Source organism: Ostrea edulis, chromosome 1 (genome assembly GCF_947568905.1).
Source record: "Ostrea edulis chromosome 1, xbOstEdul1.1, whole genome shotgun sequence".
Classification (NCBI taxonomy): Eukaryota; Metazoa; Mollusca; class Bivalvia; order Ostreida; family Ostreidae; genus Ostrea; species Ostrea edulis.
The window spans coordinates 21,422,375-21,494,463 of NC_079164.1; the positions used below are offsets into that span (position 1 = coordinate 21,422,375).

Genomic DNA, 72,089 nt, shown 5'->3' on the forward strand with positions numbered 1-72,089 from the left:
TCTGAACGGTTCAATATACCCAACTCGCATAGGCAATGACTCGGTCGTTACCATCTTGTCTTTGATACAGCATAGCTCCTAAACCTGAGTCACCCTTGAAACACGCATTACCACCTATCCAGGAATTTTATATTTACAGGAGAAATCTCGACAAGTTTAAGATGATAGATGGTAAGCTATTCAGAGTGATCACAACTGACGCAGCAGCTTGTAATACTGCCTAGTCTTTTCATTGATGTCATGCAAGGTGAAGATAACGAACAGTGATCAATCTCATAACTCCTACAAGCAATACAAAATAGATAGTTGGGCAAACACGGACCCCTGGACACACCAGAGGTGGGATCAGGTGCCTAGGAGGAGTAAGCATCCCCTGTTGACCGGTCACACCCGCCGTGAGCCCCATATCCCGATCAGGTAATCGGAGTTATCCGCAGTCAAAATCAGTGTGCCAAGAACGGCTTAACAATCGGTATGAAACACGTCAGACAGCATTTGACCCAATGCGAGGTTGTATTGACGAACTAGATCGTTATAACGACCATAGAATTTGCGAAATGCTGACTTCAATCGAGACTGTTGAAATCCCTGTACCATCAACTTGTTTGTCAGTAGCTTACCTCGATTTAAAAACTGACTATACCCAGAACAAGCTCTTGCATATCGAATCAGTTGAGATATATAAACACCATATGCAGGTGATAATGGAATATTGCTATATAAATGTGGGAAGTTGACGATGGAGAAGCTGAAATCATCCCGTTTGTCATACAGTTGAGTTGTTAGTTTGCCGTTAATGTCTACTTTCAATAAAATATCTAAGTATGAAGCAGAAGTGGACGACTCTGTGGTGTCCTTTATTTCGAGCTCACAGGGATATATCAAATCGAGATATGAATGAAAGCTATCATTGTTAATAGACAAAACGTCATCGATATATCTAAAAGTCGAATTGAAGGTCACAGCGAGAGATTTTTTCTTCTCACGTAGAAGTTTTTGAATAAATTCTGCTTCATAAGATTAATTATGCACATGTCACAACAACATCGGCCATCCCGTAAGGGATAAAATAGCGTTTATTCGAGATCGTTTCTTCGGGCCTCACCGCCTGAATTGTCCCAAGATGTAGAGCAATGCATCACAGGATGTAAGACTTGTATACTGAGAAAGTGTCTTCCTGATATCCGTGCGCTTTTGCAGACCTGTTTACCCCTTATGAAAGCTGTCAGTAAGATTGTCAGTATTTTTGGTAGTCTGTCAGTACAAAGTCACCGGTGAGTGCCGCGAAGCGGCACGAACCTGCTAGGGGGGTCTGGGGGCATGCCCCCCCCCCCCTCCCCCATAAAATTTTGAAAAATTAGATGCCATTTCCTGCTATCTGAGAGCTCCTGAAATCAGATTCAGAGGTTTATAAAGATGAAAATATACTAAGTATTTTAGTTTAATTTTTTAAAAGTATGCTGAAAACCTTGTTGAGACCTCTCGACTTGTAAATTTCCCTAATATTTTTCATGCATATGTAGTACGGTTTCTCTGACACTTACCTCATATCTTTTAATTTTTAAACATCAGATCAATTAGCACTAGTCAACTTTTCTTGACTCATCAAATTACCCCTTTTTAAATTACTTTGCTTTCCTTGAATACTCCGTTTTGACATGGTTTGTCACCATGCTGTATTAATCTCGATCTTTTACATGCTTTAATATGTTTCTATTTCATAAAGCGCTTAGATGACTTTGGTCTTTAAAAGTTAATAATTTTCTAGATCGAATTTTGACGAAACGATTTTTTTTTTTACCGATTATAGTTTTTGACCGTATTTTCGCGACCAATCACCGTAAAACGTATTTTTTAAACTTTTACCGTAAAAAATACGGCGAAAATGTACAAGTAAACAGGTCTGCTTTTGGTCCATATTATCAGCATATCCGATGCGTTAGAGTTGGATTGCCTTGATTTCCATGCTTTAGGAATATCAGAACATGCATGTACTTGTCATCACCGACCATTTTACGATATGCTGTGCCCACGTGTACTCAGATAGCTAAAACCACAGCTGAAGTTTTCTTTAACATCATTGTCGTACATCACGGGTTATCTAAAAGGTTGCACTCTGATAAAGGAGTTAATTTTGAATCTGAAATAATAAAGGAACAGTGTAGTTTGTGTGATCAAGAGATCAAGAACTACACCATATCACCCGATGAGCAACGGCCTGATAGAAAGGTTTGATTGCACTTTACTTCTAATGTTTGGGGCTCTTAAAACAGACGAGAAACAGGACTGAAAAACGTATGTCGGTTCAATGATCCACGCTTACAATTCATTGCGTCAAGCAACTATCGGTCAGACACCATACTTCAAAAAGTTTGGGACACAGCCGAAACTTCCAATCATCATTTCAATGAGATCAGGAAAACTTAAAACAGCCTATGATAAGCTATTTTAGAGATACGAAAGACCGAATACAGAAAGCATACAAATTGGCTTCAAGAGGTTGGAGACCGAATTTTGTTCAAAATTGTGCTTATCTATGAAAAGCACAAAGAATTACGCAGGAAAACTCCGGATTCACGCTTACATTTTCAACTCGTATATTTCTAAAAGCTTTGAAAGTTTGCTAATGATATTTTTTTAAAATACAAAGTGGGATCCATTAGTAATTGATTATTAACTTTAATACCTTTAAAAAACTTTAATAGAACCCGATTGATATCAATAAATAAACATTTAATTTGTCAAATTACTTTATATTATTAGATACAAAATGGTAAATTTTTATTTCTCACGCTATAACCTTGTTTGCAATTGATCAATTTCTTATTAATTTTAACATTCCTATTCATTAATGTAATTCCTGTAATTGTCTGCACTTTCAATGGAAACCTTAACAATAGTGTGATTGAATATTGTTTAACGTCCCTCTCGAGAATCTTTCACTCAAATGGAGACGTCACCACTGCCGATGAAGGGCTGCAAAATTTAGGCCTATGCTCGGCGCTTACGGCCTTTGAGCAGGGAGGGATCTTTATCGTGCCACACCTGCTGTGACACGGGACCTCGGTTTTTGCGGTCTCATCCGAAGGACCGCCCCCATTTAGTCGCCTCTTACGACAAGCAAGGGGTACTGAGGACCTATTCTAACCCGGATCCCCACGGGACATGATCAGTGTGAGAGTATATAATAATTCATAGCAGTGTATAATATATTTGTATAATGAATTATATAGTATATGTGGTATATAAATGTATCTACCCCTACTACATATGTACGTGCAGAATGGTCCATTATCAGGTACATTTTGTTGTCGATTTTAAAATGTTTATCATACTGTTGCTTATTACTATATATTATTATTATTGCATATTTTATAATATTAATTGTCTATATGACTGTCACTAATTAATTTGTTATGCAGTTTAGGTAATAGTTATCACTTATTTTGTATTTCATATTTTGTTCCGAGTTAAATCATTTTTAAATACAAAAGTCGGACTCGAGAAAAAGAACTCGAATTTGTGTTTATTTACTCGTTCCTGTTACCTATAATATCAGCAAAATTAAAGTACTTCAAATATTAACTAAAAGACATTTAATTACTATGACCATTTTGGCCCCACCCTGGCACCAAAGGACCTACCCTGGGATCATGATTGATTGAATATTGTGTCACTCTCTAGAATATATCACACATATGGAGACGTCACCACTGCCGGTGAAGGGCTGCAAAATTTAGGCCTATGCTCGGCGCTTATGGCCTTTGAGCAGGGAGGGATCTTTATCGTGCCACACCTGCTGTGACACGGAACCTCGGTTTTTGTGGTCTCATCCGAAGGTCCGCCCCATTTAGTCGCCTTCTACGACAAGCATTAAAGAAGATGTTACTCTTGCATCACCGGATACTTTCGTTATTTCCAACCAATATGAAAACTGTCCTTACTTTAATAGAACGTTATTGCGTCATATTACCCGCAATGCAGTTATTGAACATACATCATAAGATTATCGTACAGTGGTATATTTAGGACATGCAAATATTTTTGTCTTTCGTATGTTGGGAATTTTATGTCGTTCGAACGTGATATTATTAGTTACACAGTTAGTTAGTGACCTGATACGGAAAAATACATGGTGTGAAAAGAAAACCCGTATCAAATAATTTGATTTTAAATCGATGTTTACAAATAACCGCGTCACTTCCATTTCAAGTGACAGTCACGTGACCAGTTCAAACTTTCAGATCATCGGTGGTCTTTTCTGTGTATTTTGTTATAACAGTACCGTACCACAAGTTTAATAGAAATAAAAATATCAAATACCTCTTACTAATTCGTTGTTTTACGCTCTTTCAGCCTTAAAACTAGACAGTTGCGTACGAGTTAATATATCATGTTGGGATTTCCCTGAAGCGCATGGCTCTATTTATAGACGTCTATTATGGGATGATTTATATATGTAGCCACTATATTTACTTTCTAAATAATATTCGCACTGTTTTCTTTTACATGCAGATGTTTTCAAGCATGTAATTAAGGGAAAGTTAATAACTTTATAAAGTAATTACTCTGCTTTAAAGTAATTATGTACAAAAATAATACATGAACATCGGGTCACACAGCTTTAAAAAAATAAATAAGGAAATTATGTCGTTCGCACGAGAAAATAAGTCGTGCGAACGAGATATTATGTCGTTCGAACGAGATAATATTTCGTGCGAACGAGATGACAAGTCGTTCGAACGAGATAATATCTCGTGCGAACGAGATAATATTTCCCAACATAAGAAGGAAAAAAATATTTGCGTGTCCTAAATATACCACCGTATTATCGACTATACATCACAAGATTTAGAATATACATTATTCACAACATATTGAACCTACATGATAAGAATATCGAATATAGCAACATTTTACAAGCCATAGGATACCGTGTCTGCCTTACTTTTAGTTTTGTATTCTTACACTCGCTATCTTTACCTTTTCGTCCTTCGAATAAAGTGATTAATCTTAATCAGGGAACCAAACGAACGATCGAAGATATGAAATTAACATACACGTGGGATTAAGTTGTTTGGAGGTATTCGTTCATTTCTCCGTAGTTAAGAGCTACACTTGTAAATTGTCTCATTCATATTGAATGTCAAGATAAGCTAGAACTTGCTTCTATTTCGCAAAACCTATTCCCTAACGATCAAGATACTCCTCGGTGAAGGCGTGTTTCCAACTTCAGGGTAAGACTACTTAAAAATTCAGCTTTACAGACTTGTAAGGAAAAATCACTAGCATTGAAGCAGTTAATGGTAGTGGACCTTTATGAATAATAATGTTAGAATACACTTGACGCAATCAGCACTCAAGATTTATAGCTTTGTCTTACAGGAGCATTGCCTAAAGAGGATTGAAACTTCCTTTCATTCTTTTGCATTATAATTTATTTTCCCCGTTATCAAATCACGAATGTATCTCTGTCAGACAATCTGATTAAAATACAGATCTCTCAACTCTGCGCTATTTGAGAGATCTGTATTTTAATCAAGATTGCTCTATCAGGAAGAACCTTAACGTTATTTAGCGTGTATTTTATACTTTATTCTTAACACAATGTTGCATAATATTTTAATGATCCCACAGTAGTATAACGCAGGTTCATGGGTGGTTCAACTGAGTGCGGGCCGATGGGTGGTTCAGCGGAGTGCAGTTTTGAGCGGTATTGACATGAGTGTAGGGGTTAGCGTGGGGTCAAGCAGGTGGGCGGAAGACCACCTGGCGCGGTCAAGCTGGGTAGGTGGGAAAATCTGGGGAGATAGCGTGTGAACGGTTTGATATTTCTTGTGTACATATTCCTTTTTGTTAAATTTCAAATAAAGAATTGAATTAAAGAAGAACAATGGTTGAAAGTTTACACATTTATTAAATGAACAATTAAACACATTTATCAAATCAACAATTTATAAAGTCCTTAAAAACACAGCACTTTCGTTTTGACTTCTCGGAAAGCGACTATTTTCTGAAAATCACTTTGACTTTGCTTTGTAAACAATGAACTCAGCTATTCGGTAGTTCTATATAACATACAAAGAGTTTATGCATATGTTCACTACATTGTGTGGTTTGAGTCGGATCTTTCTGCATTAGGCCTTTGTAATGAATCTTATGTGATTGATCAGTGCATACTATCTAATCAAGATATGTTACTGGATTCAGGTACTCTTCACACAATTGCTCTGAAAAAATATAGTTCCATTCATGATCAGCAGATACAGGATTACAACAAATGTATAGAATATCGATGTGTATGTAATACGTGGGAGAAAACAAAATTAAAGTCAAATGTTTTTAAGAAAAATCACTTTTCCCCCAGAAATGTATATAAGAAGTGTTCATCTTCCTACGCTAGCTGCCTCCTCAGTGTATTGCACGAAAATATATGTCATTCTTCGATTGAAAATCTTTTCACGATTGATTATACTATTGCAACAATTATATTACTTTGATGAATATTGTTCGTTAATTATCATACAATTTCTTCTGAGAGAGACTGTTAATCAGTAATTTATGTGGGGTTTTCCCGTTGTTTAATGACGGAATGCGTATACAACACTCAACACCTGGATTCGGACCACAATTAAAAGGTGAAGGTCACCAGTCTGAAGATATTTGCAATGTATTCAGTGTGACATATGCATGTAAAACTTATACGGTACCAATTTTGATGCACCAGATGCGAATTTCGACAAATAATGTCTCTTCAGTGATGCTCAACCGAAATGTTTGAAATCCGAAAACACTATGAAGTTTTAGATCTAAATATAGCCAAAAACAGCGTGCCAAACAACAATATCTACCCAGAGTTATCGTTCCCGCTACGCTCCACTAATACCTCTGTCAACGTCTAAAAAGTTATATCAAAACATACAAAAACTAACTTAGCATATCGAACTGTAATGATAATATCTGAGCAAATCAAACTGCTGTTGCAGCTCCTATTCGAAAACTATGACCTTTATATTTGGAACTATCTAACTGGCAATGAGCCAGGCAATTATGCAAAATCTTATCAAAGTAAGTTCTAGTCAGGGGTTGTCCGCTTGTTAAACAGAACAACGGGCCAGGGGATTTTGGCCTGCGTTGTAAATAAAGTACTAGACTATTGATCGCAGATTCACTAGTTCCCGTATTAGAGTCTGAGAAAGGTATCATCTTTGCCCCTTCTTTGATACTATGTTTGAAGTTACGGAAGCTGACCGTGACTTCCTTAACTACACGTTGTACTACTGACAAGGAAACATCGCTCAACTGCACAATGTGATCTTGTGGAATATGCTTGACTGAAACTAACTCGCCAATTCTGGCAAATGTTGAGAATGCGAACAGAAACAATGCCTTGAATAAGCATTGCTCATAAGATGAGATTGACAAAGTAGGCAATGCTATAAGCATTTTGTTCAGAATAGGAACAGTAATAGGTAACCGTGTGTCGATTGTTTGTGACAGTCTGTAACTACCAGTGACAAGCTTATCAACCAAGAAGGATCGGGTATTGTCAGGCAAAGATAACATTTTATGTACATAACCCAATGCTGACAGGTAAGTTGAAATTGTGCTTGGTGCAAATTGCTTTTTATAAAGGTAAGCAATAAATAACGAGACAGTTGACGCCGATAGGGGCAGATTACAGGTTTGACCTAAAACCTCTTGTGAAAAGGAATTAAAAATGTTCCAAGCTTGTTTGTAAGTGCTTGATGTAGATGGAGCCAGAGCAGCCTGTGTTAGTATTTTAACGACTCCCAAAAGTTCTGTGGTTGAAGGTACTGTGGTATTTGGCAGGGTTTCTTTTGAGCAAGAGGTGCCAGATTCAAAAAGTGACCGACCTGCAAACGAGAAAGGAGATCAGCTAAAACATTCCTTTTGCCAGGAATGTGTTTCGCCTTAAAAAGAATGTTCAGTTTCAGGCATTGCAAAACCATAAAGCGAACCATTTTCATTACTTCGTTATCTTTGGAGGTTTGTTTGTTTATGACTGATACCAAAGATTCGTTGTCGGTGAAAAACAAAATTGAATGGTTCTGCCACAAATGACCCCACATAGAAATTGACAAAATAATGGGATAAAATTCAAGGGTCATGATATTTAATTTCTGCCATTCTTTTGGAAAACCCCCATTAAACCATCTGTTTTTATAAATTCCTGCGTATCCTAAAGATTGTGCTGCATCTGTGTGCAGCTCTAAAGTATGGCTTGACAGGAACATTTCGTTCAAAAATATCGACTTGCCGTTAAACTGATTTAGAAATTCTTTCCACATCTTCATATCTTCCTTAGCCTCATGAGTTATAAAGATGTGCGTTTGGGAGCTAGCAACATGCATAGTTAAATTGATTAATCTGCGCAAAAATGCTCTACCTGGCTGAACCACTGAACAAGCGAAATTTAGAAATCCTATCAAAGACTGCATGTCCTTGAGGGTGCACCTGTCTAACTGAATGAATTTAGTCAGTAACACTCGACATTTGTTCAATTTATCTTCAGGTAAACGCGATTCATGCTTTGGCACATCTAATGTAATCCCAACAAAGTCCATGACTTGCGCTGGTAGTTCAGTTTTCTCATTTGACAGAGGAACCCCCAACTTTTCACATAAATGAATGAAAGCCTTGAGCTTGGATACCGCACGGTCCCTGGAATTTTCCAAAATCAAAAAATCATCTAATATATGTACCATAGCCGAAATCCCTAACTTATTCAAAGCTATCCATTCAAGGGCTGTGCTAAATTCCTCGAAAATTTTACAGCTAGTGCGACATCCAAAGGGGAGACATTTATCATAGTAAAAATTTCCGTCCCATTTAAAACCAAGCAAACCAAAATCCCGAGGGTTAACAGGCACTATCCTAAATGCAGATCTAATATCCGTTTTACACATATATGTACTTTCCCCTAATGTTTTGATTCGTTGAATTGCTTGCTCAATACCTGCATATTGAACTGCTGCAGATTCATCCGATATCCCTGCATTAACAGAATTTAGATTTTTATCTGGATATGACAAATGATGTATTAAACGCCAGGTTCCCGGTGCTTTTTTAGGTACCAGCCCCAAAGGAGAAACGCGAAAAATATCTAACGGTTTAATTTTAAAAGGCCCCTCTACCCTTTTGAAATCTAATTCTTTTTTAATTTTTCTTCAACTACGGCTGGGTGGTCTAAAGCTGATTTTAAGTTTGCACAAGAAAATGATTCCCTGTGTCCTTGAAATTCTAAAGGAAAACCATATGTAAAGCCTTGAATGAGGTAGGATTTCTTACCATCGTCATAACCCTCAAGATAACGCGCCAGTGTTTTGGTACAAATAGGTGTAACTATCTTATTTTGTATAGTTTTTATTGGCGGTTTGCTCCCTTTCGTAGGACATTGACTGGGATTTTTTATTTCCCCATGAATCACCTTTTTTTTCAAACCCCCCTTTTGATTGGCTCCCGGGTTTGGTGCATTGTGAATTTGGGTGGTTGCCTTTGCAAGTGTGGCATGCATGGAGGTAACCACACGTTCCATCGCATGCCCGCCTCCCGTTAAATCTGAAGCATGTTTTACGGGAGGCTTGTTTTGGAAAGGGCTTAGTGATGGTAGATGAATTTTGTTTGTGCTTATTCAGTGCCCTGGTGTGTAGCACCTGATCGACCGTGCCCCATGACAATGTGTCGTCATTTTGCCTTGCTTGACGGAAATTGGTATCGTAGAAATACCAATCCCCCCATCCCTATGGACCTGTCGTATCAGATCCATATAAATAGCCAAATCCTCTGCCAATGTCGGGTGTGGGTTGGCTTTTCTTAAGACCGAAGCAAAAATACAAAAAGCATCTGTCCAGGTTTCAATGGACACAAATTTCCGTTTCTTACTAGAGGTTAACCCTACTTGTTGGTTTTTTACAGCTAAGTGCAAATTGAGTTCTGCTGGTTGATGATTAACCAAAATGTCGGACATGTCTATGAATTCTCTACTGAGAATTTTTTCCTGTAATTTGGAGTTAATCTTTGTATACAACGGCCTGCCCAATGGTTTGTATTCTTGCCTCAAGTTGTCGAAAGTAGATGCAATATTTTGTGCAGGAATATGAATAATAGGGGTGTCACTGCCTTGATTCCTACTTTCGCTAGAAGTTGATTCCCCCGCTGCACCACTCTGGACTGTAGTTGTGGGTGATACGATTCCCGCTGCCCTTAAGTTATCCAGAACCTGTGCTGTGACAGCATCTGTTATGGACCTAACTGTCTCTGAATTATCAGGCGCTGTCAACACTGGGTCAACTCGTCGCCTTTTAGGAGGTCGCTTTGCTGACATCTAACAAAGAAACAAAGTCAAATACATGACTCAAAAATTGGGATTTATATACAATGCAGCATAGAAAAGGACAAGCTAATAATCGATACCAGCGTAAAGGGGTAAACATAGCCTGGCCAAATACCAACATTCTTGACACTGTGACCTTGGAATTTGACCTACTTTTTGAAAATCTTAACTTTGGCCTTGCTAATAACTTCTGAACAGTAACTGCTAGAACTTTGATATTTTTACATGAGTATTCCTTGTGACAAGAGTTTTCCGTGGGTACTTGACCTTGACATTTGACTTACTTTTAAAAAAATTGACATTGATCATAACTTCTAAATGGTAAATATTAGAACTTTCGTATTGCGCATGAGCATTTCTTGTGACAAGATCTTTCTACACTGGTACCAAGATATTTGTCCTTGTGACCTTGGTCGCCTTTGCAATTGGCCGTTATCGGGAGCATTTGTGTTTTACAAACACATCTTGTTTTTTTCTTTGATGTTTATATAGTTCTGTGAATTTTGCACATGGTTGCATTGGAATTTATGGATCCATGATCAACATTACATATTTTTGAAATCCAGTTAACAAAATAATTTTGTCTGCAGTTCTACTTGATTCTGTTTGGCCAAATTAAACAAGTCTATGACTAATCCATGAGTGATTTCTTTTTCATGTAACTGTAATGATTGGTTTTAAAGTTGTTTAAATGTTATTCTGTATTCTAAATACTGAAACATGATGCATTTGTAAGCTTTCCAGCATACAAGTTCTCCAGTTATGTTGCTTTGTGTACATACACCCTTCTTACTATAACGATCTCGTGGGGATCCAGGTTAGAATAGGTCCTCAGTACCCCTTGCTTGTCGGAAGAGGCGATTAAATGGGGCGGTCCTTCGGATGAGACCGCAAAAACCGAGGTCCCGTGTCACAGCAGGTGTGGCACGATAAAGATCCCTCCCTGCTCAAAGGCCGTAAGCGCCGAGCATAGGCCGAAATTTTGCAGCCCTTCACCGGCAGTGGTCTGACGTCTCCATATGAGTGAAATATTCTCGAGAGCGACGTTAAACAATATTCAATCAATCTTACTATAACGCCCTGTCAAATTGTCCTCAGCAAAAACATTATAGGACTGTGTCAAAAAATCTCTATTCAAATTAATCCACTCTGACAATGTATCCCGTTCTTCTTTTTCATATTTAACCCATCGTCTGGCATAATTTTCGACAGGATTCATAATAAAGCTGTAGTTCTGTCGCCGACAGGATTCATAATAAAGCTGAAGTTCTGTCGCCGACAGGATTCATAATAAAGCTGAAGTTCTGTCACCGACAGGATTCATGATAAAGCTGAAGTTCTGTCGCCAATTGAAAGATCGAGGTTCTAGATCTCTGTATTTAATACCTTTTAGAATAAGTGATTTGAGGTCCTCAATTTCAACTATATCAACATCATCAGTAATGACATGTCCAGCTGGACTATAGTTGAAAGAAGATGATGAACAAGAACACGTAGGTGGATTAAGTATAAGATGGTCTATATCGAGGTACTGCAAAGTATGTTATTAATTAAAAAGTTTGGATGCAATAGTAGAAGTATATTTGTAGGAAATACTACGTGTAGGCTTGAAATAAGTTGGAATATACGACTGAACTCTTTTATGACGAATAATGTTGCTTATGTTGACGGCATATATTCCTTTGTGTGTAAATTTGAGCTTAAGGAACTGGCGGCATGATTTGAAAGGAATATCATCCATGGCCCATGGTGGTTTAAAAACCCTGTGATTGGCAACATCCATAATCACAGAGTTCATTCTATACTCAGATGTTGAAAAATCCAAGTATAGACTAATTGTGCCTTCTTGAAATAACGTATGCATAACTCTAAATGGAACAGAGTAAAGTGTTGTTCGAATATGATGTAGACCTAATTGTCTGTTAACGTAAGGTAAAGTGAATCAAACGTGACATCATTTATACTTGGTCGTTTATATGAACGTTGCCATGACTGTGTTTCCGTCTTTGAATATTGGGAAAGAGTCCCATCACATTCACGTTATTTCCTTGTGGACTAGTCAAATTTCCCACATCATATACATTACCATTGCATCCATGTGCAAATGCAGTACGTAGGGTCCTCATCCAGTGATCTTTTCGTTATCTACGAAAAGGGGTACTTTATGTTGGATTGTTTGTGTGATGGCAATGCTTTTTCCAAAACCCTTGCCTTCATGTACAAGATGGAATGGTCCGGTGAATTGAAATGCTTGTAAAGAAGTTGGTTGCCACCATTATTTATTTGAAATGTCTTTTCTATGTCATTACATGCTTCATGTTGCACATCTTCAAATAATCATTAGTAACATTGGATATTTGTGTCTAATTTACGCGCTAATTAAAATTTTATATTAAACACCATCAACAATACAATAATACTTGGAATTCTTGCCATTCTTTTTCTTCTGAATTTACCTGAAAACTACGTTAAACCACTACACAAATGCAACAACACATTGTGCTGCGATGTGTGTAAAACATTGTTTAGGTCTACAATATTTTTTTTATCTAACGTGGTTCAGATACGTTATTATTTTCAACATTTTTCCATTATAATAAAACCGATTTTTTTTATATACTCCCATATATATCCACCGACTGAGGTCGTCATCATTTGATGAAAGTATTTCACGTTTGTCAATATCATATAACAACACAAATAATAAAAGTCCAATCAATTAATGTGCGATATTGCAAACTAAGATACTAAGCTTGCATGGATTCATTTCTTATATTTTCATTTCAGGTACAGCATGAGGGACAGAAATTGGAAAAGACCCCAATGGTCTTACTCTTTCGAATCTGTTTTAGTCTGTATTGGAGTTGCTTGTAATGACCAAGTTCTTCATTTAATACCATACAATATGATAAAACATGGCCGTGGTAAGAATTCTTATGTTACATGTTAATCAGTGCTAACTAAGTTTTGGTAATACATTTGTATATATCTTAAGGAATATATAATGCTCCGAAGATCGTGTACATGTATTTCCGGTTGTTCGTACTTACATTACTTTCATGGCATTTATACATTTCAGCACTGTTCCTCATCCCTTTCATAGTAAGTGAAATACTAATAGGATTACCATGTACATTTCTGATGTTGTCTTTGGGCCAGTTTACCAGTTCCGGAGTAATCACGTGCTGGAATTTTTCTCCCATCTCTACAGGTTGATAATATCTTTAGTAAATTTCTACCTACGAAGAGAATAATTGTTATATGAATTTGTATATTCATTCTTAAACAAGAGGCCTGTGGGCCACATCGCTTACCTGGGTAACCTTGGCCCATATTTAATTATTTTCCCTACATATTCGCATATTAAACTTTGATCCCCAATTGTGGTCTCACCCTACCCCAGGGGTCATGGTTCTAAGAAAGTTGAATCTGTACCATATCAGGAAGCCTTCATGTCAATATAAACTTTTCTAACTCAGTGGTTCTTGAAAAGAAGATTTTTTAAAGATTTTCACTGTATATTCCAATGTAAATCTTCGATACCCTATAGGGTCGGAAAGTCTCGTCATGTGACTCGCGAGAAATAACGTGAAATCGTACTTCCGGGCAGTTGTCAGGATGGCATTATCAATAATGTACTAGACTCGCTACGTTAAAAACCACATAGAGCTTACTACAAAAAGCGAGAGAGCGGTGGATAACAACTGGGTTTAGAAAATGTGTTCTAAATTGAGCTCTGAGTTATTACAGCGGTTGTTCAAGCGTCAATACGAGACATTTTCCAACAAAGTACAGGTATGTTTACATTATAGAGTTGTCTGCATCATATGCACTGCACAGTCGTTTGCATCATATAACCCAAACATCTATATCTCAGAGTTTAGTTTAAAATATCGAAAGTCCTCGATCAAAATCTCAGCAATATATTTGCGTAGTTCTGATTAGACTGATTCTTGATTGATGTGGTACCCCCCCCCCCCTCTCCCCCGTAATAATCTGCATCGAGTGAAAACGCTAGAGCACGAGAAAAGAATTTAAAAAAATCCTGTTGTGTATAACATGGATATATAGCCCTATTTTATTTTATGAATTTGAACGTTTTACAGTTTCATTTAGAAATTTATCTAAATTATTTCATAAAGATATTTCTATAAAATGAAGACAGAACTTTTTACTGACACTAATCATATCAGTTACATATGGAAGTCCCACCTGTCAGTTTTGTTTCCACTGTGTAGCTGTAGTAATTTATAATATTATAGTATATACATTTGGTATGTAAAACTGCATACAGGAACAGATCCATAAATTCGTGGGGGGAGGGGGGGGGGCTTTAAATCCGCGACTGATTTTTTGATTTATCTAAATTTCAGCTGAATTATCACTAATCCAGATAGTCAACAAACATTTTAGTGTGCAATTTTATATATACTAGTATTGCAGACCCAGGAATTCAGATGGGAGGTGGGGTGGGGTGGAGGGGTCATAAGGTGGAGATCTATCTCCCCCTAAATCCGCCACTGGCATATTTCATGGATTATAGATATAAACACATGTATATCTTGTGAATTTTGGTTTATCTGAATTGATAGAACATGTTATATGTTTATTATGAAATATTGACTAGTCCACATAGTCAATTTGCATTTTAGTGTGCATAATCTACATGTTTTGTATGACAATGACTACAATGTTAATTTGTTAATCTTTTAGATATAAAAGGGCAAACAACACAGCTGGATAAAGCATCCTAAGTCTGCACCTCGTAAAGCTATGACAATGAGAGAAATGTATCCACCCAGGCAATCAGAATATAGGTAACTCACCAGAGCTCTTATGCAATATATGCTCGTCAAGCTGTCAATATTAAATTATATTAATTCTGTAATGAATACTTGTATACATGTAAATTCAGGTGATCCCAAAATATAAAGGTTCACCAAAAATGAATGCATCTCTAGACAATATAGAAATTTAAAAGGATGCCTGTGCAAACATATAGGGATTTTTTACTAGATAAATGCTGATGTCATTATAAAGTTTTTCTTTACAAATTCTATCAGACAGCGGTAAAAGTAAATAAATTTTATTATGCTATAAGAAAATGTTGAATGTCCAAATAAGAATTATCTAGCATTGGTATTTTTATGAAAGAATATATAGACATACTGGATGTCAGTCTTTTTTAATTTTTTTGGGTAAAATTTTCAGAGTGCAACCCTGAAGGTGCGCTGCAACTCAAAGAGAGCCATGGTTATTGGCATCAAGTCCTCCATCAGCTTTACCTCACTGGCACCACTTGTGATTTCATAGTTTGAACATGAAAGTGATTCTCATCCTTGGAGATGAATTATGGGAATTATGCTTGGCACACATGATTGAGCCTGTGTGCCCTCTCTGCAATAACCAACTAGACAGACTTGTAAAAATTCAAATGTCTTCCATTAGTTTTATTTTATTTTTACTACAAATGATCAGTGTAAAGATGTGCATGAATCACCATTGTAACATTTTCTTTGACTAGCAACCTTAAATAAATGTTCACTTTATCATTTACTTGAATGCATTTAATACAACTTGACAATGCAGAATAATGTGAGTAAGAAGTTATACATTTATAGTATTTAAGTCCAAAGGTAAGATTTGATAAATTGTGGAATTCAAACCAGCTATTTCATTCAGTAGAGGATTTACAAATGTACAAGAGTCACACAGAGTTGAAAATCTTAGTGGACAGATATATATGTCTGTATTGTGAAGGTATATGATTTAGAATATAGATTTTTTTAATTATTCAACTCCACATGAACTTGACTCTTCCTGGTCTTGTACATGTAACAGCTGTGTTTGAAATTGGCCTAGTGGCTCTGGAGAATAAGTCGAAAGTATGAAAAGTTTGCAAACAGACGGACAAACGACGGACAACGGGTGATCAGAAAAGCTCACCTAGAGCTTTCAGCTTAGACGAACAAATGAAATATTCCTGTTCATGTTATACATCTAAACACAAACCATTACTCCAGAAACGAATAACAACACAATGTGACAATATCTCTTACCTTCCTGTAAAATTCCAAAATAGTTTTATGATAAAAAATATTGCCTCTTAAATCAAGCCTTACAAAATACATGTAATTTAGATATCGGAACAATTCGTACATTTTCTACCCATAGTTTGTATTATTGTTTGTTCTGCAGTATGAATGAATTGTAGAAATTAATCAAATATTCTATAGATAGAAATTATAGTAATCCCTTCGAAATACAAATTGGAATTTCACTACAAAGTTACAAACTATCAATATTTTTACGTTAAAATGACACATTTACTTTTAGGATTCGGTGTGGTATTTGTCACATCATGTTTCCTCCGTTATACAATGATGCTGCCAGAGAACATGACGTTTTTACAAGTTTTATTTCGTATTCAAGAGATTCCCATTTCAAGTTGTAAAGGTATGTGTATTTCATGAATTTCTTGTAATACAGTGTATATATTTAGTAGAGAAATGAGGTTAGAACATTTATGAGACGATGTACGTAGTATATTTGTATGTGCATTGTATTCCAGAATGGAATTCCTGGTCTGCAAAATCACAGACACAAAACACATCATTTTGTGAAAATTACATTTATGACGTAATGGACACTTGGCGGTGGTGGGTATTCCAGGTCACCATTACTTATCAATATATTTCGTCACCATGTATATATTGAAATACTTCCACAAAATGATTATTAGGAATCAATCTGGTTACGACGTGGAGGGAACTCTTGATTCTATCGGCGATGTTAATTGGACGCTTGCTCTGCTGTCTTTTGGCACTGTCGTCATTGTAATATTGATTGTCATCTTGGACACTCGGACACTTGGAAAGGTATACATCGAACTTACATTCCCGTGTCAAAATAATACAAATATTTTATTGTCGATTTGACGCCCAGGCAATGATAAGAACATAAGAAAAGGGAGATAAAATTACAGAAAAATATATCAATTTTTACAGTGACGACTTTCAATTTTTTACTCTATATACTAGTAACAGGCATTCAGATATGGTGTTCATGTATCATCTATACTAATAAATTTAAAAAAAATTGCCAATAACCTCTGAAAAGCTTGCTCCAGAGTTACTGCTTGCACCTTCGATATTGTTTCATGTCCGAGGTGAGGTCTGTAAGTAATAACAAATTCCTACTTGATTAGTAAATGTCCTGAAATTAATTAAAACATGTTTTCGTTTTTGATAAACTACCCTGAAACTCTGAAATAGCAAAAACGAGAGTAAGGTGCTGGACACACTTTATTGGCGGATCTAAGCCATAAATGACAGCTTAAGATAATACGATATGAAGTAAACATAGATGACAGCTTAAGATAATACGATATGAAGTAAATCGATGCTTGATTTTGATCTTACAGAAGAAACAAGTTTTGATAATTGTTGATTAGATAAAATATTCCTGTTCGTGTCTTCAATCCGTGATTTTAGTCTTAAATCAGCTTTATGGAAATTTCTGAAACGAAGCGCACAGAACGAGGCAACATCATATACATACGTTTAGGTCTACAACCAATCGCGCTTGCTTGGGCTTTACCGGCAAGCCGAGAAGTTGCGATTGGTTTACAACATGATCAGCATGTGTAGGTGTTCAGTGTTAGTTATACTTATGCAATACATGTAGTTTTGACTAGTCCCATATTTATAATTTTATAAAGATTTATAATTATTTATATACATCTCATGCAACGAAGGACAACTCCCCTCCCAAAACCAACAATCCGACACATCTATAAACTTTTAAAGACGATATTCATCTGATACATATATGTATTTTTCCGTGATTATAGAAGTCACTGTTACGACTTTTTGTAATTAATTATTACCAGTTCCTGATATCTACAAACACATGGATAAACACAATAGTTTTTATTTTGGTTGAACATGTGTTGTGATGATACAGATCTTAAAAGTAAATAAGTCAAAAACTGTCAAATATGTCAGATAACGAATGGTCCGTGACTGTTCTAGGAAGTGTAGGACTTATAACTTTAAATTTAAAACATTTTACCTAAGTTATGTTATACACTATGTCCAAGAAATCAGGCCATTGTTTACAATATAGCAGTTTTTCGATTATTACGTTTGACGAGAAGAAACGACGTATATTCATTATTTTGCCCTTAAATTGTGGTACTGGACAAAGACTACCATTATAACACATTTACAATACTGAGTTTGAAATTATGAGCGACCGTTCGTTTTGCCTTTGGTAAATTATTCGGCATGACGGATTACAATTACATTCGTAAAATCATTATCTAATTTTCAATACGGAGAGAGAGAGAAATCATTTAAGAACATATAATTTGGAGATCCAAGTCACTTCCTAATAATTAAGTTTTATTATATATGATATCAATAAATATAACAAAACTAATGCACGCAATTAATACAAAAATGTTCCTCAAATTCATTTGAAATAAAGATATCTTTCATTCAATACATGCATTAAACAGTTCTTCCTCTATTCAATATTATTTAATTGTGATTTCCCGCGCTTATTTTTACTTTATTTTATTCATTTATTTTTGCAAAGTAAAACACTTATTACCTGTTACATTTAATCTTTTGGAATCACAAAATCTTGTTTTATGTTGAGGTGCATAACCTTCTTGACATTCCTTCATGCTAAAGGCAGCCTCCAATGCTCTGTTAGTGCATGTTAGATATACTAAATACTACCACCAAGGTATCTGTGACTGTCTGCTGTCTCTAATTGGTATGTTATCAAAGTTTAAAGCTACATATGTTCCAATTTTCATGTTAGGTTTTAATAAAGATATCATACCATGATATTCTATGATTAAAATGAAACCCCAAAAAAATCTATTAAATATGCATACATGTACATTAATTTACGGTTGTAGAGATATGAATAAAAAAGTTCTCAAAGACGTTCAGTCTTTTTTAACACTTCCTTTCTGAAACGAGCCGAGTGCTGGCCACTTGACTGTCTTATTAACATACTGTACCACGTGCTATTTTCCCAGCAATTCTTGAGTACATGTATGTGCATAGCTAACTACCTTTTAGTGTTTTACACATGATGAAGAATAATGATTTCAGTCGGATAGGTCTTTATTCCAATACCTACCGTTGATGAACTCGTTAAAACTTTCTGGCGCTACTGTTTACTTTCCGATCACGTGTATAATAATAATTTTAAAAAAACAAGCACGCGCAATACTTACATTATCAAAATTGGTACCGTATACGTTTTACATTATACATATAAGGCCAACCAAAGATGTCTGATAGTTAAATTAGTCAAGAATGAATTAAAAATTTCGACTTGTTCATTTCATCTAGAATGATCCCGTGGTGATCTGGGTTAGAATAGGTCCTCAGTACCCCGTACTTTTCGTAAGAGGCGACTAAACGGGGCGGTCCTTCGGACGAGACCGCAAAAACTGAGGCCCCGTGTCACAGGAAGTGTGGCACGATAAAGATCCCTCCCTGCTCAATGGCCATAAGCGTCGAGCACAGGCCTAAATTTTACACCCTTCATCGGCAGTGGTGACGTCTCCATATGAGTGAAATATTCTCCTGAGGGATGTTAAACACTATTCAATCAATCAGTCATCTAGAATGAAATCAAACTGTTTACGTTGCACAAAGTATTATATTTTGCCATTATAAATACGTGTACATTAACATTAATTTGGAAACATTTCTTCAAGGGTAACAGACCTAATTCGTTTCTACTATATAGATTTTTTTCAAATTTTGATATAAGGTAAAACATGCATTAGTAAGTTAAAATCAATGGGGGAAAACCCAAATGAAAATCGTATTTGATTTTCAGCGGGGGACGTTTTAAAAGCTGGCTATGAAGTAGTCGTAATTGCAAAGGAAATATAGGGAAATTTCCAATGTGCAATATAAAAGTTAGAATTAAAAACATTCAACAATAGAGTTTTAATCCAAATTAAAGAATGATTTTAAAAATACAATAAGCTTACTAATTTTAAGAAAAAAAGTATGGGTCATCAGCAATTTTTTTTTTCGGAGAGCATGTCGAAGGACGATTTTTGGCCAGTTTTCAAGGAAAATGTCATTAAAGAAGAAATGGATAAGGTTTCTACTTGTAGTTTCATACTTTTCCTTTATAATAAATAATTATATGGATTAGGAGAAAGTCCATCAATCATACATGTATATAAACACTGAGTCATTGCATAATATTCCAGGGGTGGTGTCAAAATATGTAATGTATATTGTATGAACTGTCACAAATTCAATAAATCCGATATAGAGCTCAGTATGCAGCTAAGACAACGGATTTGTTTGTAATGTGCACATTTTGTTTTCATATTCTTTAACCTTTTAAAATAAATTTTAAAAATTCAAATGTTTGAATAAAAGCATGCATATTTTGTACTGATAAGAGACCGATTCCATGGCTTATTGGACAGTTTCAAGGTAGGATCTAACATGTATTTCAAGTGTCATTCTTCATTTAGGCCTATAACATTTTTCTGATGACCACTCTCAGAAACAAAATGGAATTTTATTCCCAGAAACATTTTTATGAGCTAAACTTAAGAGTAGCATGAATTTATTTCAATATAGGAATTCTGGCATTCATTGTATACTTGTATTGAATGCAAGGTGAAGATAACGAACAGTGATCAATCTCATAACTCCTACAAGCAATACAAAATAGATAGTTGGGCAAACACGGACCCCTGGACACACCAGAGGTGGGATCAGGTGCCTAGGAGGAGTAAGCATCCCCTGTTGAATGTAAATGCATATACACTACATACATGTTTATGTAATACGTGGTACAGGTACATGTGTAACTCACGATGTGTTGATAGAGATACAACAGCAGCGTAAATCCTTGTTAAAAGTTCGTGTTTATATTTCATCCATGTAAGTCCATTAACTTGCACAGTTAATTGCACAATAAATAGTATAAATTGAAATGCCCAAAGTTATGGACTTTAGGTTTGATATTTATCAAATGCAAAGCTGTAATCTATATATCAAAGCTTCTTTGGTGCAACATGATGGCGAAATATCTCCAACTATAACTAGTTAACTCAAGCGTCTGAACACTTCAAACCCACTGAACAATATGAAAAAATCCAACCCTGGTCTAAAGTCACATGACTATAAGAGGCGCCAAACGCTCACCAAACTTTTGGCGGGAAGATACTAATTACATCAAATTGGAAATTAAATAAAATCAAAGCTGCTTGCCATTGTTTTGGCGTAAGTTTTTAGTTCTTATCAATTGCAAATTCAATTCTTTTTAATCATAAAAGTTATTTACGAAATTTTCACACTGCTACACATGTGTATTGGCAATAGCAATCTCAGACACGAGTAACTAAAGCATTATTATACCTCAGTGTATTTTTCTCTATTTCAAAAAATGTCGATAAGCCAATTACTTTCGCCAAAATAATTATATGTACCTCTGCCGTGTGATCGGTTCTATGCTAGAATCTGCGCTAGGATGATAGTCCATTCTCTCACCAGAGGGCGCGTTACGCAAGCTTCACATACACCTCTATCAACGCTTGGAATCACGTGACAATATAATCACATGATATAAACAATCATTTTCGGTTTCCTTTCCCTTTAAAAGTTCTGGCAACAGGTGATACATCAGGCTCTTTTCATAGCCCACTGGCACTTTAATAAGTACGTATATATATATATATTTATTTATTTATTATAAACCCATCAATGTATCGTTCGTTGATACTGTGGATTTCACAGCATGTGATCCGGTTTTCCGGATCACCACACTGTGGTTTTCTGATTCCGTATCAGTATCCTCTGAAACTGATGCCGTCACAATGCATAAACGCAACATTATTTGTGGAAAATGTTGACCGCGTCACAAATCTGCATTTTAAATCCACATTTATAAGATAATAAATGTAATCCAAATTATCAATAACACAGACATACCATGAAATTATGTTTTGTGTACGCAGTTTTGTTTTGTGACGCGGTCAATATTTTCCACAAATAACGTTGCGTTGTTGCATTGTGACGGCATCAGTTTCAGAGGATACTGATACGGAATCAGAAAACCACAGTGTGGTGATCCGGAAAACCGGATCACACGCTGTGAAATCCACAGTATCAACGAACGATACATTGATGGGTATATAATAAAATGAAAGAAATATTAAGTTCAGTCAGTAAATTTCGCATGTTCATATTGTGATGAAACAATTACAGTGACGTCAAAATGCAAGGAGAATGTAATTAGCGATGTGCGCGGCTTTATGCGCAGAAGCGCAAAATTTCGAATAAGCCGGTTTCGAGATACGCCTGAGTTATTTCCCTTTGGAGAACTCTCGTATATAGTGAGGCGCGAAACAATTTGTTTACACGCGGGAGTGGGACTAATTTTCAATACTGCGTAAGTGAATGTACTCAGTAAGTTTCTCATACACTGTTACATCACCCGAATTCGACTGATACGCAAACTAAATAAATTATAAGTATTTAGGGAGTAATTAAATACATAGAATTATTATCATATCACGTTATTTCGTTGGTCATAAGTACCATATCTAAGATATTACTTGCAAATATGACCTTGTTTTTATGTTTCCACTTTAGTAAAACATTTCTTTCGACAGTATTTTGTATTCCCCACATTTACATATTAAAAGAGAAGCCGCTTTTAATGCATTTCATTGTCTTCCTCGCTGACTGTAGGTCCTCTCTGTCCCACTTAGTCATTCAAAGTGCCACTAAATGCACCTCCTACATAGAAGAGTTCGTGTCTCGAAACTGGCGTATTGGGTCTGTCGTTCAATGTGATTCATTGAATGAATTTTTCGCTAGAATTGAATTTTAGTGATTTGATTATCGGGTATCAACGAATGACGATAGCAAACACTCATCATATTCTTGAATATTCATCCAAGCTAAAATAATAAGCAAAGAAACAAATCAATAAAGAAAAACAAATACTCGGTGGAAATACTAGAAAGGACAAAACTAGAGGATTAAATTGGATATAGGATCACACATACATTAGATTTGTGTACTATACGTGCTAGTAATGAAACTTACATTAGGTTTGTGTAATATACGTGCTAGAAATAAAACGTACATTAGGTTTGTGTGGTATACGTGCTAGAAATGAAACATACATTAGGTTTGTGTAATATACGTGCTAGAAATGAAACGTACATTAGGTTTGTGTAATATACGTGCTAGAAATGAAACGTACATTAGGTTTGTTTATATAGGTGGCGTTTATTACGGTGGGTGTCCTACTTGCTGTACCCATCATCCTGTTTGTTCGTGGACTGACGCTGCCTGGTGCTAATGAAATGGCCAATCTTCTCTGGAAAGCCGATGCTTCTAAACTAAAGGATATGGAGGTTGTCGAGTTCAAATAAGTAGATTCCTCTTGTCCATATATATTTCTACTTTAATATTTATTTATATTAAAGTTTAAAAGCATTCCTACACAATTTCGGAACGCTTTGATCGCATAAATTAAAGTAAATGAACTAATATTTCTACATGTACGTGATTCAGTCCCAACACTCCTGGTACGTTACTTCCATTGCGCGCAGGTTAGGTATAATTTCAAAGTATCAATTGTTCTTTTTTTCAGACATGGTCAGATGCTTTTACATCAAGTCTGTATGGACATGGTATTATAACAGGATTTTACATCACAATTGGTAGTTTCAATCATTTTCACAATGATTGCTTCAGGTAGGTCATTCACCAAAACAAATCTTTCTCATGATATATCAGAATTTTATCACGTATAAACGATAGTTTACTTTGAAGTCCCGGGTTTGATTCCTGTCGTCCGCGGCAAACCTAATACATTGAACAATAGAACTGGGGATCCCTTTCTTGAGTTTACAATTTTATCGTATATACCTAACGAAAGTTGTTTGAATGTGATTGTCGTCAAAGAAATGGGACCAGGTTGCCATACAATCTGTACATTTAGGAATTCTCGGATCTTTATATCAAATCATGAACGTGACCTTCACGGGAACAACTTACTGTGGAGTGATTATTCCTTCGCTATGCACCCGGAATTAGATCTGCAAGTATTAAAAGTTCTTCGGATGAGACCTTTTAAGACCGAAGTATGTTTGTAAACTTTTCTCGAGTACCAAGATATTAGGTGCCGAGCGACGCGAGGGATCAAATCGAGTGGTGTGAAAAAGTTTAGCAACACATTACATATCACACGAGAACTTCAACTCTTTGTGGTTTCTGTTAAACTTTTCGCGACCCTTCTGTGTTTTTATCCTTTTCATCCTTTCCCCTTTTTCAGGTTTACATAATGAAATACATTCATGTATTCATATTCATGTCGTGTGATAAAGCGCAAATTCAAAGACTGAATTATTATATTTAGAGATAGCCTTATCATCGTCGTGAGTAGAATTGTTTGGGGAATATTCGGAACACATGCTATGTTTTGTATCATTGGATTTGTCATGAGACAGACCAATACAGAAACAATAGATCCTGCTCAATGGCTGTTCAACCGTGAGGCAATGTTGTCGCTTCTTCCCGAAGGCAAAATCTGGATTGGAATGGTTTTTTTTTACTTCATCAGTGCATTTATCCAATATGGGGTAGGTATATTTTAATTATAATACCATGCATATGCTTAATTTCGCTACAGGTAGCTTCTTAATTTTGTTGTGAGACCCATGGGGATCAGGGTTAGATGAGGTTCTCAGTACCCTTTGTTTGTCGTAAGAGGCGACTAAATGGGACGGTCCTTCGGATGAGAATACAAAAAACGAGGTCCCATGTCACATCTGATATGACACGATAAACACCCCCCCCCCCCCCCCCGCCCTGCTTACAGGCCGTAAGCGCTGAACATAGGCCTAAATTTGCAGGCCTTCACTGGCAATGATGACATGACCGTGAGTGAAAAATTCTTGAGCGGGACGTTAAACAATATGCAATCCAATAATCAAATTTTGTTGTGCAAAATACCAATAATATTCAGGTTGACTATAAGCCGTTAAATATATGAGTTTAAAAATAATTCAGGATGCAATATATGACAAGGAAGAGAGTGAATATTTGATAAGGGCTGTGACAATTGGCTACTGGAATGACCCATCTTTGTGTAAATATTTCTATTGCAACACCCAGCAACACAAGATTTTCAAAGGAAACTTGGAAGTTGATGGCATTTTCCATCAGAATAGAAAATATATAAGTAGCTAATTTCCCAACGCATGATCTCACAATTTATGGCACATTGAGATGTAAAAAGCCCCAAATTGTCCAGCTACATAAGAATTTAAAATAAGAATATGAAATTGAAAGTTTTTTATCATCAAAATGTGTTGTAACTGATTAACAAAGGCATGCTACAGTGTATCTGATGTGTTTTGGGATATTTTGGAATGAAAATTATTCCTCATTCTTTAAACACCGAAACATAAATGACTTATGTCTAAAATATCTAGCTTCTCAATATTTATTTTCAAAAGTTACAGGTTAAAAGTATTTTCAATAAAAATATATAAGTCGCTGATTATCAGTGCAGACTAGAATTTTAGACAACAAAGACAGTTGCTTCTTCAATAAAAGTGGAAAACGGAAATATTCATAACTAGTGATCAGTCATCAAAAAATTACTTTGTTAAGCATCACTCTGATTCCACGCACAAGTACCCTGAAGCTGAAATAAAAAATATGCTAAAGTTCCTCATTGACAATATCTTGGAATTCCCATGGGTACGAATTGTGCTCCTTTGTTAGCTTACCTGTTTTTATATTCATATGAAGCAGAATTTATTCAAAAACTTCTACGTGAGAAGAAAAAATCTCTTGCTTTGGTCTTCAATTCGACATTTAGATATATCGACGACGTTTCATCTATTAACAATAAAAACTTTCATTCATATGTCAATTCGATATGTCCCTGTGAGCTTTAAGTAAAAGACATCACAGAGTCATCCACTTTTGCTTCATGCTTAGATATTTTATTGAAAGTAGACATTAACGGCAAACTGACAACTCAACTTTATGACAAACGGGATGATTTCAACTTCTCCATGGTCAACTTCCCATATATTTTTGTAGCAATATTCCATTGTCACCTGCATATGGTGTTTATATCTCTCACCCGAATCGATACGCAAGAGCTTGTTCTCCGTATGCTCAGTTTTTAAATCGAGGCAAGCTACTGACAAACAAGTTGATGCTACAGGGGTTTCAACAGTCTCGATTGAAGTCAGCATTTCGCAAATTCCATGGTCGTTATAACGATCTAGTTTGTCAATACAACCTTTCATTGGGTCAAATGCTGTCTGACGTGTTTCATACCGATTGTTAGGCCATTCTTGGCACACTGATGTTGACAATGGATGACAACTCCGTTTACCTTATCAGGATATAGGGCTAACGGCGGGTGTGACCGGTCGACAGGGGATGCTTACTCCTCCTAGGTACCTGATCCCACCACTGGTGTGTCCAGGTGTCCGTGTTTGCCCAACTATCTATTTTGTATTGCTAATAGGAGTTATGAGATTGATCACTGTTCGTTATCTTCACCTTTCATGTTCGATGAATCTTAATTCATATTCCAATAAATCTTGATTTATATTCGATAATCGTTTTATTTATATGCGAAAATCTTTATTCAACATTCAGCTACAGGTGTACACTGTATTATCCATGGATATTTTATAAGTTTAGGATTTTCTTCATTAAGACATGTAAATGCTTGATTATCTACCTGCAGATCTGTAGCATTTTAGAAATTGTTTTTAACAGAGCAAAGAGTTACAGATTCACCCCTCACACAAACCTTCGATTTAAGGCGCAAAACAATAAGTGCACAGTTGAGATCTCTTGCATCGCTGTCTCAAAAATGTAATAATTTTCTTACCACACATGTTTCCAAACATACTTTCAAACATTCATATTAAATATAGTGGTATAAGTTCTTAAGCGTGCACAGATTTTATTTGGCCTTAAATATATCCAGATATAAAATTCACTCTTCTTCGTGAAAGTTGAAGATAAGAAACAGTGATCAATCTCATAACTCCTGTAAGCAATACAAAATAGAGAGTTGGGCAAACACAGACCCCTGGATATACCAGAAGTGGGATCAGGTGCCTAGGAGGAGTAAGCATGCCCTGTTGACAGGTCACCCACCGTGAACCCTATATCTTGAATGTCTTGTAACGGAGGTTCGATGTGTTTGATGCTGTGGGTCTTGTTTGGTTGCTGGTCGTGATTGGTCCTCCAGAGTTTTGACAAGGATAGCTGTGTAGTTGGTAATCTCATTGCTCAACACATTTATTCTGTTGGCAATTCCATCTAAGGCGGTGGTGATGATGGCAAAATCTTCTTTATACATTGAACATTCCCACGTCTACTCCCGTTGTGTCCTGTGATTCTAGTAAGAAATAAAATCTAGTTGGGAAATAAAATCTTAACCTTGTATCCGTGGTATTCTGGCATGGCAAGTAATCCTATGTCACAAGATTCCAGCCATTTTATCCTTAAGAGGACAGTTGGCTTATAAAAAAGTTGAACTGTGTTACATAATAGCCAGGGAAGTATCTACGTCGAGAGGGCTAAAGAAAGGATAAAATCTACATATCAGCAGTCTACGAGCCAATATCAACCAAGATAAATATGTGCATGTGATGCGTTAAACAGTATATTAATTATTAATAACTGTTTATTCAACCGTAATATTTTTTAAAACATTTTCTGGAGTGACTGTTAAGTACAATGCTCTATATGTTGATATCTTCGGGAATCAAGCACTCGGTTTTTTTGTGTGTTTTCTTTTTAAATTTCAATATCATTTTCTTTATTTATTATTATATTTTGCAAATCCTTTATGAATAAATAAAACTTGTGTGTCAAATAGTTTAGTATAAATAAAAAAAAATGCACTACTGATTGCTATTGTTTTACTAAGTACATTTTATCAATACATGTTGATTTTGAATTCATTCGGGAATGAAAATATTGAAAGTATAATTTTGTTAATGTTATGTGTCCATTCAAAGTCTTTATGATCCTGGCCTATTCTGCAGTCAGTTGTCCAAATAATCAAGTTGCAGCAACAAAATTCTATCACTTTGCAATGTTCTTTGTCCACTAAGAGTCCTTGATGATCCGGATAATTTTGCATGCAGTCGGCTGTAGTCCAAACAATCGAAACGCAATAATGCATATTGCACAAAAGCTGGCCCTGTATCAGGTGATAGTAAGGATGGCTGGACTTGAGGGAGAAAATACTCTTCCTGTATTCTAAATGTAACAAAATGTTTTATATATATAATGTCCAGTGAAGACTATAAAAAGAGAATCCACAATAAACAGGCGTTAATTATACAGAGGATACACATTCTACAAATTCTCTACCACATTATTGGAAGTAGTAATCAATGAAATAACTCTCTCCAGCGTTTGCCTCCTGATATCTTTAGAGAAGAAGTGCCCCCTCTACCCCTCCCGCCCTGTAATTTCTTGCTAAATAAATACAAACTTAATCAAGTCATAGATAATCAAGTTATCTTATGTAGGAGAAGTTTGCAGAATGCACTCCGGACAAACCACCGACGTTATCGATTTTGTCTAGTGTCATTGCTAACTAGCTATCCCTGATAGTCCAAATAACCTTCCGGGGTCAAAGCAGTGCACTTCCCAAATTGACTCAGTGCTCCTTTTCAATGACCTTTGACTCACGCGTTATACAACTAAAAAATCATAAATGTACATTAATTACAAATATTTAGGATGAATATATTGTACAAAATTTACTGTATGTGCCTAGGTATCGCTAGCAGTACGGTGTATTTCTGTTTTCAGGCAACTGCTGTCCTCACGATCATTACTGCCTTGACGGATTGCTTTCCTACAATATTCAAGAACCGGAAGCGGAGACTGTTCCTTTTGGTCATCTTGTGTGTCACTATTTGGTTGTTGAGTCTACCTATGGCTACACCAGTAAGGATTACCAAAAGTCACAATTACTAGTATAACTATAAGCTGTCAATCAATATTCCAAAATTCTTTGGAATTTTAGTAGGTTTTTTTTCTTTCTCGACAGTATAAAAGCAAGTATAGAATTATTTAAACTGGAAAGCACATTCGATTAATTTTCTTATGAAAATACACACTTTCCGCAGAATATATTGTTTTTGAGGGAACATGTTTTTAAAGGAAATGAGAGCTTCTTTTGTGTTCATTTTAATAATGACTGTTTTCTCCATTTTAAGGAAGGATTACATCTCGCGTACTATCTGTTTAACTCGGTAGATCGATATCATCTCCTAACACTTGTTGGTTTTTGTCTCTTGCCTGTCATCGGATTCTTCTACGGTTAGTTATTGTTTCAAATCTGAACGAAATATGCCTGTGTTTTGTTCATAACTGAACGGCAAACTTCAAGATGTTAAAGTAAGACAACTGTACCGTAGATAATGAAAACAAAACTTAGAAAAACATTATTTAACTTACTGTAGCAATTACGATTCTGTGATTGCATACAGGGATAGTATAACTTCACTTGTAAATCACAATTTGATTGGATCACTTTATCAACATTCAATATATTGTAAAAAGCAGGTTGTCGTTTTAAAAGTCGTGCCATATACGAGGGCTTTTCGATCTGTAATGTGTATTGTACCACAGTGCGATAACGCTTTGCACGATTTAGTGGATGATGATACTCTTGAATAGCTCTATTCAATACCTTTCCAAAGGTATAAACACGAGCCGTCAGTTCCACAGAGTTTTAAACTTATAGTCATTTCAATAGAGCCAGTCGTTGACCACTGTTGTAAAAATGGTTAGGAAACGGGTTGAGAATATTGAAGAAATTAGAGCTTATATAAAAGTTCGCACAAAACTCGGTCATTCGGTAATGCAGATTTTTAGTAAAGTAGGAGAAGTTTATGGGTCTGATAAGGTATCTTATGAGACAGTTCGTAGGTGGAGAAAGAAATTTCTAACTGGCACAGAGTCCATCAAAGATGCAGCAAAATCTGACCGACCTGTGACTGTAACAGGCAAGGTAAATGTCTCAAAAGTCAGGGAAATTGTACTGGCCAAGTAGGAAATGAAGTAGGAAACAACTTGTAAATGCGTTTACGACGATTTACTACAAAAAATACAAAGAAAATATACGATAAATACAAGATATTTCAGATTAAATCACACATGATAACACATCCTAGCAAATCAATTATAATGTATTACATGTACTAGAAAATAACAGACACTGCAGTATGGATAAGAAAAATTGCCGACATAATGTAAACAAAAGAGGCATAATTCTAGATTATCACAGATCAAGAATGGAAAACATGGTGAAAATGGAGTTATCTTCCGTACATGATAAATGTGCACGTATCAGAGATATCACATACATGTCAATAATATTACCTGACTTCCTAATTGCATTATAAGTAATGAACTTGAATATAAATACACAAATACTAAAAGCAATTACTTTATACTGAAATTACTAAGTATGCAAAATTTACCGAGATACATAAATGCACAGTTTATACCTAAATAAAAACAATAATACACTCACCAATTCAGAAGTTTCCTCCAGTGAACATAATTATCAGTACAAAGCTGACTGGTAAGTTAACTAGTAAAATTTGACTGGAAAACTGGTAATGCAGGTATGGCACTTGCCGTGTCCTGCCATAATCGAATCACGGGCTCAACACATAAAAAATATTGTGCCACAAAAATGATGACATCACATCACAACTCCAGAGAGAGCACTAATTAACGAAATGGCCGTAACAGAAATAATTGAAAGTTATGGCAGATACACGATTCGTGGTATTGCCAAAACTGTTGGCATATCACTATCGCGGGTGCATTTCATTTTGAAGCGTATTTTGAAAGTACGAAATATTTCTGCCAGATGGATACCGCATATATTGACAGATGACCGAAAACGGGTACGAGTACAAACTGCTAAGCAATTGCTCAAAATGTTTCCCAAATTCAATAAAAGACAATTTGCAAACATTGTTACTGGTGACGAAACATGGGTTCACTATTTCGAACCAGTAAGAAAAATTGGAAACAAAATATGGCTAACCAAACACGGTAGATGGCCTGAACTTGCCAAAAGAACCATAAGCACAAAGAAGGTTCTTTATTGCATATTCTTCTCATGTGATGGTATAGCCGTACAAATTTCGGTACCGAAGGGCAAAAATGTTACAGGTTGGTATTACCCAGATGTTATTCTAAAAAAAAGCTCAAGAAATATCATCATAAACGACGCCCTGTGTCAGGATTTATGCATGTTCGTTTACTTCATGATAATGCTCCATCACATACATCTGAGCTTGTGAAGCAATTTTTGAAGTCGGAGAAGGTTACCGTCTTGCCACACCCACCATACTCTCCAGATCTAGCCCCATGCGACTTTTTCCTTCTTCCAAAACTTATATAGTTCTTATCTGGTCGTCGTTGCAAGTCCCGACAAGCCATCTGTCAGTGCCTCAGAGGTCTAGAAATGGATTCAGAGATTGAAATTATGTATTTCATACCGCAGAGAATACTTTGAAGGAATGTAATGTTCATTTCACTATTTGAGTCGAATGCTTTTGAGATGTCGTACAATACACATTACATATCTAACAGCCCTCGTATGACGTTCTAGGAATTATGTCACATTATGTTTGGCCCTGTTGTACGATGATAATGCTCCGAGTCAATCGGTTATCCTCCGATGATTCCGTCACGCTTCGCACACATAATGTATGATGTACAAACCATGCGAGGAGACCGAGTGACTCCAAGATATATAAAACCTTTGTTTTCTTTAATTCATAAAATTATATTAGAGACTAATCAAAATATAAGGAATCAAATAAATGTAATATTTAGTTCACCTGAGCTTTTCTGATCGCCGTTGTCCGTCTGTCTGTAAACCTTTCACATTTTCGACTTCTCCAGAATCACTCGGCCAATTTCAACCAAACTTGGTAAAAAGCATTCTTGGGTGAGGAACTTTTACGTTTGTTCAAATGAAGGGTCATGCTATATTCAAGGGGGAGCTAATCACAAAAATGGGGTGGGTGGGTTCAGGGGGTGGGGGGGTGGGATGGATTGGCCCATTTAAAAATCTTCAGAAACCCCACCCATTTAAAAATCTTCAGACACTAAAGAACGGTGGACCCATTTAAAAATATTCAGACACTCAAGAACCACTGGGCCAGAAGAGCTGAAATTTACATGAAAGCTTTCAGACATCGTGCAGATTCAAGTTTGTTAAAATCATAACCCATGGGGTAGGTTGGGGCCACAATAGGGGATCAAAGTTTTACATAGAAATATATAGGGGAAATCTTTAGAAATCATATGAACCACCAGACAAGAAAATTACAAATTTACATAAAAGCTTCCTGACATAGTGAACATTCAAGTTTGTTAAAATAATGGCGCCCAGGGTTAGGATGGTGCCACAATAGGGGATCAAAATTTTAACATACAAATATAAACGGGAAATCTTTCAAAATATTCTTCTGATGAACCAGTGGGCCAGAAAAGTTTACATTTACATGAAAGCTTTCTGAGATAGTGCAGATGCAAGTTTGTTAAAATCGTGGTCTCTGGGAGTAGGATGGGCCACAATAGGGGATCAAAATTTTGCATACAAACATATAGGGAAAATCATTAAAATCTTCAGAATCTTCACTGGGTCAGAAAAGTTTACATTTACATGAAAGCTTCCTTGCATAGTACAATAGGGGATCAAAGTTTTACCTACAAATATATAGAGAAAATCTTTAAAAATCTTTTCAAAAACCACTGGGCCAGAAAAGTTTACAGGAAAGCTTCCTGTCATAGTGCAGATTCAAGTTTGTTAAAAATCATGGCCCCGGGGGGTAGGGTAGGGATATAATAGGGATCAAAGTTTTACATGTGAATTTATACATGGAGAATTTTTAAATATAGGCCAAGGTGACTCAGGTGAGCGATGTGGCCCATGGGCCTCTGGTTACTCATTTTACACGATATAAAGTAATTTGGGACAGTTTACGCTGCTTGATAATGCATAAGCTGACCCATCTCACTGTATATGTATAAGATAAAAAGAAGCTTACTACACATTGACTTTCACATACCAGCTAGATAAAATTAGTTCATCGCTGATATACCGTAACGTCAAAAATGAATGTCCACTCAATATTTGGTGCTTGGTAACAGACATATTTGATCAAAAAAGTTAAACGTATTGGTATCAGCAAAGTTTAGATTTAACATTTTCAACATAAATTTGACTAGGTGTGTTCCGGTTCTGCGAGGACGTAGGGACGATGACCAAGAATCGTGTGTGCTGTTGTCTGCCGTGGACGCTGATCAAGTATCCGTTTATTTTCCTCTGGACGTTTGGTACATTTTATACCCTACTGGTGAGAAAAGCTCTAGGCATCTTTGCAATAGTGAGATAGTTTCTTGACTAAACTGGTTAAACAAAGGTATTTGATTCTTAGAACTTGTCAGTTTATTCGTATATGAAAGACAGTTTTTTCATTGATCAGTCTTGGTTAAGGCAAATATTCTCTTTCACAAAGCTTGGTGTGTGCGGTCATATACATGTACTGCTATAACTTTACTTCACTGAATCTTTTCTCTTATATTTCTTCAGAAATCGACATTGCTTTCATCTGCGACAATGAATGCATGTTTGTTGCAAACTACATGTAGTTCGATCCGTTTTATTCATTACCAAATATGGAGCTTACGCGGGTTATGATTTTTTTCCTGAAATGCTAGCTACCTTCATCATCCGATGAAACAACAAAGAATATATAAGACTCTAATATAGGTAGCAGGTAATTCCACCCGAGGGTTGCAAAAATGCGTTAAAACCCGAGGCTTTTACTGCTTTTTTGCAACCCCGAGGGTGGAATTACATTAATATTTCATGGCTACACATAAGAGAGTATTTTTCTCTAATATTTCTAATTAACCCCCCCCCCCCCTTTCAAAGAAGAGGGGAATATTGCTTTGCACCAGTCGGTCGGTAGACCACATGTTGTCCGCTCAATATCTTGAGAACCATTCACTTGATCATAATGATATTTCATACGTGGGTTGGTTATGAGTAGAAGAGGACCCCTATCGGTTTTCAGTTCAAAGGTCAATCCACTCTAGACTTACGAAGACACTGTCCGTTTAATATATTGAGAACCCTTTGCTTGACAGACTTCAAACTTGGTACACTTGTACAACATGAGAAGTACATGACCCCTATTGATTTTGTGGTCAAGGGTCAAACAGGACATAGGGATATACTGTCCTCTCAATATCTAGAGAACCCTTTGCTTGACACACATCAAACTTGGTACACTGGTACAAGATGACCCCTATTGATTTTGAGGTCAAATGGTCAAGGGTCAAACTGGACATAGGAATATACTGTCCGCTCAATATCTTAAGAACCTTTTGCTTGACGGACATTAAACTTGGTATACTGGTACATCTGCAGGAAAAGATAAGCCCCTATTGATTTTAGGTCATATGGTCAAGGGTCAAACTGGACATAGGAATAGACTGTCCGCTCAATATCTTGAGAACCCTTTGCGTGACAGACATCAGACTTAGTTGACTGGTGCATCTTAAGGAGTAGATGACCCCTATTGATTTTGAAGTCAACTGGTCAAAGGTTAAACTGGACATAATAATATATTGTCTCCTATATTTTAAGAATCAGTTGCTTGATTAACACCAAACTTGGTACACTGGTACGTCATAAGGAGTAGATGACCCCTATTGATTTTTAAGGTCACATGGTCAATCCACTCTGGACATAGGAAGATATTGTCGTCTCAATATTTTGATATGGTTTGGCACTACTATCAATTAAATGATGCATGTGTATAACCTTTTTCAAGTTTGCACCATGTGGACATACAAGTCATGTTTTACAATCATTTCTTGTTAATTTTCGTTTTCCTTGTGCCCAGAGACGACATATTGAGAATTTTCAAATTAATTAAATCTTCGCTATACATTGAAAATGACTCCAGAGAGTAAATAGTATTAGAGTTATTCCTCTTTGAATAAAGACTTAGGGCTTTCATGGCTACTTGTAATTGTGCTGATTTTTTATTATATAATTTTAAAAGCATTTAGTTTTAAAACTTTATAGTATATAGAAAACTGACACGAGAAACGGTTGAAAAAACTTAATGATTTTCATCAGGTATAAAAGGCATTCCCCCAGAGTGATAATAATATTTAACAATGGGAAACACTACTTGACAACGAGTGATATCATAAAAATTATCAAATTGATGTGCGTACGATCGCCTTAGATTTTACAAAACGTTTGAAATAGATGCGGTATGCACTTGCGTTACCATGACATTTTGAATGAAATCGATTGATTGATAGGAAAAAAGGGTGACCGACAATTTGCAACTGACAGTGATATTGGTACTTACATGTACCGTGTAACTATCGCAGAAAAGTAAACGTTTTGAAGGTGTTAATTTTGAATTTGAACCATGTTGGAATTTTCCTGTTACTTATTTACGAATAACTCTGTCTACATAGAAATTCAGTTGACTTTTGTGCTTTGTTACATACATGTATATAATATCTAATAAATGTATGACATTCAGTATAATAAAACAAATAGTACATGTACAAGAAGACATTCAGTATAATAAAACAAATAGTACATGTAGAAGAAGACATTCAGTATAATAAAACAATAGTACATGTAGAAAAAGACAGTCATTCAGTATAATAAAACAATAGTACATGTAGAAAAAGACATTCAGTATAATAAAACAAATAGTACATGTAGAAAAAGACATTCAGTATAATAAAACAATAGTACATGTAGAAAAGAACCTTGATACAGCTCAGTCTGTCTACCTATGTTTTATATGTATTTATATGTACCTACACATACCTAATCATCTATATCTTTTATTATCTATCCATCTACATACATGTACGCTTACCTATATGTACGTATCTACTTACTTACATGTACCTGCCGTCCAGCCTGCACATTTACCTACCTATCTACCAGCCTGCCTGCACATTTACCTACCTATCTACCAGCCTGCCTGCACATTTACCTACCTATCTACCAGCCTGCCTGTACATTTACCTACCTATCTACCAGCCTGCCTGTACATTTACCTACTTATTTACCAGCCTGTCTGTGCATTTACCTACCTATCTACCAGCCAGCCTGTACATTTACCTACCTATCTACCAGCCTACCTGCACATTTACCTACCTATCTACCAGCCTACCTGCACACTTACCTACCTATCTACCAGCCTGCCTGCACACTTACCTACCTATCTACCAGCCTACCTGCACATTTACCTACTTATCTACCAGCCTACCTGCACACTTACCTGTACCAGCCTGTCTATCATCCTGCACACTTACTTTCTCTATTTACTTACCTATCTGTCAGCCTGTCTGCATTCTTCTTTACCTACATTGTACCTACCTACCTCTAAATCTACCTATCTACATGCTCCCAACTACTTAACCTGCCTATCTACATGTATCTACCGACTTAAATATGCATCTACACTGTACCTACATGTATCCGAATCCATCGCAATATCTCATTTTCTTCTCTGTTTTCTATATAGGCATCTTTCGTCCTGAAGTTCCTGAGTGGATCGTCCTCGGACAGTACTTATGAGAGGGGACACTGGACTGTCCACCTATCAAATTTTATCAATGCCCTTATAATCGCACCGATTCCATTGTGTGCATTCGGAGTTCTTCTGTACTATTTGGTCAAAACACCTGGAGAAATTGGCACGGTAAATGATCCAAAGTTTTTATCAATGTCAAAAGTCAAACACTTGATTCGCACATAAGTAAGTTTCTGGAGCTGGGATGCAAAGTGTTACTTTCACCAATAAATTTCAAATTAATTTATTTCTTATTTGGTGTATGGTTTTGAGTAGTCTACATCTTCTAGTTTATAGAAATACCAAGTAAAAGATAATCCATGGCACGGATTTAATTTGAAATGAGTTTGAATGTAGATGACTAACAAAATTATGGAAGTAACATGGTGTCTGAATGAAAATACATACTGCAGTAAGAACTGTAATTTTAGTGTAAATCTGTAATTCAACTCTTAAGATATCTTCTGAAGAGGTGATTAAAAACCTTTTTTTCAAAATTTATTATTACAGACCTTGCAGTCAGATTGAAGAATTTAAGACGCCGTTACTTCCATAATTTTCGGCTTTGATTTATTCCATAAAATTATGACAGACATCATTAGAGAAACAGTCACAATCTTTTCCTTCATAAGAAGACATCTTTACTGCTATGACTCTGTTACTTTGAGTTAGCAGTACGATTCTTAGGATATATTCATAGCAAAACTATCATCTGATGGAAGTAACGCAGACACAATTTTTTCAGCGCAAAGGAAAACATTTATTTCAATGCAACAACAATATGAATTTTGAATAGCATGAGCGAGTGTGAATGTTTCAAAATTAAAATAATTGTCTTCTAGAGGAAGACTGCTTAATTGGACAAAACAGGTATTGGCAAAAGTCGATGTATGTTATCATATGGCTCCCAAGAGAAGTCATCCACAGGGGTACAATAAAATCTGTCTCCTTTCCGGAGCATAAATTGGAGAAGGTATTCACCCCCAATTTAAATTGTTATAAGTTTTGCTATATTTTGTCTCTCGATTGTTACAATAATGTTATGAGAAAACAATTGTTTTTATAATTGATTTGCGTTAATTTTGTCAGAGATCGTACAGTTATAACATAATCGGACTACTCGGTTAACTAAATACATAAAGCTACATCATGAGAAAATTTCAGCTAATTAAGGGACACGATCAAAAGTTCTATATCTAACAAAAAACTAAATTCACATACATGTAGTTTTCATCAAGACCCCTCCATCCCCTTTAAAATAAATATTTATCCAAATCGACTGATAAGAACAAGTTCTAATAGCACTCTATACACCTATTCTATTGTTTATTCACAAACGTAAGTGTTCATGTACACTTTAAATGTCACGTTAAATGTATATTATACTTAAATGAATAAAATGTATATGTATATCAAAAAAGTTACCCCCCCCCCATTCCTGAATGGATGTACGAGAGACACTGACAGAATTTGTAACACCCCCCCCCCCAACTAATTGAATTTAAATTATCTCACATCGATCTTTTGATCTTGCCCTTATGATAATGCTATTTAATAAACAGATTAGATAAGAATGGTAAAAAAAATTATATTGAGCTTAGTAAAGATAGGTACGAATAATGCACTAATGAATATTTTTTCTTACAGAAGCTAAATGCTGCTTTAAAGCCAACAAAATACTGGGGGCCACTGAAACTGGAGAACAGAAAAGAAGTGTTTAGTAGATGGAGACCGTATGGATTAACTGAGGATCCTTGGTCTAACCAAACAGAAATCTCCACTTCAGAAAATTAATACAAATCAACAAAATCGTACAGTGTACATGTATATGTAGTACCCCCCCCCCCCCCCCACCACCATTCATTTAAGTCACTTATTCATTTTCATTCAATGCCTTTTACAATATTGGTTCTTACATATGTACTTACATGTATATTCTAAAAGCCACTTTCCGTTTGGTGAATTTGCTCATAATATATACAAGATAGGTTTGTACAATAAAATTAATCAAAGACGTTTCCTGTTTGTGTGAACTGTTGTAAGGAACGCCATAACTGCCTCATGTTGATGTGCTTCACTGCCTCATGTTGATGTGCTTCATTGCCTCATGTTGATGTGCTTCACTGCCTCATGTTGATGTGCTTCACTGCCTCATGTTGATATGTTTCACTGCCTCATGTTGATGTGCTTCACTCATGTTGATGTGTTTCACTGCCTCATGTTGATGTGCTTCATAAGGTGCTGCTATTGCAATATATGTTGTGGTTCTTTCATGGTAAAGTAACGTTTTTTCATTATATATTACCTGTTGCAGTTCTTTTATCATAAGATGGCGTTTTTGTCATTATACACTGTGGTTCTTTCATGAGAAGGTGGTGCTTTTTCATCATATGTTGTAGTTCTTTCATGAGAAGGTGGTGCTTTTTTATTATATGCTGTTGTCCTTTCATGATAAGGTGGTGATTTTTCGTTATATGCAGTATTTTTTTGTTAATAAGATGTCGCTTTGTTTCTTATTATACGCTGTATAATTCAAGAAAGTTGTGTTAAGGTTTTGATATTTCGGAACTTGTATTTCATCACCAATGCAAGGAATTTTAATCATTTGATCTTGCAGCACTCATTTCAAAATTTTGAAAGGGAGAAAAGTGTAAATTGTCAGTTCATCATCTAGAAAGACCAGACATTTCAAACCGATCCGACATGATGAGATTAAAAACTAATTACATGTATTTAAGGTATGGCCCCACTACATCTCGAACAGTAAACAACGGACCCACCCTTTTTTCATGATTATAAGGTTAATCTTTTATGATCATCACCAATAGGTCATTCATCAAAAACGGTTCCTGAGAAGGATTTGTTTGTCATTGAATACCAATAGGCGCAAAGGCTAAATTGCTCACCTGGTGATTTGTTTGTCATTGAATACCAATAGGCGCATAGGCTACATCGCTCACCTGGTAATCTTTAAGAAATACAAGGAGGGGAGAGGGTGGAAGTCCTTTGCTCACAAACACCTGTGTTCTGAAACCAACATTATAGTTTTAGTGTGATTTGACCATTTCTCTAACGCAGGACAAAATGTGCATTTTGTGTACTTTTTTCTTCCTTTGCTTAAGAAAGTTCTTTGAATTATGCAAGTTTTGAAGATATACATTGCTTCAAATTCTTTATTTGATGCGCACATGACTGTTTGTGACACATCTGAATTTTCCATTTCTGATATAAATTTATTATACTGAAACAAAAGTAGGAATCGAAATCAATTTATCCCATTCTGTCTGTGGAGCAAGTACTTCCGGTTTGTTGCACCCTTTAGATCCCCCGGGATCACGTGATTAATTAGGGTATAAAAGCAGTGACATCAGAGCTTTTAGTCAGTTCCAGACTGAAGTCGACCAGAGTGAGTCCTGTGTACAGCTTAGGTGAGAAATCAAACTTGGTTAACAAGTCTTACGTGCCTGTATAAGGCTTTCGAGACTTTGTTGTTTTTATTACGAAAGGTGTGAATGCTATTTCACTTAGTTAGGAAGCGCACGCGCTCCAGGACTGAATAGGATATTTGTACATATTTTTAATTAGAATACTTGATTGAGAGCTTTATCATTTATTTCATTATTCCTCAAATTGCTCAGACAGAGCAACCGCATCTTCGAACCCAGAAACGTTACATAAATTTGGTGGCAGCGGTGGGATACGGTGAGGAATATTTGTTTTATACATATAATCAATTTTAAATTAAACACCTACAATGGACGATATGGTGGATGAGGAAATTTCATTCCTGGAGAAAAGCTGCGAGCAACTGCGCAAAGAATTAGAGAGGTATTCTACCCCTTTAGATAAACGTGCGCAAGCACGCGATTCGGGAATAGCTACTATGGTTGGTGCAAGTGGAGGCCAGGGTCACTTACAGTCATCTACAGCGGATGATACAGTAATATTGCAGAGGAATGCGCGAAGCGGACGCGCTATGGAGGAAAGTACAGACAAGACTCGTGTTACAATGAGGCTTGCCAAAGCGCAAAAGAAAGCTTGCAGAAATGAAGCCGAAATTGCAGATACACTGCATAATTATTCTGTTGACGATAATGAGCAGAGATTAATGGTAGAAGCACAGCAGACTGCGCGCATGTCACCAATTGCGAGTGCGCCGTTGATTACTTGTGCGTCGTCGATTGCGAATGCGCCAACATTTGCAAGTGCGCCGACATTTGCAAGTGCACCGTCGATTGCTAGTGCACCGTCGATTGAGAGTGCGCCGATAATTGCAAATGCGCCGTTGATTGCGAGTGCGCCGATTGATTACAATGCTCCACTACTGAGTACACCAAATACAAGACAGAGAATCGCGCAGGCACAGAGTTTGGATGCAGGTGTCAGAAACTCGCTGAATGTTAAACGGCAGATGGATGAAATAGATCAAACCAATAAAAGTTCAAAGTGCAATATCAAACCTGCAACGTTTGATGGCAGTCATTCTTGGCTGGACTATAAATCCCATTTTGACGCATGCGCTACCATAAACAACTGGTCAGAGAAAGAGAAAGGTCTTTACTTGGCTGTTTCACTAAGAGGAACGGCACAGGGCGTACTTGGGAATGTTTCAAAAGAAACAGGACACCAGTATGATTTGCTGGTCAAGGCGCTAGAAGAACGCTTTGCGCCACCCAATCAGACTGAACTATACCGTGCGCAGTTAAAAGAACGAAAACAAAGGGCATCTGAGACATTGTCTGAACTGGGACAGGCTATCCGTAGACTAACTTGTCTAGCTTACCCTACAGCGCCGTCGGAAGTTCGGGAAACATTGGGGAAAGATGCGTTCATTGATGCGTTAGTTAATTCGGATATGCGCTTACGCATTAAACAGAGTAGACCCGTAACTCTTAATGATGCGATACGGCTTGCAGTAGAGTTGGATGCCTACTATAAAACGGAGAGGCGAGGCGATTTGCGGATGGTTGAGAGTACAGAACGCGATCATGTAAAAACCGCACAGCCATTAGAACTGATAGACCTGATGACAAAGATGCAAACTCAGCTAGATGAATTGGAAAAACAGGTCCAAGATCAGAGTTGGAGGCAAAGAAAACACACATCGCAGTTGAAAGAAAAGAAAACTAGCGATGGGGTGATTTGTTATTATTGCAAGGAAAAAGGGCATATTCGTCGGTATTGTCCGAAACTAAGGAATAAAGACACAAATAAAACCAGTAATAGCCCAACGGAGAAATCAAATAGTGGGGGTGCGCGTCGAATTCGTAGTAAGCGCCGAAGAAATCAACGCATGCAAGGACACGTGGGTGGAAGCACCATGAGTAATGAGGCTGGTATATTTATTGAGGCTGTGGTTAATGGTACACGCACAAAATTGTTAATCGATACAGGGGCTTCATTAACATTACTTTCAAAGAGACTGCACAATATGATAGAGCAGGAAAATCGACCTGAATTAGAAGAGAGTGCGCAGAAAGTTTTCAATGCAAGTGGAAACGCACTATCGCATTATGGAAAAGCAGAGTATCAGATCCGAATAGGAAAGTTTGAAACAATTATTCCAGCTATGGTAACAGACATCACAGTCGAAGGTATCCTTGGCTTAGACTTTTTGAAGAAAGGGAATGGCGTTATAGATCTCAACTCTAACACTTTGAGACTAAACAACCAGGAATATCACATTTCATGTGAAGGAGTCATGGGCTGTTACCGTGTCGTTGCAGCTAATGACATTTCTATTCCCCCTAGAAGTGAATTAGTTACCGAGGCTAGAATTGCAGGGCAAAATACATTCGGAAGCTCAGATTACATAGTTGAGCCAGAAGCAAAATTTATGGAGAAAGGCTATGCATTGGTTGGGAGAACATTGGTAAAAGGTGGCGAAACAGTGCCTGTGCGACTTATGAATATTACAGATGAAATCCAACAGATATACAAGGGAACGATGATAGCTAAAATGACAGCTGCTGATGAAGAGAACACACCAGAAACAGTACGAGAACATGGTGTAGGACCCCGATCTGATGTGCAAAAATTACTAGATCGATGTATGAAAAATCTGTCGTGTGCACAAGCTGCGCAAGCAGAAAAATTTCTGCATAAATATCAAACTTTGTTTGCTACTTCGAATTTTGATCTTGGTCGAACTACAGTTGTAAAGCACAAAATCAATACTCGTCCTACTGAGATACCGATTAAGCAAAGAGCACGGAGAATCCCATTGCATCTTTTACAGGAAGTTGATAAACAAGTCAACGAAATGATGGAAAAAGATGTAATAGAACCATCAAACAGCCCTTGGGCTTCACCTGTGGTTCTAGTGCGCAAGAAAGATGGGTCGATGCGCTTCTGCATTGATTATAGGCAACTGAATGCAGTAACAATTAAGGACGCGTATCCCCTCCCAAATATAGATGAAGCATTTGATCACCTGTCTGGACATGCTTTATTCTCCACGCTAGACCTCAACAGCGGATATTGGCAAGTGGCCATGGACGACGAGGACAAGAGTAAAACAGCGTTTGTAACACGCAAAGGCCTATTTCAATTCAAGGTGATGCCATTTGGACTAACCTGTGCGCCTGCGACCTTTGAACGTCTAATGGAGACAGTCCTTGCAGGTCTCCAGTGGGATTTGTGCCTGGTATATCTTGACGATATAATAGTTATTGGGAAATCATTTGAAGATATGCTTAGCAACCTCGAAAAAGTTTTTGATAGACTGCAAAAAGCGGGTCTGAAATTAAAAGCAAGAAAGTGTAACTTGTTTGCCACTGACGTATCATACTTGGGACATATTATTTCAAATGAAGGCATTGCGACAGATCCAGAAAAGATTAAAGCAGTTGCTGAATGGCCAGTCCCGTCAAGTGTCTCTGATGTCCGCTCCTTCCTCGGGTTGTGCAGTTATTATAGGTGATTTATTAAAGATTTTGCTTTGGAAGCAAAGCCATTGCACCGCTTGACGGAAAAGGGACGTAAATTCCAATGGACAAGAGAGACACAAGATGCTTTTGAGACTCTTCGTAACAGATTGGTTTCTGCACCGATATTGGCACTACCAGACGTATCTTTGCCATTTATACTTGACACAGACGCGAGCAACCACTCTATAGGTGCCGTGCTTTCACAAGAAGTAGGTGGAAAAGAGCGCGTGATAGCTTATGCCAGTCGAACATTAACCAAAGCAGAGAAACGATATTGTGTGACGAGAAAAGAATTGTTGGCTGTCGTGCATTTTATAAAACACTTCCGCCATTATCTGTACGGGAGACAATTTCTTCTTAGAACAGACCACGGATCACTGAAATGGCTTCTCAAATTCAAGAATCCAGAGGGCCAGTTAGCTAGGTGGCTTGAGGTCATCAGCACCTACGACATGAAGATAGAGCACCGTCCAGGTAGGAAGCATGGGAATGTGGATGCTCTCAGCAGAATTCCGTGCACACAATGTGGATTTGACCCCAACTGGGAAGAACAACCTAATCAGTCAGTGAGAATTGTGCAGTCGCCCCCAAAAGTAAATCAAGAGGAGTCAGATAGAGACAATAGAAATGTATTAGAAGCACAGGAGGATGACAGAGATATTCATTTAGTGCGTCAGTGGGTTGAGGAAGGCAAACGACCAGTATTTTCCAATGTCTCACAGTATGGTTACATGATTAAGTCACTATGGAATCAATTTGAGAGATTGAGCATTCGAGATGACTTCTTAGTACGACGATGGATTTTGCTCCCCTCAAATCGAGAGACATTTCAGATTATCATTCCAAGTTCAGAGAGGCGAAATGTATTAAAGATGAGCCATGATAACAAGACATCAGGACATCTTGGTGTAACAAAGACACTAGCCAGAATTAGACAGAGATATTACTAGCCGGGATTACAAAGGGATGTCCACCAGTACATAGCAGGATGTGATATCTGTACAAGAAGAAAGAATCCTATCCCAAAGCGACGGGCTCCAATGCAGTTCACAGCATCAGGTGTACCTATGGAAAGGATAGCCACAGATATTTTATGTGAACTACCAGAAACCGACAGAGGGAATCGTCATATTCTCGTCGTGTCAGATTACTTCACGAAATGGACGGAGGCTTTTGCTCTTCCAAATATGGAGGCGGAAACTATAGCTCGAACAATTATGGAACAGATAATAGTAAGATTTGGCGTTCCTTCCGTTATCCATTCCGATCAAGGGCGACAGTATGAGAGCAAAGTATTTTTGGAAATGTGTCGGCTGCTGGGAATCACTAAAACAAGGACTACACCCTACCATCCAAAATCGGATGGTATGGTTGAGCGCTTCAACCGCACTTTAATATCAATGCTGAGCGCCTATATTCAAGAGAATCAGAGAGATTGGGACTTGCACCTTCCCTACATACTCATGGCATATCGCTCCACAGTACATGAGAGCACCGGGTTTTCTCCCAACATGTTAATGCTTGGAAGAGAGGCGACAACGCCTCTAGATTTAATGTACGAAATGCCTTCAGAGATGAAAGACACTCCAGCACACCAGTGGATCTGGATATTGCGCGAGCGCCTGGAGCAAGCACATGCAATTGTAAGAAAAAACATGCCTGGGGAGATGCTGCGACAAAAGAAATACCATGATGTCAAATTATCATGGTCGTCCTTTAAACCAGGAGAAATGGTATATGTATACTTTCCAGTCAGGAAGAGTGGCTGCTCCCCTAAACTGACTTCGTTTTGGAAAGGACCCTACAAAGTCGAGAAAAAACTATCTGATGTACTGTATACAGTTGCATGCGGTTCTCGAGGGAAAAACACTGTCATACATTGTGATAGGATGAGAAAAAGCCATGCTCAAATACTTCAAGGAGAAACAGATGGAGACGTATGTGACAGGCATGAATCTCCAGATGGAAACCAGCGGTCTTCCATTGATGTTCCAGTGGCTGAATTCGAAGAACCTTGGACAATAAGCGCGGAAGCTGACACAAGCGAAAACAGTAGACCGCGTCGCGCTAAAATCTCGCCCAAATGGCTTCAGGATTATGAAGTTGATAACAGCGCTTAGAACTTTAAGATTAACTTGTGCTTATGTGTAAATATATGTGTATATATGTATATATAAACCTGCTGTATGAATACTGAAATAAGAGTAACTGAAATGTTCCTTATATTTTGTTAGAGCATGGTAAATACCAAGACGACTTCTAGAAAAGAAGGCCATCGATGTCCGATGTGTAACCTAAGGATATTGAATGAGGCTGAGTGGGAGAGACATGTGGTGGAATGTGGTAGACAACGGAGGCAGAAGAAATTTGAATGCGTCGATTGTGACTATGCCACAAACAAGAAGAGTGATTTGGGAAGACATCGCCGCACTCGACATGGTGAGATGGTTTTGACGGCAGCTGATAGCGGCACAGATGACTGTGAGCAGTTGGACCCAGGGAACCTATCTGATGTGGTTGGGAGCACATCTCAGAACTGTCCTGCTGACGAAGTCTGCCAGAGGAAGCCAACAAGACCAGCTCCGGTCTCAGCGCCAGTTTTAAAATCCATAGCATGCCAAGACCCCCGGACGCCATGTGTTCCAGCACCATTCCGACATCCGATGACTACTCCCAGGAAACGCGCTTCAATTCAGTTGAATGTGCCTTCCGCACAATTTCCATGTATATCTCGGGAAGCAAGTACACAGACATATCGTCAGCTAGTTGATGCCAGTTCCCTGACAGTTACGGATTGTTCAGAGATGTGTACACAAACTGAGGGAGAGAAACGGCATAGACTAGACAGGGTGCAGGAGACATACCAGAAAGACGGGAGAACAGTTGTTGAAGTGCACGAGGAGGAAAACTGGTTTTAGGAAGAATCTCATGTCAATTATTTTTCTGACATTTGTATTTTTGTAATTATCATGTTTGATATCGGTGGTGATTGCACCATTTCTGAATCATTGGTTGATTGTTTTCTGGCTTTATTTTTCCTTGAAAATTAATAATGAGCATTGTTAGTGATTTTTCTTTAGTGCATACTCTGTATGTCATTATTAATCATATAAAAATGAAAGCCAAGTAGCTTAAGCTTGTTGTTATATTTTTGGTCAGATACCACGCATTATATTCTTAGCCCAGGTTGTTAATGATTTTAAATGCGGGACGCATTCCTGGAGGCGTGGGTAATGAAACAAAAGTAGGAATCGAAATCAATTTATCCCATTCTGTCTGTGGAGCAAGTACTTCCGGTTTGTTGCACCCTTTAGATCCCCCGGGATCACGTGGTTAATTAGGGTATAAAAGCAGTGACATCAGAGCTTTTAGTCAGTTCCAGACTGAAGTCAACCAGAGTGAGTCCTGTGTACAGCTTAGGTGAGAAATCAAACTTGGTTAACAAGTCTTACGTGCCTGTATAAGGCTTTCGAGACTTTGTTGTTTTTATTACGAAAGGTGTGAATGCTATTTCACTTAGTTAGGAAGCGCACGCGCTCCAGGACTGAATAGGATATTTGTACATTTTTTTAATTAGAATACTTGATTGAGAGCTTTATCATTTATTTCATTATTCCTCAAATTGCTCAGACAGAGCAACCGCATCTTCGAACCCAGAAACGTTACAATACGGTCACTTATTGACAAATACCCCAGATATAGGATGCTTGTCAGGACTACTTACATACAAATATGATAGATTAAAGTCCTGGATCATTTGGTTTCACGTTGCTGAAATCCTTAAGTTATCTATAATTTGTTTTTAAAAAAACACCACCAAACATTCTGGGAAGAAGTGGAAAAAAACTTGCCTCAAAGGAAGTAAAATATTCCTATGAAGTGTTACACTTAAGATGGAGGTATTACTGCTACCGGACCAGATGTACTTCAAATGTGGGAGTCAGGTTTTATAAAGTATACACACATAGTGACACTAACTTTGGTATAGGGTCGGAAAGTCTCGTTTACTTTCACTTTCACTTTTACTACTTCCGGGCAGCAGTCGAAAAATGTCACTTTGTTTTGCTTTGGTTATGCTCAGATGACAGCGTTAAAATGAACCTACAGCCTATATAGATTCCCTACTTATGCAAAAAGAAGAAGAAGTGGATTTATAGATGCAGGTAAACAAGTCATAATACTTATATTTTTATAGTTAAATCACCGATTGAGAACTCAGAAGCAGTGAGCTCTACCCACGACCGGGTGATTGATCTAAAACATATTTTACTGAATATTTTCGATAATAAACAGCTGTCAAGTTAAAGGGTTTAGTTTTTTATGAGTTAGAACTAACATTACAGGATACAATTATGCAGTATGTTACTTTTGATAAAGGAGACAAACTGAATGCAAAAGGGTGGGTGGGGGTGGGGGGTCAGGAATAAAACAATTAGCTGGGTAAAATAAATATATGCAGGTATCTATTTGTACCATGTTTTGTCAATCTCCTTGATTAATAGTTGATCATATAAACTTGTAATAAGGACTAATAACACATTTTTATGGGATGCTGATAGTTTGGGGGGGGGGGACACATTTACAAGGTAATGCACTTTCTCATTTTCATTATCTTTTAATTAATAATGATATTGCTTATGTTTTTATTGTGACCCTCACGGAAAATGCTACCAATTTGGAAACAAACAAATTTCAAAGACGATTGGGATCACTGAAATAACATGTTTTTACAATATTCAACATAATACAGGACCTAGAAAAAGTTTTTGATACACATGTACTTCGTTTCTGTATATATGTTTCTAAAACATTATGCCTCTTGTGACAACAAAGAAATAGTAAACATTCACCTATACATTCAGATCTTAAATTAATTCTGTTTAATAATGCAGTGGTGGGACAATAGTGGTGGGGTTGGTGGTGGTGCCATCCCCCATTTGTTAGTTCATATGTAACAAATATGGGGATTTGGGTTGCAATTTTGATAATTTTAATTTACACACATACATGTACCTCTTTTAGGGGGGATAGTATAAATTACACCCCCCCCTGCAAATTTTCTTGATCCACCCCTACAACACTTTTAATGATATTCACTTGATGTCTATGCTTGTTACAGATGCTGTTATATACATCATTTCCTTCAGAAGTATCAATGTGTTGGTGGCTGTTATGAAGAGAATGGGCTCATTTTAACAACTTATAGGATGGGCGGTACAAGGGTTCATACCAGTGATCAATTTCTCATGACTCTTATGAAGTTGAACCTAAATCTAAGGGATCTACATTTAGCAGGCCAGAGTGCTCAATGCTGAATTTACCTCTGAAAGAATCGCAATGGATACAACAAACATAACACTGGATTTAACTTTAAAAATGAATAACTAGTCATTATCTGACAGTAACTACATTGTGCAAAACCTTCATATTTTTGGATCACCTGAATTTACATGTATACAAGTATTCAAGTATTCATTACAGAATGAATATCATTTAATATTGATAGCTTGACGAGCATAAAGAGCTCTGGTGAGTTACGTATATTCTGATTGCCTGGGTGGATACATTTCTCTCATTGTCATAGCTATACGAGGTGCAGACTTAGGATGCTTTATCCAGCTGTGTTGTTTGCCCTTTTATATCTAAAAGATTAACATTTTAGTCATTGTCACACAAAACATGTAGATTATGCATACTAAAATGCAAATTGACTATCTGGACTAGTCAATATATCATAATAGACATATAACATGTTCTATCAATTCAGCTGAAATTCAGATAAATCAAAATTCATAAGATATACATGTATTTATATCTACAATCCATGAAATATGACAGTGGCAAATTTAAGGGGAGATAGATCTCCACCTCATGATATCCCCCCCCCCCTTATTTGAATTCCTGGGTCTGCAATACTAGTATATATAGAATTGCACACTAAAATGTCTGTTGACTACTGGATTAGTAATAATTCAGCTGAAATTCAGATAAATAAAAAAATCTTAGATGCCAGTCGCGGATTTAAAGCCAAGCCACACCCCCCCCCCCCCCCCCCCACACCCCCACCCCCGAATTTCTGGATATGTTCCTGTATGCAGTTTTACATACCAAATGTATATACTATAATATTATAAATTACTGCAGCTACATAGTGGAAACAAAACTGACTCGTGGGACTTCCATATGTCACTGATATGATTGGTGGCAGTAAAAAGTTCTGTCTTCAGTTTATAGAAATATCTTTATGAAATAATTTAGATAAATTTCTAAATGAAACTGTAAAACGTTCAAAATCATAGAATAAAATAGGGCTATATATATCCATGTTATACACAACAGGAACAAGTTTTATTCTTTTCTAGTGCTCTAGCGTTTTCACTCGATGCAGGTTATTACGGGGGGGGGGGGGGGGGGGTACCACAACATCTATCAAGAATCAGTCTAATCAGAACTATGCATATATTGCTGAGAGTTTGATCGAGGACTTTCGATATCTTGAACCAAACTCTGAGATATAGATGTATGGGTGTATATGATGCAAACGACTGTACAGTGCATATGATGCAGACGATTCTATAATGTAAACATACCTGTACTTTGTTGGAAAATGTCTCGTATTGACGCTTGAACAACCGCTGTAATAACTCAGAGCTCTATCTAGAACACATTTTCTAAACCCAGTTGTTATATCCACCGCTCTCTCGCTTTTTGTAGTAAGGTCTATGTGGTTTTTAACGTAGCGAGTCTAGTACATTATTGATAATGCCATCCTGACAACTGTCCGGAAGTACGATTTCACGTTATTTCTCGCGAGTCACATGACGAGACTTTCCGACCCTATTGGATTCTACATTGAAGTCCTACAACAAACAGTTACTTGAAGACAACATGGCGATGTCATAGGTACTACGCAGATCACTTACCTCAGAAATTACTCGGGAGGAAGTGACGCATGTTGCAATGCATTCAAAAGAAGGAAAGACGTCTGGATTTGACAGTGTGCTAGATTTTACTCTGCATACCAAATTTTCTCCAAATGTAAATGCATAAAAATTGTATATCAGAAATGTTATTCATTATTGTCCATAAATAATCTTTTGAAAATAATCAGATGCATGCATTAATTCATCAATTATATAAAGCGATTTATACCCGTAGGTCCTATGGGCTTGGTGCACATTGCTAATTTTCATATACACTGTATCTTAAATGTCTTGTAGACAGTTTTGAATACCTTGGTGTAATATTTTGCAAAAATGGTTCTTTTAAACCAAATCCTGAAAGAGTTGTGTGATAAAGTTATCAAAGCAATGTATGGTGTAATTGGTAAATGTAGACTGCATAATGGGTTTATTGATTGTAATCTTGACATGTTTGACAAAATTGTAAAACCTATACTCTTATATGGTTGTGAAATATGTGGCTTTACTCAATCACCCCTTTTTTTTTAAAAGATAAAAGTCATTTGAAATATTGTAAACGCATACTTAATTTAAAACAAGGCACTCCAAACTTCATGATCTATGGATAATTGGGAAGATACCCAATGTCTATTACCATAAATATCGAATGATAAATTATCGGGGGAAATTAATTACACCACAAGACTCAAAACTATCAACAAAACTCTACTACTTTATTAAAACTTTTGACGACACTTGCTATAATTATATTTAAAAAATTCTAAACGACTATGGACTGTCCTATATATGGCTGTAACAACAAATACCCAATGTTCTCTGGATTAAGAAAAAAGTATTTCATGCATTGTATAATCAATATAAGAAATCTTTGCATAGTGAAATGTATAATTCTGTTAAAGGCCTTAATTATAAAATATACAAAAACTCATTAAGTTTTGAAAATATTTACTTATTCTACCAACAAAACTATTGAAAACATTTTGTAAATGTAGAATATGTAATACTAAACTACCTATAGAAACAGGTAGATGGTGAATATGAAAGAGATAGGAGATGAATTTTATTATCTATTCAGTTGTAATACAATGAAGAGCGTTGCTCATGGCAAGCTATTACTACAAAAACCCAAATATCTATACATTTGAACATTTTTTAATACCAAAAAAAAAAACCAGAAGTAAATTCATCAAAATCATTTTTAAGAGAGTATCTTCTTCAAGTTCCATCCATCCATGGGCAACATTATATTCTTGTTAGTTTGCTTTCTCCACCCCCCCCCCCCCTCAATTGTACCTTAACCCACCACTTACATGTACATTTATATTGCGTTCATTCTGTTCACTTCTCTATACTGTAATCCAGTTTAAGAGAATAAAGATATTGTCCTTATATGCACCATGTTACTATAATAAAACTTAAAAGTTTTGTCTTGTATTCATCACTCATTACTATGCTATTTTTGTGTTCCGCTTTTAGTTCAATAAATTCCTCAAACTTCTCGTTATAATCTATTGTTGAATCTGGATGTCGATATTGGTTGCTTGATTGAATATTGTTTAACGTCCCGCTGGAGAATTTTTCACCCATATGAAGACGTCACCGGGCTGCAAAATTTAGGCCTATGATCGGCTCTTACGGCCTTTGAGTAGTGAGGGATCCTTATCGTGCCACACCTGCTGTGACACGGGGCCTCGGGTTTTGTGTTCTCATCCAAAGGACCGCCCAATTTAATCGCCTCTTACGACAAGCAAGGGGTACCAAAGACCTATTTAACCCGGGTCCCCACGGCATGGATGTCGATATTGTATAGCAGAGGATGTCCCCTGCTACCTAGAATATAGGAGATGTTACCTGCCACTTAGGGTAGAGCAGAGGATGCCCCCGGTCACCTAGAGTATAGTAGAGTATGCCCCCCGGTCACCTAGAGTATAGCAGAGTATGCCCCCTGTCACCTAGAGTATAGCAGAGGATATGCCCAGCCACCTAGAGTATAACATAGAATGTCCCCAGCCACCTAGAGTATAGCAGAAAATGTCTCCTGTCACCTAGAGTATAGCAGAGGATGCCTCTGTCACCTAGGGTATAGCAGAGAATATCTCCTGTCACCTAGAGTATAACAGAGAATGTCCCCAGCCACCTAGGGCATAGCAGAGAATGCCCCCTGTCACCTAGAGTATAGCAGAAGATGTCCCCTGTCACCTAGAGTATAACAGAGAATGTCTCCAGCCATCTAGAGTATAGCAGATGTTCCCTGCCACCTAGGGTATAGCAGAGGATGCCTCTGTCACCTAGAGTATAGCAGAGAAAATCCCCTGTCACCTAGGGTATAGCAGAGAATATCCCCTGTCACCTAAGATATAGCAGAGAATGTCCCCCGTCACCTAGAGTTAAATAGAGAATGTTTCCTGTCATCTAGGGTATAGCAGAGGATGTTTCCTGTCATCTAGAGTATAGCAGAGAAAACCCCCTGTCACCTAGGGTATAGCAGAGAATGCCCCCTGTCACCTAGAGTATAGCAGATGTTCCCTGCCACCTAGAGTATAGCAGAGAATATGCCCAGCCACCTAGAGTATAGCAGAGAATGTCCCCTGTCACATAGAGTATCACAGAGAATGTCCCCAGCCATCTAGAGTATAGCAGATGTTCTCTGTCACCTAGGGTATAGCAGAGGATTCCCCCTTTCACCTAGAGTATAGAAGAGGATGTCCCCTATCACCTAGAGTATAACAGAGAATGTCCCCAGCCATCTAGAGTATAGCAGATGTTCCCTGCCACCTAGGGTATAGCAGAGAATATCCCCGGTCACCTAGAGTATAGCGAAGGATGTTCCCCGTCGTTTAGAGTTAAAAAGAAAATGTCTCCTGTCACCTAGAGTATAGCAGAGAAAATCCCCTGTCACCTAGGGTGTAGCAGAGAATATCCCCTGTCACCTAGGGTATAGCAGAGAATATCCCCTGTCACCTAGGGTATAGCAGAGAATGTCTACTGTCACCTAGAGTATAGAAGAGAATATCCCCTGTCATCTAGGGTATAGCAGAGAATATCCCCTGTCACCTAGAGTATAGCAGAGAATATCCCCTGTCACCTAGAGTATAGCAGAGAATATTTTCTGTCACCTAGAGTATAGCAGAGAATATCTCCTTTCACCTAGAGTATAGCAGAGAATATACCCTGTCACCTAGAGAATAGCAGAGAATGTCTACTGTCACCTAGAGTATAGCAGAGAATGTTTACTGTCACCTAGGGTATAGCAGAGAATATCCCCTGTCACCTAGAGGATAACAGAGAATGCCCCATGTCACCTAGAGTATAGTAGAAGATATTTTCTGTCACCTAGAGTATAGCAGAGAATATCTCCTGTCACCTAGAGTATAGCAGAGAATGCCCCATGTCACCTAGAATATAGCAGAGAATGCCCCATGTCACCTAGAGTATAGTAGAGGATGTTCCCTATCACCGAGAGTATAGCAGAGAATGCCCCCTTTCACCTAGAGTATAGCAGAGAATGTCCCCTGTCACCTAGAGGATAACAGAGAATGCCCCATGTCACCTAGAATATAGCGGAGAATGCCCCCTTTCACCTAGAGTATAGCAGAGAATGCCCCCTTTCACCTAGAGTATAGCAGAGGATGTCCCCCTGTCACCTAGAGTATAGCAGATAATATCCCCGGTCACCTAGAGTATAGCGAAGGATGTTCCCCGTCGTTTAGAGTTAAAAAGAAAATGTCTCCTGTCACCTAGAGTATAGCAGAGAAAATCCCCTGTCACCTAGGGTGTAGCAGAGAATATCCCCTGTCACCTAGGGTATAGCAGAGAATATCCCCTGTCACCTAGGGTATAGCAGAGAATGTCTACTGTCACCTAGAGTATAGAAGAGAATATCCCCTGTCATCTAGGGTATAGCAGAGAATATCCCCTGTCACCTAGAGTATAGCAGAGAATATCCCCTGTCACCTAGAGTATAGCAGAGAATATTTTCTGTCACCTAGAGTATAGCAGAGAATATCTCCTTTCACCTAGAGTATAGCAGAGAATATACCCTGTCACCTAGAGAATAGCAGAGAATGTTTACTGTCACCTAGAGTATAGCAGAGAATGTTTACTGTCACCTAGGGTATAGCAGAGAATATCCCCTGTCACCTAGAGGATAACAGAGAATGCCCCATGTCACCTAGAGTATAGTAGAAGATATTTTCTGTCACCTAGAGTATAGCAGAGAATATCTCCTGTCACCTAGAGTATAGCAGAGAATGCCCCATGTCACCTAGAATATAGCAGAGAATGCCCCATGTCACCTAGAGTATAGTAGAGGATGTTCCCTATCACCGAGAGTATAGCAGAGAATGCCCCCTTTCACCTAGAGTATAGCAGAGAATGTCCCCTGTCACCTAGAGGATAACAGAGAATGCCCCATGTCACCTAGAATATAGCGGAGAATGCCCCCTTTCACCTAGAGTATAGCAGAGAATGCCCCCTTTCACCTAGAGTATAGCAGAGGATGTCCCCCTGTCACCTAGAGTATAGCAGATAATATCCCCTGTCACCTAGAGTATAGCAGAGAATGCCCCATGTCACCTAGAATATAGCAGAGAATGTCCCATGTCACCTAGAGTATAGCAGAAGATGTTTCAATGGTCTGCACAATCGAGATGAGATGATAGATTCAAGTATTTCCAAATCGTCTAGGTGACCATTTGCTAAACGAAACTTCTCGTTGAGTAACATGTGCATTAAATATACATTAAATATGCATCAAATGTACATTAAATGCGCATTGAATATGCAATAGATATGCATTAAATGTGCATTAGTTGTCAATGTTTTTTCTTTATCTGGATTTATAGCCAATCTATTATTCAAAACTACGATCATGCATAACATATATTTCACTACAAAATGTAGTAATTATTCAATACATCGTGAATTTGCATTTTATGAATAAATATTTGGGTTGTTTGCTTCATGGGGATATAAATGTATTATTGACGGAGCAGTAAAGCAGAAATTACCGATCCTCCATAATATAAACACCAAAACATTTAGTCTTTATACATTTATTCATTTTGTTTTCGTTTTACAAATGAAACCAGTGCTTTTATATAGAAATCTAATACTATTACATTGAGACAGTATGGGTTTTAAAATACTGTCAAAACCTTAATTTAATCAAAGGCAATTACATCTTGCTTGGGTTGGAATTTAAAATAAAGATAGGGTACCCAAGTTCGCTAATGATAAAAAGCAAGCGAGATGGTATAAAATTTTACTCTATATTCGTACAATTAAGAAAAATGCATGTTATTTTTTTACTCTAAATTTACGCCCTGTATAACGAAACAGAATGTTTGTGATTGCGACATACAATGTAGAATATCATTTTAAAGTTGAATTTCTTACCCCAACTCAGAAAATGAATTCCGTAATCGCTCTAAGGCACTGAAAATTGTAAAACTGTCTTCACTTTCACTCATCAGGCCCATTTTGATCGGTGCCGCTAATTACCCAAAATGACTTTATTAATCCCCTACCAATGAAGTCGAAGGGGACTTTAGGTTTGCACTCCGACAGCAGTCTATAAAGACTAAATGTAACTGCAACACTGTAAATTCAGCTTGTTTTGTCCATTTCCTGACCGTTAGGTATATAAGGATTCAAAATTCAAAACAAACATTTTCCATAAATCTTGTTTTCTATAACATTGCCTCCTTATTCATGCTACATATAACCTTTCATAGTAAAGAATGTCACTGGTCCATATATCTATGTATTCCAATTTGGCGCTTTGCCAATAGTGATTTTCTTTATTGTATTTCATTGATGCATTCGGATAATTGGGCAAATACATAATTAACTGTCAGCAAAACAACTCAATATGAAAAATATTAAAAACTTTTAATACATATAAAAAGACCAATGGTGAAATATAATAGAATTGACCTACATGTATTGTAATATGAAAACTGTAGGTTTTGGCATTTTGCCAAAATTCATATGTATGACAAATAGAACTTCGGTCAAAATGAATGATAATTGATGAACACGGAGAATTTTAAAAGTTTTATAAATAGAAGTTAAGTGACAAAATTCTTTTAAAAATGAAATGTAGTCCAAGTACATCATGCCCCTCCGCCACCCCCTTTGCACATACACATACACTACGTAACTTTTCAATCATTTAAGGTAGCTACTGATAACTAGCTAACCCCCCCCCCCCGAAAAAAAACCCACTCGTTGAATCCATCTAAATTCTATTTATCATAATATTTGGACTTTATCCTAAAACAAAACATTCAACATAAGTAATCAGGTTAATTTTGGAGAATATCCCAATAAAATTTTATTGACATCAGAAATATTGTTTGTTATATATAGTTACATAAGTGAAACACACACAGTTTAAAATCAACATTAATTAGAAATTCAAAATGCATCTAAGGAAAGCACGGAGATGCTTTTATCCTATAATTGGCCAAATTTGCCCTAAAAGTGGCGTTTGTTAGGCACTATCAGATTTATATTTTCTGACAGCAACTAAATTCTGCTTGTAAAATTTCTTATTTTATATTATTTTAACAATTAGTAATGTCTAAAATATTGAATACTAGGGAAAAATGGGATTAATTCTGAAACCAATAAAATCACACCCTATATATACCCCTCACTTCCCGAAATGAATTTTAAAGAGATTCAGTCACCCGAGACTAACTATAGACCTTTCTGTAGCTCAGATGTTGGAGCATTCCCAGATTGCCTCGTTGAGAATTCTCCATCACTATAGTAGAAGGTTTCCATGAGCCATTTAAGAATAATCTACAGTATGTGCTCATGTAGTTGACCGTTTTGCACTCACAATTACTACATTAATATTTAGTTACTTTTCATACAATTTTTATAATAATCGGGCACAATTATTGCATAAATATTTAGTTATTTTTATGACACTAATCTGTAGAGTGTCCAAAAATATATCTACAAATAAGTTTCAAAACATTTCATTGAAATCTAAAATATATCATTTTAGATGTTAAAAATTACAATACGCACGCATTCACGTGCACGTGAATACAATTTATTAGGCATTGATGTCATAAGTCTCCAATAAAATTTTCATTCTATTTGAATCTTTAATCAGAATGATATGAACATTTTTAGTACCCAACAATTGAATGGAAACAATGTATGTGCATACACGCGCACATGAATATGACTCAGCACTTTTGTTGATGGCATTCATAAGCTTTTGTATGAAAGGTGAAGATAACGAACAGTGATCAATTTCATAACTCCTACAAGCAATGCAAAATAGATGTATCATATACCCAAAGCATAAATTTCATATTGTTTCTGTCGTTTATTAAAGCGTTTTGGTGATTTTAAAATCGTCCAATCAGAATTTAACACACCTGCATGTACGTAATGGCAAGTAATGTTTGCCACATCAGACAGTTTGGAGTACTAAGCTACATGGACATCTACGGCAACATTATGGCCCTTCGAAGAATGGCACCTTCAAAAGACTATACACTTTGCAATTTGTAATATGATAATACATGTGCATATATATTTGTATTGTCTGTCTATGCTGTGAATATCACCTCATAACAGAGTTACTGACGTTTAGTATTATCCAATCAAAACGAGAAACACGTGCATGTGTGAGCAGGTTGGTCATTTTTACCATGCTAATCAATTAAGGGTCCCAATACAGACCTCCAACATTACCGTATAGCAAGAATTTTAAGCGAGGATTTAATTTTGACATTATTAGCGAGAGTGATAAGGTCGCTAAAATTGAAGATCGCTAACAATTTATTCCATATTGGAGGCAATAGCTACCTTTCCTGGAATTATAAAGTCGCTAAAATTAGTTTTCGCTAGATATATATTCCCATTTTTATGGAAAAATCGCAAAATGTGTGTCTCGCTAAAAATTCCACTTATACGGTATCTTAAACAATTTCATTGAAAAACAAATAAAGCTAGACTGACTCCAAAGTTAGTGTACCAAAAATCCAATGCACGTGCATGCATGTTTATACAAAATAACATCCGTTCTGTACTTCTACAAATCCTATACCATCATCCTGGAAAGGTTTCATCTTGATATCTTGTGTAGTTTACAAGAACACCCCGGACAAATAACTTAGTTTGGGGAATATAACTATAAAACAGGTCAATATTAAAGGGCACTTCTGGCAGCTATAGCAAACAAAGCCTCCTGCCAGGCTCTGTCGCAAAAGGTGACAATAAAGTCACAGATCTTTGGCGCCAAGACGCCAAACAGACTCTATTGCACTCTTCGAGTGTTAGACGAGTTGATCTTAGTCCCACCTTCCATTATATCGCTCCTTTTATACGAGTCAAACATTATCAAACCCATTTTTAAGAATAAGAGTTAGCCGAATCAGCCAGAAACCTATAGACTTTTTACATTGTTTATCTGCCTTGGTAAACTATTTACGTGTATTTTGAGTAAGCGCTTAGAGGCCTATGCATCCAAAATTAATCTTATTAATGAAAACCAAACAGGTATTAGGGGAAAAAAATTCTACTCTAGACCACATTTTAACTCGGCAAATTTTGTCACATACTCAGTAGGAAGAAAACAATATTTTTATGCTTTTGTAGATTCCAAGCAAGTCTTTAATACAATCTGGAGAAATGGTCTTTGGTATATGCTATTTTAGAAAATAGAATTAAGGAAAATTGTTATACGTTTATACGAAATATGTATAGAGGAATCAAATCTAAGATAAGTATAAACGGTATGCCATCATATATTTTTCTGTTCTAATGTCCGGAGTTCGCCAAGGTGAAAGTTTATCCCACTTTCTATTCTCTATTTAAATTAATGACCTAGAAGAGTTTTTGATAAATCCAAAATGTATTGTTGGTTAACAAATCATTAGTTCTTCTATCGAAGATGAGTTGTTTTTGTACCTATTGCTTTCTATAATATAATATTATTATTTTACGCTGATGATACAGTTATTATAGCCGAGACCGCAGGTGACCTTCAAAAAGCATTAGATGAGTTTCATGTGTTCTGTTCTCAATGGAAATTGAATGTAAATATTGAGAAAACAAAGGTACATGTATTAACGTTTTCAAAAGGCCCAAAGCCTAGAAATATTTTTATTACAATGATAATGTTGTTGAAAGTGTGAATGAATTCAAATATTTAGGCATTGTATTTTTTAGAAGTATATCTTTTTGTAAAGCCAAAAAAACATCCATTTGAATAACCAGCACGGAAAGCAATGCACGGCATTATCAAAATGAAAATAAGAAAATTCAATTTACCATTAGAACAGTTTGATTTATTTGATAAAGTAATAATGTCAGTACTACTCTATGGCTGATACAAAAATTTGGATGTTATCGAAAGAGTATATTTATAATTTCTGAAAAATATTTTATGTACGAAAAATAGTACGCCAGCATATATAGTCTATGGTGAATCAGGTTGCTTTCCTTTGCCTGTTACTATATATTAAAGGATGGTCTCATATTGGGCAAATATGTTTCAAGGCCATGAAAATAAAACTGTGTTTACTGTATATAGATATTTATTTAGTCGATACATGTATAATAATGAGAATGTGAACGCATGGGTTGTTTTTATAAGAAATATCTTAGATACTGGTGTTTTTTTAAATACTTGGACAGGACAGCGCTCTGTAATGTTTAATGTCAAATGGATTACTACTGTAATTGAACAAAGACCAGTTTATACAGAGGTGGACAAATGATATGAATAATTCATCAAAGGGCCAGATCTAGATATGTATAAAAAATAAATTAAGCTTAACTTTGGTTTCGAGAAATTACTTAAATGAAAGAAAACAAACGTGAGCAAGCTCACATACCCCACACGCCAACATTGCTTGACAATGTCTCACATAATGAATGGTAATGCTATGCATTACTGCAAGAATAGGACAGATGGGCTCGAAATTCTAAGTTCAAAAGGGGCATAACTCCCAGAAAAATCATTGAATCAGTATTTCCTGGGAATATGCACATCTACACAGTGTGTCCGTATTAACTACAAAGTTTCACGAAATCCTGTTGAGCGGTCTCAGAGGAGTTGCGATGACAAGAAAAGGACTGACAGACTGACGGACAGGTCAAAAACATTATACTCTCCGCAACATCGTTACGTGGGGAATAATTACGTTAAGAATTCTGTCGGGGGGGGGGGGGGGGGAATTGGAAACCCCTTGTTAAATTTAGAACGAACCACCATTAGAAGTAGGTGGGTGGTATGGAATTTCAGCATTCTGTAATACTTGTAGATAAGCCGACCAATACCACTTTATCTTAGAATGTAAATCCCTTTCCTCTTTAGGAAAAGAATATTTGGTTCCTAGATATTGTCATGTATCAAAAACACTGAGATTTAGAGAATTAATGACAATATCCAACTTTAAAACATAACACAAATCTTGGTATAGTTATTTCTAAAATCCAGAAGTTAGTCAGCTGTCCTCCTTAACATGTATTCTATTCAATTTTCGAATCTCTTTATACATTATGCTCCACCTCTATTTTATACTAATGAACATATATGTACAATAAATAGTACATGCATGTGTATTATTTATATACTCGTACCTCTGGTAATATTGTATATAATTATAAAATCATATTTATGTACCTCATGTACATGTACCATTGTATAGACTGTGGGGATCCGGGTTAGAATAGATCCCCAGTACCCCTTGCTTGTCGTAAGAGGCGACTAAATGGGACGGTCCTTCGGATGAGACTGCAAAAACCGAGGCCCTGTGTCACAGTAGGTGTGGCACGATAAAGATCCCTCCCTGGTCAAAAGCCGTAAGCACCGAGTATAGGCCTAAATTTTGCAGCCCTTCACCGGCGGTGGTGACGTCTCCATATGAGTGAAAAATTCTTGAGGGGGACGATAAACAATATTAAACCAACCAACCATTGTATGAATAGTTTGAGTGAATAAATGGATGGAATTGGTAAACATTTTAGGATATCAAGCCCTGTTTCCAATGCCTCCCCCCTTCACTATGGTGCTCTCTTTGAAGTAACTTGAAATACTAGTATTCGTGTCATAAGAAATTGTTGTCGCGACTGTTTATCAGTATTTGCTATTAAACAAATTTGCATACTGAAACCCATATTTGCTATTGAATGTAGTGTATTTTGAAACCAGTCAATTAAAATTTTGAGTTTTAACAATTTATTTAACATTCCATTCACGCTTTAAGGTTGTCATTATTTATCTCATTTCCCGAGGGATTGGTCACTAATTAGAAACTTAATAACATTGGTACACAAACGCTTAATGAGCCGAGGACCCTGCCACTTCAGACCTAACGGGAAAATATTGATGAAGTTTCCTTAGGTAGAACAAATGTACCACTTTATCAGAATATCATGAAATATTTATTTATAAGAGCAAACATTTCGAAATAAATTGACATTGGGCAAACAAAAGAATTTTAACGTTCTTCTGTTTTCTTCAGCAGCTACGCAATGTGTAAATCGATTAATCTATATATTTACATTGAGAAAACGGGGAAAATATGTATTTTAACGTTAGATTTACATTTAACCTTTACTTTTCATCCAACACCATTAACGCCACTAATGAAATCCCCATTATCTGAATTCTAACTCCTGTAATCGCGGGCCGGAAAAAGTGAAATCATTTATTGATACCATTGATCATTTGAAACAGAATACCTTTATCAAGACATTTAGACAATTACAACGCAGTATTAATGGAAAGCATTCACCTGAAGCAATTATACGCTTTGCAGTCTCTCAGGGCTCATTAAAAGCCTCGGAAAAACGCCGTTTTCAATAGTGACAAACTTGCAGCTTTATCCCATGTTGTCGATATTCAAACTGTTCTGGAATAAAATGTTAGAGAACTTAATATTCATTTAAAGTTTTGTCAGAATGCTGAACTTTTGTATAGCTCTGCGAGAGTCTCAACACAACAAGTGGTCTTATCGAAGGCCTTAAGGAAATCGCCGATACACATATATTTAAAGGTTTCATTTTCTCGTGATATACTACCATATACTTGGTTTAAAACCTCGGTATATTTTCATTTCTACTTGGAGAAGGGTCTAAATGAACTTTTAATTCTCTCTCGCACGGTGAATTGAGATCGCTTCTTGATTTTTTCGAGAATTCGTTTTTGGTGCTTTTGGATCTGACAGGAATATAATTTGTCCACATTCTGGTAAGATGTTGTATTTGACCTTAGATTATTGTATAATCTGTTTCAGTTCAGTTTTACATCAATAGCACATGTGTTTAGAATAATAGTTGGTATTATTTTACTTTATTTTTCTTCCACCATAACTATTCTTATTTTATCTCTAATATACATGACATATGCTTTACGCATTACAAAGCGGTATAAAACTACCGGTACGCGAAAAGTTAAATATCACTGAAATATTGGCCATAGTGTGAGAATGATGATATAGAAAATATTGAAATTCTGTCTTTACAGTTTTGCATTTCAGAGACATTTTTAATGGTGATCTAAATTCTCTCCTTAATAAAGCACGCACACTAAAATGTAACCGACTTAATGGCGACGCTTTCCGAAATCCGCTTAATTTTAGTTTAAAAACAATTTTATTAATATACAAGGTCATTTTGCACATGGGCTATGTTTTATTATACTTGTAGGTGAATCATGATCAACGATTTATCGTAATCTGTTGCACTGTTAACTGCTCTAAATAATTATCAAGTTATGTCGATTTAGATATTTTCATTACAGGGGGTTGGGGGTTGGGGTTGTATTATTCTTTTTTATTTATTAAATACACTTTCGGACCAATTACAATGTATGCATAGAAATGCTTTAATCGTAATACAGGGAATGGAGAAATGAATGTCTTATAGGCGCTAGAAAAATTTGTTGTGGTGCTTCGACGACGAGAGTCAGGTGTGAAGAATTATTTTTCTATCTCAGATCAGGAGGTTTTAATTTTCTACATGAATTTGTTAAAATCCAATTACCTGGTCTTGACTACGGAGATGAGTAGATATTGTGCACGCTTTACGCTGGCCCAGCGAGAAGATTGCGTTCAAAAACGTTTCAGCTTAAAGTCGAGTTTCCAATTGAGAAAGGTGAAATGTCGCATTTAAAGCTCGCTAAGATTTTTATCAGTTTTGTATACATATAATTGCCGAATTGATTTATTTCGCTATCATATCTTTAGCGTTACTTTATGTTATTGCTGTACATGTGACATAAATAACGGGTAAACTGCGATAGGTTGTTCGACAAAACATGCTGAGACATAAGCATACTTTGTAGTTAAGGTAGCTGAACTGAATTCATTTCTCATCACAATTATACACAATTGTATATAGAGATTTAGTACATGCATTTTATATAAAAGTGATGGTAATATATCACTAAATGTTTTAAGGCATGCGTGAGTATGGAGATTGGCAACATTTGCAGGTTTAGATTCGAGTAGTCATTGGGTCGGGGAGCACAGTTTATTAATATTCCTTATAAAGGAACACAAGCTCGCTACAACCTGAACAAACAATGGACGACATCAAACTTCCTATTGTAGATTGTCACTCCCAGTGTGGCACATTATATAATTGTGTATACAAATTTCTCATCATATCGCAAAGTCTCCGTTACATGTATTTGGTACGAACTCAAAATTTACCAATATCAAATTCGCGTATGTTCTATCTTCGATCGCTTGTAGTAACCTATCATCTCGTTTTACACTCTGGTGCATTTTGCAAAAACATAAGTCACAGCATGTGAAAAGCATAAAAATGAAGCATTTAATACATTATCTGTTTTTTCAACTTGAAAGAAGTCACCAATACACTATGAAATATTTAATATACTTAAACTTTTCAAACAATGCATGTAAGACTTTGGTCCACTACAGCACGGAGATTGTCTCAATGTGGTAAGACAAATCGAGGAAACGGTGCTTTGTGTATATTTTGATAAAGTATTATCTTTCACACTTATTAGAATAACAAAGATCCTTAATCCTTTGCATTATGACCACTAAATAACAACACTTCGTATTCTAAGATGGGGCCACTACAAGGATCTACATAGAATTTCGAGTTAGACTCTGTTATTCTTGAACGACTGAAAACGGCATATACTGCCTATCATTTCAAGGTTTAAAGATGCTAATGTACAGTAAACGACCCCGTTACGACTTCTGGATGCTTTTAAATGTCTCTGCATGACAATGAATTGGAGACATTGTCTCCACCTGATGTTAGGGGATTTTAATGCATTGTTTCATCCCCGCTCTAGATCTCCTAGTGCCTCTCTATTCATTATAAGCAGCGATTCTATCTTACATATCATAGCAACCGACTGTCAATGGCAGTTTAATTAGATTTCCATTGTTCAGACCTCTGCTTGGTTGTATATTGCTGTGATCTTCAAACATGGGTTAGAGGATTTTTTTTCCTTAAATTATTTTCAAAAACAAACATGGACTTTTTAAACTTTTCTCGCTGGGGTTTTCCCCGCCGGACACGGAAACGCTGCTGGTTATATGAAGTGTAAGTAAGTATATCTCCAATTCACGGTGTGTTGTGTTACGGACTTTCGTATTGGCCGTCAAAACCGTATATTCTACCATGGTGCAATGTTAGAAAATGTTTCGTGAATTTTTTTTTAAAACAATGAGCAATTGTTTCATAACAAAAAATCATTTTATAAAAGAGTAAATGACAATGAATCAGTGAAGCGTAGAGAAACAATGGAATGATGAAAAAGTGAAAATAACGAACAGTAATCAATCTCATGATTTTTACAAAGAATACAAAATTAAGAATATGGCAAATACGGACCACCTGGACACACCATAGATGAGGTCACCAATTTTAGAAAGTTGAACTTGAGGTTTTCAATATATAACGACCATATTGCCTATCTAGTATATGGATAGTGGAATTTTTGTAATCATTTTATCATTTTGAAGGGTTCATCAAATGGAAATAGTCCACCATCGAAATTTTCAAAATTTTGATTACTATTTGATTTATTTCACCTGGAATTTTACATGAGTCTATGGGAAAAGCATATTTTATTAAAATATTTTTAAAAGGAGATACTAATTTCATACAAATCTCATGGTAAAAAGTTATGTGTACTTTCTTTTTATGAAAATATGAAATAGAATTAATCATGTACCGCACATAATTTTAGAAAATTAGTTTTTTCTTATTTTTACGATGGACAGATAACTCTTAAAAAGTCTCAAGAGCAAAAAGGCCATCTTTTAATCATTTACCGGTCATGAGAATTTGATCCACTTCACTTTCATCATTATTTAACATTTTCTTTTGATTTAAATCATTTATAATTGTTCATTATCCTTTCGTTATACACTGAATACCTTAATTGCTATTTCAAAATTAATCTCAGTTTACTGTCGTGTCAAAATGAGATTATCAATATTCTAATCACTAGTAATCCATTCAAAATCCTAAAAGTACAAGTGAACTTCGCCTTTAATTTGACATTTAACGTCGGGCGACAGGACGATTTATTCTCATACCAACACATTAACACAAACTCTTGGTCCTTCTTCATGATCTATGGTGGGCAAATTTCAAAGCTGTAGCACTAGTATGACAGTAACTTTATGAGTACTTTGCTGTATTGCAGCACTAGTATGACAGTAACTTTATGAGTACTTTGCTGTACTGCAGCACTAGTATGACAGTAACTTTATGAGTACTTTGCTGTACTGCAGCACTAGTATGACAGTAACTTTATGAGTACTTTGCTGTGCTGCAGCACTAGTATGACAGTAACTTTATGAGTACTTTGCTGTGCTGCAGCACTGGTACTTTGTTTTTCACTAAGTGTCTGACAGTATTTTCTATACGTACGATTGATCATATTTCAGTGATGCGGTATTAGGAATTTCAATTCAATTCATTCTCATATTGCACTAAACAACATAGAGAAGATATACATATATACAATGTTAAACAAAGAATTCAGTTGATGCAATGCATGAAAGAGTGCACAGTTTATAATTTTTAACCTTGAAGGGTAACCCTCTTGTAAATCATATTTATGAATTTCAAAAGATTACTCATAACAGATACATGTAACTTGGCGGCACAAATTGACCATCCTCATTTGAGCATGGTCAATTTGTGCCGCCCAGATTTGACACAGTCATTATACATATAGACTTCTTTTTATGAATTCTCGTTTCAACACAAATTGGGGTGTGACGCAGTCTTTCAGGGGGCCGCTAGCCCAGGATGATATATGGTGGTATTTAACCATTTACCAAATAGGGAATAGGTTGAAAAAGTCCCATACTACGTATACACAAAATAAATCTGAAATAAAATCTATTGCAACAGTATATCAAAATGTAAAGATTGTAATTATAAGCGTAGCTGGAGTTCAAATTAGCTGAAAATGTCTGAATGGAAACTTACATATGTAGGTTCGCCTTACAAGTATATGCACATTTCAGATTCGAGATCATCATGCAATTTTTTTTCTTTCTTTCCCCCATTAAATTGCTATCAGCTGGTGATATCCAATAAGCAATGCAATCCCGTGTGCTTCAATGTAGTATCGCCATTTAAATCACGAGAACTTAACCAGGAACAAAGAACGTTTGTCAGGTAGCCGAAATATAGATGTAATATAACATTCCCATTGATCTTTCATCGATCAAACTATGTAAGTTATCATTCATAAAATCCAATAAAGAGCAATTTGTTTTGTACAAAATGTACACCAGTCAGTTTAGATGCATTCAAAGACTGAAGTTTACGGAGAGGTTAATCGCAATACTCAAGGTTCTCTTAATGTCAAATTTTGTTGTTCGAAATTACCTTGCTATTTGTATTTATTTGAAATTTTTCATGCTCCTTGAAAACGATCCTGATACCGACAGCTACTTCTTAAAGCTGGTGACGTTTCTACAGGAGTGAAAAATTCTCAAAAGGGACATAAAAAACTACAAAACAAAAACTCAGGTTCACTCAAAGCTTTACTTTCACACATTAACCTCGTAACGGTCAAGGTCACAGGTCAGATTTATAATATCCGCACCATTCTTGTTCTGAGTCACGTGTGCGTTCCTATTACACATTTTGTGTAGTAAAATGATTCGGTTCATGTGATATTGATTTCTTTTCTATTGATATAATTCTTGCTTGTGACCAAAGGTAGTGGACATCTGATGATTAATTAAAGACATGGCCATTCATATCCCCAAATCCCATCAGGTCTATACATGTACTTGCTATGCAATTAGTTTACTTTCTGTCTTCTGTCTTTCCCCATAATCTACACATGGAAATCCAAAAAATGAAAACGAGAAGATAATGAACAGTGATCTATTTCATAAATCCCATAAAGAATACAAAATTAAGAGAAGGACAAACACGGACCCCTGGACACACCAGAGGTAGGATCAGGTGCCTAGGAGGAGTAAGCATCCCCTGTTGACCGGTCACATCCACCGTGAGCTCTCTATTTTGGTCAGGATATCTTTAATCTGCCTCATATATAATATAATATAATTTTGATATAAATGTATATAAAATGGGTTGTGATGCAACTACATGTATTTGTATGCAACTATTTGTAGATACTGTAGACATCAACGGAAATCGGAAATATTTTGTTACCTCCCCCTTCCTCCCACGTGCATAAAAATTTAGAGAGGATTCTATCTCGATCACATCTAAAGTCTTTTAGCTACATGAATTATTATCGTCTGTTGTTGTTGTTTTTTTAAATTTAATTTTTTTTAAATTGCGGGTTTTTTTTTAAAAGTGGGATTTCTCTTGCTTTGGAAGTATTGTTGATAGAAATAGAAGTAGATATTGTTTTAGCCATCAGAAAAGGAAATTAAGATCATCATAGAAAAGGGTACTACATTTATGTACCGGAAGTTAACTGAACGGGTTTGTTTAAACGAAAGATTTCATCACAGTGAGATGAAATCGCTTGGCGTAACCCTGAACGTTTTATCTATCAATTAAGGAATGAAAATTAATTCTAAATATATCATTTCAGCAGACGTTTCGAAATTAATTTTGGAGTAGTATTTTTTATCTGAAAAAGGATTGCTTTGATTTGAACATATTGTGCATGTTATACAAACGTTTGAACACAAGTTCTTTCAACTTACGGGGTTCTCACCTTAAATACAACTGTCGATATACTAATTAATATCACAAATAGACATAATCATTTCTTGATCACATTAAATAAATGAATAAATATGCATGTATTAAAGGTTAGTTATTTGAATAAAGCATGGTTTTAGGTAATTATAACAGTAAATCAAGGTAAAAATCGCAAAATCGGCTATGATGTACATCTTTGACAATTATAACATATGTTTATTATGGATCCTAATTTTTATTCTATTCAGGCCATGTCTGGTAAGAATATCGATTAAACTGACGCGTCATTCGACAGTATATATATATATATATATATATATATATATATATATATATATAAGCAACATATTTAAATATAGAAAAGTATGTATGGTAAATGAAATATTGACTTTCTACATTTTACAACGGTCAACAATCTCCACATACAGGTATTTCATAAAACAAGTTTATAGGTAAACAAATTTCGAGTAGGACTCTAAATTTTGTTCAGTATGTGTTATGAATATTGCCAAACAGCCGTCTCGTTTATTCAAGCTTTAAATTGTTGAAGTGAATTTAAATATGGGTTGATTCAATATCCCCAAATCAGTTCAACCTCGATGTACTTGATACTAAAGGTGCATTGTAAAAAAAAAAAAATGTCATATCACATTTGGACGATGTGACTGGCAGAAATTTGAGAAAAGCTAAATTAATATAGTCCTAAAAATCATAGCTCTGTCTCTGATTAATCAGAGATACCTTAAACTGAATTGTTTAACCATTTTTTGATCAGGAAACTTTAATTGATTTGGAGGTATCTCTAATTCACACGCTGAATGTAAGCTCTCTAAATGGATTAATGCTGTCTAAACAAATAACAAGTATAGTTCACTAGGAATACAGTTTTCTTATTGATTCATTGATCTCTAGATAAATAAATACTCTCTCTGACTGAACTAATATTGCTCCCCCTCCATCTCTCTTTCCGAATGAATAACAGCGCCTCTAATTTATTCGAAGAAAGTAGAGAAATCTAACCCAATGAGAGAGAGAAGGCTTTGATTCATTTAGAGAAAGATTATGAATTCGCTGTATGAAATTAAATATATCTCCAGATTTCTAATTAGAATTGAATATATTCTTAGTTCAACTGAAGACAACTCTAATTTTTTGAAAATATGTACAAATGATGAGAGAGAGTTAATGATTTATTGAGAATATAAGCCAACCTGGAGTATAGATTGATGCTTTTCACAACGTCATCAAAATGAACTGGCCTGGGATCTCTGAAATTCAATTAAACTGCGCTTAAAATGAATGGAATATTTTTTTCTTTCTCTTTTAATGTTGTTTTATGTCCCACTCATGCAGAAACGTCACCAGCTGTAGGTGAAGTGCCACAAATTTAGATCTATATTGCACTCAGGGCCGAAACAGTGAATGTTCCTTGTCGTAACAACATCGTTTCAAAGGTCATATCCAAATATTTCAAATGTGGAGCGCTTGATAACAGACCGTGAATGAAATGATTCGACAGAGCTAGTTATTGATGTATATTGTTAGTTTCGCATCTGTAATAATTGAAAAGTAATATTCTTTGAGTATTCGGTAAATGTTTAAGAATGACTTATGTCGTCATTCCATTTCTGCAAGGGGATATTTCTAATTGGGGAAGTTTTATGGTTCGATTAAATGTAGTGTATGTAACAAATCCCCTTAGTTACTGACGATGAAACCGGGGTTCTTCTCCCTTATAGACAGAAGAAAGTTTCCATTACATTTGTAATCTTGACATAAAGCATGACAACGGTTTCGCCATTGGCGGGAGTCTCAATACCGAAATACAATCAAAATACACCCGGTCCTGATATGTACAGTGTACCAAAGACCCCCCGACGAAGTATTCATATTTTGTAAGGAAGATCGATTAGTGTATCAAAAACTAGTGCATTATTACTCAGATGAAGTTTTAGCAAGTCTTCAGAACTTTATTATTTCTCATATTTCAACAATGTGCCTTAAATAAAGCTTCTGTTCATTATAAATGTGTGTAATTGTCATGTAATTTTACAGTGTAAACTTAAGTTTTCAATCTGATTGTATCGCAGAACTTAAGAGGGCGCTACTCTTTTGATTTTTAATGAGATTTCTTATATTGTCGTGGTGTAATGTGCAAATATTTAACCGATACTTCCAGTCAACACTTCTGTTTAGACACTAGTCGCCACTGAATTTTGAACCAGAGGTTTAAATGTCGTATTATTGTGGCTAATCTATTAAAGTCATTTCAGGTACGGTGATAGCTAGGATGGTCTATATATAGACGAATAGATAGTGTAAATATTCTCACTTTTATTTGTGAATCCAAAGCACCGATGCCCCACTGGAGTTTGAATCTCTTTTTACACTTTAAAAATTGCGGTTAGTATACACAGATAAACGTGGTCACATTTAAAGTTTTCATACAGTCCTTCTGCCCTAAGTCTTATAGCTGCCACCCCTGGTGTACATGAAATCATACATAATGCAAATTACCTGCAGTTTTATTTTTAAAACTACCTTCTTAAGGTGTGTGGACAGGTTACAGGTAAAAAAAAAAAACTTCATAAAAACATTAAGCCCAGGGGTCACAAAGCTCACTCGAGCAGAGTATAACTTTATACCTCACTATGATGCTGACATTGCCACCGGGGGAATTGATGTTTTGATGATTCAGAAATTCGGGGGAAAAAACCGCTTTCTTGTTAATTCTATAGAAAATTCCGATACAATTGAAGAGCATGTGATTTTTTTTAATGAGAGGAATATTTCGTAACATATACGTGTATATACATTACACGTGTAAAAATTTTAATGAAATTCCTAGAAAAAAAAAAGCACCATCATAAACGAAATTACAGTATTTACTGTACCTAGTCCAGCGTCCCGCGTTAAAGATGTACCTCAATTTGTCTTAGATTGAACACCCTACTCTCCCA

At 36.4% G+C, this 72,089-nt stretch overlaps 2 protein-coding genes and 1 long non-coding RNA gene across 8 annotated transcripts in view; all 3 read left to right on the forward strand.

Moving 5' to 3' along the window:
- Positions 1 to 5,129: 5,129 nt before the first annotated feature.
- On the forward strand, positions 5,130 to 39,110 carry LOC125663663 (sodium- and chloride-dependent glycine transporter 2-like). Of its 4 annotated transcripts, none has more exons than XM_048895968.2 (14): positions 5,130 to 5,237; positions 13,145 to 13,281; positions 13,437 to 13,568; positions 16,694 to 16,813; positions 16,929 to 17,016; positions 17,100 to 17,235; positions 23,652 to 23,786; positions 24,026 to 24,129; positions 24,794 to 25,016; positions 29,245 to 29,382; positions 29,655 to 29,757; positions 33,700 to 33,827; positions 37,047 to 37,223; positions 38,742 to 39,110. In XM_048895968.2, exons 2-14 carry the CDS (start codon positions 13,152 to 13,154, stop codon positions 38,886 to 38,888), a joined length of 1,761 nt encoding a protein of 586 aa, XP_048751925.2. In that variant the 5' UTR covers positions 5,130 to 5,237; positions 13,145 to 13,151; the 3' UTR covers positions 38,889 to 39,110. The 4 variants fall into 4 exon arrangements, with proteins under 4 accessions (XP_048751925.2, XP_048751928.2, XP_048751926.2 ...); XM_048895971.2 differs by lacking the exon at positions 5,130 to 5,237 and adding an exon at positions 5,680 to 5,787; XM_048895969.2 differs by lacking the exon at positions 5,130 to 5,237 and adding an exon at positions 7,239 to 7,593.
- Positions 13,722 to 16,673, forward strand: LOC130051270 (uncharacterized). Its single transcript, XR_008799718.1, has 3 exons — positions 13,722 to 14,152; positions 15,071 to 15,174; positions 15,569 to 16,673. It is a non-coding gene; the product is annotated as an uncharacterized LOC130051270 (long non-coding RNA).
- A 23,784-nt stretch (positions 39,111 to 62,894) lies between the features above and the next one.
- Positions 62,895 to 72,089, forward strand: part of LOC125663665 (uncharacterized) — a 12,490-nt gene continuing 3,295 nt past the window's right edge. Inside the window, exon 1 of one of the 3 annotated variants that reach the window (XM_048895974.2) lies at positions 62,895 to 63,175. The gene's annotated coding sequence lies outside the window, so the exon portion shown is untranslated. Of the gene's footprint in view, positions 63,176 to 65,305; positions 65,519 to 72,089 lie in introns of those variants that run through there. The other 2 variants (XM_048895973.2, XM_048895975.2) reach the window with 2 other exon arrangements.

Coding starts and splice junctions, on each gene's coding strand:
- LOC125663663 (XM_048895967.2), top strand. Junction 23,787..24,025: donor CTAAACTAAAGGATATGGAG/GTTGTCGAGTTC, acceptor TCTTTTTTTCAG/ACATGGTCAGATGCTTTTAC. Junction 33,828..37,046: donor GTACATTTTATACCCTACTG/GTGAGAAAAGCT, acceptor TTTTCTATATAG/GCATCTTTCGTCCTGAAGTT.